This window comes from Cygnus atratus, chromosome 2 (genome assembly GCF_013377495.2).
Source record: "Cygnus atratus isolate AKBS03 ecotype Queensland, Australia chromosome 2, CAtr_DNAZoo_HiC_assembly, whole genome shotgun sequence".
Lineage (NCBI taxonomy): Eukaryota > Metazoa > Chordata > Aves > Anseriformes > Anatidae > Cygnus > Cygnus atratus.
The window spans coordinates 110,849,860-110,921,060 of record NC_066363.1 but is presented as its reverse complement, the minus strand read 5'-3'; the positions used below and the strand labels follow the sequence as shown (position 1 = coordinate 110,921,060).

At 46.4% G+C, this 71,201-nt stretch overlaps 1 protein-coding gene and 1 long non-coding RNA gene across 5 annotated transcripts; both read right to left on the bottom strand.

The window, feature by feature from the left end:
* Positions 1–24,330: 24,330 nt before the first annotated feature.
* Positions 24,331–43,925, bottom strand: GATA6 (GATA binding protein 6). 4 transcript variants are annotated; one of them, XM_035564089.2, is made up of 7 exons: positions 43,712–43,925; positions 41,629–42,527; positions 38,492–38,658; positions 35,535–35,660; positions 33,934–34,021; positions 33,727–33,833; positions 24,331–25,941 (listed from the first exon to the last, which is right to left on the bottom strand). In XM_035564089.2, exons 2-7 carry the CDS (start codon positions 42,506–42,508, stop codon positions 25,774–25,776), a joined length of 1,536 nt encoding a protein of 511 aa, XP_035419982.1. In that variant the 5' UTR covers positions 42,509–42,527; positions 43,712–43,925; the 3' UTR covers positions 24,331–25,773. The 4 variants fall into 4 exon arrangements, with proteins under 4 accessions (XP_035419982.1, XP_035419980.1, XP_035419983.1 ...); XM_035564087.2 differs by having other exon boundaries at positions 33,727–33,848; positions 43,712–43,845; XM_035564090.2 differs by lacking the exon at positions 43,712–43,925 and adding an exon at positions 42,841–42,998.
* Positions 43,926–49,635: 5,710 nt separating this feature from the next.
* On the bottom strand, positions 49,636–58,348 carry LOC118256803 (uncharacterized). Its single transcript, XR_004781355.2, has 2 exons — positions 58,182–58,348; positions 49,636–50,632 (listed from the first exon to the last, which is right to left on the bottom strand). It is a non-coding gene; the product is annotated as an uncharacterized LOC118256803 (long non-coding RNA).
* Positions 58,349–71,201: the final 12,853 nt, after the last annotated feature.

Here is a 71,201-nt window from a genome sequence, read left to right as displayed (position 1 = left end):
ACTCACAAAATGGGAGCTGTTCACAGAATCACAGAATCACGGAATCACAGAATTGTAGGGGTTGGAAGGGACCTCAAGAGATCATCAGGTCCAACCCCCCTGCCAAAGCAGGTTCCTTAGAACAGGCTGCCCAGGTAGGCGTCCAGATGGGCCTTGAGTATCTCCAGAGAAGGAGACTCCACAATCTCCCTGGGCAGCCTGTTCCAGTGCTCCATCACCCTCACCGTGAAGAAGTTCCTTCGCATGTTGGTGCGGAACTTCCTGTGCTCTATCTTGTGGTCATTACCCCTTGTCCTGTCCCCACAAACCACTGAAAAGAGGTTGGCCAAATCCCTCTGTCTCCTACACTTCAGGTATTTATAAACATTGATAAGATCCCCTCTCAGTCTTCTTTTCTCAAGGCTGAACAGACCCAGGTCTCTCAGCCTTTCCTCACAGGGGAGATGCTCCAGGTCCCATATCATCTTTGTGGCCCTCTGCTGGACTCTTTCTAGGAGATCCCTGTCTTTTTTGTACGGGGGAGCCCAGAACTGGACACAGCACTCCAGGTGAGGCCTGACCGGGGCATAGTAGAGGGGGAGAATCACCTCCCTTGACCTGCTGGCCACACTCCTTTTAATGCACGCCAGGATCCCATTGGCCCTCTTGGCCACCAGGGCACACTGCTGGTTCATGGTCAACCTGTCGTCCACCAGGACCCCCAGGTCCTTGTCCTCAGAGTTCCTCTCCAGCAGGTCATCCAACAGCCTGTACTGATACGTCTGGTTGTTCCTTCCCAGGTGCAGGACTCTACACTTGCTCTTATTAAACCTCATTTGGTTTCTTCCTGCCCAGCTCTCCAGCCTGTCCAGGTCTCGCTGAATGGCAGCACAGCATTGTGGCGTGTCAGCCACTCCTCCCAGTGTTGTGTCATCGGCGTACTTGCTGAGGGCAGACACTATTCCTTCATCAATGTCGTCGATGAAGATGTTGAACAAGACCTGACCCAGCACGGACCCCTGGGGAACACCGCTAGTCACAGGGATGACTAAACTCATTCCCTTTGGATGAGTTTGAGGGGAAATATCTCTTCACATGAGATGGACAACATGTCTGTCAAGCATGCTCTGGGTGAAGGAGAAGGGAGCATGTGGCTGTTGGGGGACGTTAAAATTGACTTTCAGTTATTCTGGAGACACACTGTGCCTCCTTACCCTTCCTGTCTGTACCAGGAACATCTTCCCAGCGACTGGACACTATCTACTGGAAAAGAACTGCAGAGACTTAAAAGCATGCATGTCTCCCACTGAATAAAGCATTACTTATATCAGAAATGTGGGGAAAAAATAAAATACATTTTGACTTCAAGACTGAAGGAATTTTGACTGAAAGTTACAGAGACAGCAGTCACTGAGGTAAAAGCATGAAATATTTACAATATGTTAATGGAAGTATTTCTTCACAGAAGCCAAGCCAGATAATGCAATTGCATTTTGAAGGGGATGGGTAATTTGATGGGCTTCAGTTGATAGTGGCGTAAAGGGAGATAAATTCATACTCTGTGACAAAAGCTGATCTCACTCAGGTGTTAAAAAAGCTCTGCATAGTACATAACACTAGACTGTAAGAGTCGTATCTTAGACTCACAGAATCGTCCAGGCTGGAAGGGAGCCCTGGAGATGACCTGGCCCAGCCTCCTGCTCAAAGCATGGAGCTCTAGGTAGGAGTCAGGACTGGGCAGACCAATAGCTTACTCCACTGAGGGAAATCCCAGGTTCCTAGAATTAGTAGAAATGGCAACTACAGCATGATCATAAATTATGCTATTTAATAAAAACACTATTCAAATTAAAACAAGAAAGCTGGGAATCACTGAGCTTTATTAATATGAGAAACAAATGGAGCAGTAAGCCTAGCTATTGGTTGACCAGAGATGCCTTACAGCAGGGTTGCAGATATGATATCAGATATCAGATATCACTGCTCCACACTAGCTTCCTGCCGAGGTCGGAGTCTCCGCTGCCTGTAAAACACATGAAAGATGAAAATGCCCAAGCAAATGCCCAGCATAACTGCTGCAGCAATCTGCGTGACAGCAAGTCAGTGCAATTGCTTTCAGATGTATGGGCTGTCTCATCTAAATGTGAAACATATCTTCATCAGGCTTCTGCAATGTTCAGGATTGAATTATTTGAAAGAGTGTCAGAGAAGAAAGTGAGGCTCAGAGTCTGGAATATCCTCTGTAAAACTCATCATAGCATCCCAGGTGGGAAGGACTTACAATCACTGTTTTCCTTCAAACAACAACACAGGGTAAGGACTCCAGGTAGACCTCAGCAAAAAATCTGAATGTCTTTAGTGGAAACTTATCACAGAGAGTCTGGCAGCAGATTAGTATCATACTCTAAATATCTGCCCAGCCCCCTGTAAGTATTTATTAATTCAAATCTGTTCAACTTATAGGAAGAAAACCTATAAACACAGCTATTTTTTTTTTTATTATTTTCTGCCTTGCTTTGTTTTGACCACTGGTTTGACATGGCATATGCACAGATTATTACCTAAGTCTGAGAGCACACTGATTTGTATGTGCCTGTGAGACAAATTCAGCAAGGTCCTATGCTGAATCCAGACTAGGTAAAATGCTTGTAGTGCAAGAAAAAAAAAACAACTGTGAAGTTGAGTACTTAAAAGACCGAACATTTTGTTCCTCTTCCTTCAGCATGAGCTGCTCTAGCCAAGAATATTAACATGAGTAACAAAAGGGATGGCTGAAGGGGAAGTGCAAGATGAGGCTTAACATCCTCCAGGTCTGAACCTAAAGTGCTTTCTGCAGCTGAAGCTGCTATTGTTGCTAAAAAGCACATTGCTAGTTCAGGGACAAAAGCAAGCCTGCCTCTCTTGTGTGAATTTCAAGGAGAGTAAATTAACTGGAATAACAGTATGGAAAGAGTACTTTGACATCTGGGAACAACCAGAAGATGGTCTTGTATACAACTTTAAGAAGGTCCATATTTTCCTAGATGTTAAGGATTCACTCCTTAACAGCAAATGTTCTTTGAAAGCCCTGAAAATACCCAAAGTTTGCCAAGCCAGACCATTAAACATCTGAGCCTGAAGGAACGAAGCGACCTGCCTCACTGGCTTGCAGTGCCTCAGAGAGCTGAGCCTCCTGGGGCTCCAGAGCAGAGGAAGTGGCTCAGCCTGCACACATTTCCATCCCCATGGGAAAAGTGCATCTTTCCCTTCCCCATGGGTAAACTCGGAGCTTTTGCTCAGGCCCAGTTACAGCTCTATCAGTGCAAACTTGGCACCTGGCCGAAGACCTGCCTGCTGTAATTGCCCTGGCATCTGTGATGTCCTGGGGTGCACGAGTGGCTGGCAGGCTGACACCCTGCCTGTGATGCTGAACATTTCCAGGGATGCTCACAGACCTGCCGAAATGAGAAAAACCCTGACTCCTGCAAATAACAGCTGGCCATCCCATCCAAAAAGCACGCTGGTTTCCATCCACGAATAGGATGGTGACAAAGCACACTTTTTCCCACTCCCTCCTGTGCACCAAAGCAGCGATGTGGCACTCGGGCTCCATTTCTCGTGAGGGCAGCAGGCGGTGGGCTGGGGGCTTCCTTCCTTCCAGGGCTGTGCCGTGGCAGGGGGCGATGGAGGAAGGAAGCGGATAACAAACTGCTGCTCTGCTTGCACGGAGGGGGGGGCGGAGGAAGAGTTAATGGCTGTGAGCCACAAATATCCGGGTTGGAGAATAAAAGCCAGGTGACACCAAGCTCCAGATGGAGCCCGAGCTCCCCGAGCATTGTCAGGAGTTGGGTAGGTGGGAACCTTCTGCACCTCCTGGGGAGCCCCCAGTGCTGCTCAACCATCATTGATCTGAGCCATGGATGGGGGAAAGCTGTGTCGAGAGCTTAATTTGGGCCGGCTGCACTGCCCTGCCAGACCCCTTCAGGCAGCAATGTGGTTGCTTCATTGGGTGGTGTGACGGGAAGGACAATAGTCCTGTCCACATCCAGCACTGTTTTTCTATCTATGGTTATGTAATTATAACTTAACTTGAAACCAAGTACTTTTGCCAGGTCAATGTCCCTTTTTTTTTTTTTTTCCATACACCACCTTTCTTACTATTAAATGAGCAAGAGTCACTTGATTTTAGTGGGAAGCCTATAGTTTCCCAATATGTCTTTTTTTTTTTTTTTTTTTAAAGAGAATAGGCAAAACACAATGACCACAAAAACTGCAGTGAAAATTACAACGTGAGTATTATTCCCATACCCAATTGTACTGAAGTCAGAAGGAAATGAGGTAACATCTGGGTCAGGTGAATCCATCAACAAGACTCTCGTTCACCCTGGTGGCAGGTCTTTCCCGTTAACTAAAACATCTTAAACGCAAGGATGAGGAAGGAAAGAAAGTGGGTAAAAGTAGCAGCAAATGAAAAACAACAACAACAAAAGGAAAGATAGTGAGGCCCTGTGCTTAAACGCAGCTTTCCACCAGGCCACAGCTTGGTGTGAGAGAGACCGAGAATAATTTTTTGTTGTTCATGTGGCATGTGGTTCAAAGTTGAAACACTGGAAACATCTGTGCTCTGCTCTGCCCTATTTAAATCACTTCAGGACAAATCCAGTCCTGTTGTAAGTGGGTGTAACCCTGTTCAAGCCCGTGGAGTTACACCTGCTTACACTAAGGCGAAATTTGGCTCGGTTTGGATCCAAATTAACTCAACATTTGGAAACAAAAATGAGAAGCTTGGCATATTCCAGTATTTCATCTGGAATCTCATAACACTTGAGATTAGTTTATCTAATAGATTTACTGCTTGAAAAATATTTTATGCTGCTATCAACTCAGTCCAAAATCTCCCTCTCCCTGCCCCCTCATCCTTCCACCCTCCTCTCCCTAGGCAGGAGGATCAGCCCTGCCTTGGACCCTTTTGGCCTGCTGCAGCCGGTGGGGAGCCCAGCTAACAACAGCACATCCTTTTTGACCTCCTAAGTGCTCCATGGGAGACAAAGAGATTGTTCCTGTTGGTATGGCTGGCCCTGCCGCATCCATCTGCCAGCTCATCCTCGGGCTGTAAGGATGTGAGCGGCTGAAGATGAGGGACGCTTCCTGCACCAGCACTGCCAAGGGCCGAGCCAGCAACGTCTGGCATCGCTGGGAAGGAGGAAGTCTGGTTTCCTCCCTTAATTACTAAAGAACTGGTACAGAGGCTCATGTAGGAAGAGAGTAATTTCTCCATGTATTTTTTTTTCTGCAGCTTTGTACATCTGTCACGTTTCTTTAGGTGACAAGTAGTTAAGCCTGGAAGCCAGTAAGGATATGAATAGGTGTCTTCCAAAGAAAGGAAAGCAAAAGGAAATTTCAAAGATCCTCCACACCAAACCCACCCGCTCAGAAAAAGCCTGAATAAATAGATAGCCTATGCAACGTGTTGGGAAAGTCAACAAACTTGGGCTCCCTCACACAAGGGGGGAAGTAAATTCCCGATTCAAGGATTGTCTCCTGAGAAGACCCTGCCCACAGCTCTGGGAAGCACAGAATTTCACCCTGTTAATGCTATTTCTTGCTCGGTCCTCCAGAAAGAGTAGTCCTACAAAACACCCTGGAGTCAAAGAGAATCTGACTCAGCAGAGCAAAGTCATTTCAATTACACTTGGAAATGAGCTGCAAGACAGATCAGTCTTTGCATTACACATTTAGTGTGCTTGAACATTTTTGTATGTGCATAGATATGTGCATGATACCGCAACAACAGCCTTTCAGGGAGAACCAAGTGAGCACACTGTCATGATCCAGGAAAAACAAACACCAGGAACACCTGCAAAATTGGTAGTGGGTAAGAAGCACTACTTAGAGGTGCAGCTCTCCACCTTTCATTCAGAGGATTGTCATTTCAGCCTCATCCCAGCCTGGCAGGAGCGACTGAGCAGCTGCCTGCCTATATGGGATACCAGGCAGGTCACCTGAAGGGGAAGCAGGGCGCTGATGCCACCACAAGGCATGTTGTCCAATTGTTTCCCTTTTTAGCTTCATATTCACATGAATATACAGGTTATATATGTCCAGAACACAGCACAAACCACATGGCTGAAAAACTAATAATCCAGGTTCTCTCCAAGTGGAAGGAAAGAAGCCACTCGAGTGGAGCTTTATCTGGCTTTTGTTCATAGATGTCAACTCAGGCTTCAGTTCAAGGCATTCCCACCACATATTCATCTTTCACTGGAGGGAAAACAAGTGCGTGCTACAGCAACACTCCTCATTTACCCAAAATCTCCAGCCAACTGAAAGTTGGTCAAATGATTTACCTCATCTTAGCTTGTGTGCTGGTTTTGTCACTATATATTTTTACAAACACTGTTTTATTAAGCCTTTTTTATCAACCTGAAGACAGAAGCTTGTTGATAGCATTGTCCTTGTCAGGATAAGACTGAACCCATTATTTGTAAATGGTGAGGCTTGGCTTTTCTGAAGGAAACTGTCAACAGTTGCCATGAAAGCAGTTTGAATGAAATAGCTATTTTCCTCTAACAATTTCATCAGCAGTGAAGAACTTACTTCCAAACCACAAATAACAATCAGCTCACCATCCAGTTCCTTCATGAGTTTTCCTGTTTAAAGCACACTGGATTATTTTCTAGCAGCGTGCAAATAACAGGTCTTGAATCAACAATGAGCTACAGAGGAGCAGAAGGAAACAGTGAACTGCACCACTGAGACAAGGGCAGCAGCAACCAAGAAGCCTTTGATTAAAGCAGATGTAAATTCCTCATTTGGTGAACATGAGTGGGAATTTTGCCATTCACTTCAAACTGCTATCTGGCCTGTAAGAATATGAATCTAAACACAAAGAATAAAAAAAATTAAAAATGACATTTTGGACACCTAGAAGAACAAGATAAATTAGCAGAAATGAGGTATTGCATGTTTTTTGGCTCTGTTTGGAATCTTTTGAAGCTGAAAACTTCTATAAGTATCTCTGTCAACTCTCCTTTATGCAGGAAACAGGCTAGGTTTTCATTTCTCCTTCAAATGATCAAAAATGAGCTTTACATTCAGCAAGTTGGAGCTTTACATTCAGCAATAAGAAGGGATAAAAAGTTTAGTCTGTCATAGTGTGCCTTGCATGGAAGATGAGGCAGAATCAGCAACAAATTTTTCAAGAACGTCATCAGATTGTTAATTCTATGATAATTCATAACTGGGAGCTCACTCCCACCACCAAGAAATTAAGAAGTGCCTCTTATTATCAACATTTATGATATTTCTGATTTTTTCTCCCTGTATGTGGACTTGTGGCAAGGTCCAGCCAGCACGTAACTCACAACAGCGATGATTTGTGTCATACTTCCTTACGGATATGTAAAATCTAGAAAAGAATTTGCTCATCTTGACTTCTGAAGATACTTCTGTAAGTCATGTCATCTCCCTCAAGTTTAGTCCATTTTTAATATTCCACCAAGATGTAAAATAAAGCCACCAACTTTCTCTCGTCAATGGAGTCCAGGTGCTGTTGAAATCACAGATACATTTTTCGCATACAATCTGGAGTTTACCCAGAATGCAGGAGCATTTTGGACTTTCCCACAGATGTCTGCATGGCAAACCTGTCAACCTATAGTTGTGATTTCATGTGCTTATAAAATTGAATAATTCTCGTAATAGCCTGTGAGTTACTTGCTTTGCTTTGACTTTCTCAATTACTTGTTTTATTTTGTCTCCCATTCAAAGAAAAATAAAATTGCTGATAAACAATACTACTGTGTCATATAAAGTATGCAGAACTGTAAATGAAAGAAGCTGGCAGAGATGGGGAAATAACAGAGGGTAATTTTATCAGATCTTTTTGACCTGAAACAATAACAAACGTGAAGTCTATGATCATGCGTGATGTTTTTATATGAGTATCATAATTTAGATTGGTTTAGAAGAGAAACAGATAAAATTGATTGACTGGTGATGTGGCAGTAATTATGCAAATGGAGCAACTTGACCATAAAACACTTTAAAATGGGAGAAGGTACCTCAGTAACAAGTAAGCACAAGAAATGTGGTTAATGTATCTGTCCTATTGCCTTGACATCTCTCCTGCCAAAGAGTGATAGGAATGGATGTTGCGTAAAAAAAATTTAAACCACATAAAATATCAGATGAAGGTCTTAGGTGACTTGTCCGTATAAAAATCATGTCTTTAGTTGCCAACAGTGTATTTCTTACAGTTTTGCTCAGTCTTGGGCAAAGTTCAGTTTTATGAGACCTCGTGCAGCAAACACACCTTTGCTCTGCTGGTTTACTGCAGCATTAATGGTTCATTTGCCTTTGGGGGTAGGGGAAGGTAAGTGCTGCTGTTCTAGCCTTTTTCTTATGCTGCTCGAATGAGAACCATGAGATTATATTAGTTCATCAAATAATCCCATGCATTTTTCTCAATTTCAAAACCAGCTGTGATAGCAAGCAGCAGCAGAGTGTCCCCCCACTTCCCAATCCACAGTCCCTCTCTTGCTTCAGCTGCATGAAAGACTGGAAATGCAGATGGGTGGATGATTGAGAAGGGGGAAATGAAAAGGCATGATGCACATTTTCATCTTGATCCTAATGGAAGCCTGAACAAAAGTGCTGTCTGTTCACTTCTTTCTTGCCACTCACTTTCCTGTGTCCAAAGTGTTTCAATCCTACCCCAGGCCACATGGGCCTCCATATGTAATCACTGCCCTAAACAAACTCAGCCCCAGTCTGCGGTTCATGCACCAAATTCCTGCAGCACCTTCCAACCTTCCTAGTTGTGTGCTAGCAGCATTCCCCTTGGTGAGGAAGGTTTGGCCAGCAGCCACCTCTCCAGCAAGTCCCTGGCTGACCCGTACCAATACGTGCAGTTGAATGGTTACTCCATTTCTATGGGCTGACTATATTTGCATTTGCCCCAGTCCTCCAGGTCAGTCAGCTGGGCAGAGCTCTGGCTGACTGCTGTCCTTAGCTGTGAGTCCAGTGCCTCCTGGCCAGCTCAGTATGGGGGTGTGAGCCAGTCTCATTGTGCCTGTGCTCTTGGCCCGACACTTCTGGATGTCCCTGAGAGACCTGTCATGCACAAATGTGCCGGTATTGCAGCACAGGCTTCCTTCAGGGGGAAACCACTTCCCTCCATTGTCTATCGACTGAGTCTCCCAAGCTGGAAATGACCTGGGGGACCCAGGTTTTAAAACATCAGAGGCTTTGGTGGGGATAGGACAGTAGTTTATCAGAAGTGGCTTGGAGATTGCAGACAGAGATCAGCATGTACACAGTGTCTTCCAAAAGATGACCTAGGGACCATTAAATGAAACTAATAGGCACTGGGTTCACAACAGGCTGAAGGAGGTGGTTCTTCTTGTGGCAGGTGCTAGGTCTGTGGAGTCCCTTGTCAACAGGCACTGTGCACACAATTTACAGAGGATAAAGGGGAGACAGGACAAGCCCTGGATGAGAAATCCATCTCAAGCTGCTACATAAACAAACTGCAGAGGCTTAGGAAAGTCCAAACGGTTCTGAGCTGAAAATGGTCAGAGAGTGGGAGGGACTTAAAGGAAAATATTACACATACTTGCCCTGTTCTCACGCTCCCCAAGGCATCTTTTTGTAGCCTGTTTTAGAGACGGAGTATTGGGCTAGAAAGGTCCTTGGTTTGAACCAGTACATTTGCACTGATTTTTCCCCTACAGACAATTAGACTGCTGAAAACTTTTCACCGTGTAGATAGGATATAACAACAACAAAAAAAAAGGTATTAAATCTTGAACCTTTTACTCTCTTGAGCAGAAGGTCCCTCCCACCCCTATTATTTCACAACAAGTAGTTATGGAGACTGAAACTAGCTGGAACTGAGACTGAAGAGGTGAAGGTGAGGAATCTCAGCTGCTCTCAGTGGTGTTGTAAGGCAAGAAATGGTTATGCTCATACAGTCTGATAGTCATCATGAAATCAACAGGTGCTGATTTCGCCCATGTGCAGAAACTGTGATTTTCATACTATATGATGAGATCAGTAGGTTGTCAAACGGCAAACACCATGTCATGACATATGAAGGTCTATCTACTCTGGGAAACCAGGAGCTCCTGCCTTGTACAGCTTTCATCGTGACCGTGCACAAATATTTTCTTCTTATTTGATTATTGTGCAGTCTTGTGTCACAGACAGAAGGACAGCAACAGAGGTACCAACTCACAAGGCTCCAGTAAAGACAGTAGCTTAGTATTACTGGGTGAGATGAGCAGGACTTGGTGCGGTCATGCTTTTTAACCTGAGTATTTTCATCTGCATTTAGTCCAGTGTCCAGCTGAACTAACACAAAATTGCCTAGAGATGGGAAAAGATACGTTTATACACTTATACCAACAGTCTGTATATGCAAGAGCTAGTCCTTCAACACAGGACACATCAGACACCAAGGAAAAGGCAACATTTCAGCCCATGTCCTGCAGCTAGACCAAACACAGAAGCATAATTCCCACTGGGGTCATTTAGCACTTAAATGTAACCAGTAGGCAAGTGAGTAAAAAAAATGTCCATTTCTGATTTAAAAGGAGTGCTTGAACCTGGCACAGCAGAAACAATAGACTGTTTCCCAAGCAGGCATCAGGTATGTTTATTTTACTGAAATATATGGGTTTGTGACAATCAAAAGCAGATGTTCATTAACAGGCAGAACTGTAGGTAGGTTTCCAAGGCAAGAAGCATGAGGAGGGCAAAGGGGCAAAACATTCGGTCCCCTGCCTTGAGCCTGAATTTGCCAAGTCCCTTATATCAGTTTGCAACAAGGTTTTTCAATTTTCAAATTTTTAAGTAACAGCTATGGAGATCCTAGCCTGTCCAAAAATTTGGACATTATTTTGATTTCTATTTCAGGATATTTACCCTTTGTTTGCCTTTGCCTTTACCTGGGATCCAGAACTAGATTCAAAATTTGATGTTTGAAGGTGTGCAGAGCTGGGAGACATCTTCCACAAACCCACTGCAACCTTCAGTCTGGAGTTCCTTCAGAGCCTGCACATGCTCAGATCCCGTGTTTGGTGCAGAGGGATTCCTGTGGATGTGTTAGTCCTTATATAGCTCTTATGCGTCTCCTAACAGTTGGAAACTCCCTTGCTGAAGGTGAGTGATGTTGTACCAGACCAGGGCAACCTTATTTCAAGCAGGAACTGTCAGCAGGATCAGTGCAAGGTCAGCCACTCTGGTTGTTCCTTTCAGGAAACTACTCCTCCTACAAGCGCGCTTATGCTAAACAAACCCCCTGAAATCCATGGGCTGCGGCATTCTTCCATTCGCTGGCGCCATGAAGGCTGGCAAAAAAATGCCATGGCAGCAAATGTTAGCAGCCTGCCAGACCAAATCAAGCCCCATTCTCCCCTGTACAAGGACAACTCCAAGATAACTTTGTAGTTGGCAGAGTTTCTCTTTCCAAACAGTGCAGTGGAGTATCAGCACAAGAAAGTCTCAGGAGTGTTTCTGCCAGGGAAATTGAGTGATGGGACCTGTAACTGCATTCAACACACAGGGAAAAGAATTATTTTTATCAGCTGACCTTGAGCACACTTATAAGATTATGTTTTTTTAATTTTCGTCTACAAGTACATCTGAACTGCAGCTCCAAACCAAACTGAGGTCTATGCATTGCAGATCAGCCACTTGAGTGCTTTAAAAAATTAAAACCAGGCAAAAGAAACGGGGTGGATTTTGACTTATGGAAATTCCCCAAATGTTGCTTTGCATTAACTTGCCTTTGTCAAATAGCCTGAGATATCTCTGTCCACCTTTCCATGTGGTTCATGCTCCCAGAACATGTTTGCGCCCAGACCAAGATGGTTTGTTGCCCACTAGGCTATGTGTTCTACAAGTTATTCTTGGTGGAAACGCTCATAAACCAGCCTTGCAAACAGCTCTGGAGGGAATGGGACCAAACTCCTCAGCTGCTGCATTTTAGGGAAAATGCTCACTGTAGCAGAACCCTAGTCCTACCTCCTGCAAAATCTTCCAGCTATGAAATTATAAAACACAAGACATATCTGACATAAATTGTAGCAACATTGGGTATCTGAAGTGGCAACGACTAATTGGAAGTCTAAGGCCAAGTCCTGGTTCTTCCCATCTTTCTCTAATCAGAAGCCAGACATCAGTGGAGACTCCTGGGTCCCTGCTACCCTGAGAAGGAGGTGGCAGAAAGGAGCTTGAGGACAGCACAGAGTAGGCCTCTGGGGGCTCTGGTGAGCCGAGGAGTATCTCAGTGACCCCCTAGACACAAAGAAGCATTTTGGGAAGGTCAGGGAGCGATGGGCACGTAGGTTGTGTGTCCACACCTGGCACAGCCCTCAAGGCCATGAGAGTGGTATGCAGGCCTATGGTCCGCGTCCATGAGGGACACAGGAGTCTCTAGGCCCTGGCCCTGCCATGCTTCCACTGGCCCCACACACATGGGTCACTACTGACCATGGGACGGGCATAACAAAGCTAACACAGGTATTTGACACCACAAACCTTATTTCACTGTGCTACGAAAAGTCACGCAGAGCAGTCTTTATTCCCCAGGCTCAGCATTCAGAGCAAACAGGCTGCTGTAATCTTTAGCAAATACATTTTTGCTTGCACAATAAATCTGTTCAGAAATCACACATTTCCTTTCAAACCAGTCGCTAAAGAGTCATGTGTTGGGGCCTATCTCTGCTTTGTGCTGACACTGCATAGGCAGAGGATCACCTGCCCTCATGAAAAAATATCCCCAGTTTTAAGGCAGGGCTTGGCTCAGGGTCACAAAAGACTCATCCACATTTCATATTGTGTTTTATCTTCTTTCTTCATGAGCCATTCTTGAAATATGCCAGTTCCATGTGAGCAGACAGCCACACATCGCAAATACACATCAAGCGGCTCTATCTATGCTGAAGAAAAAAAATGGGCCAAGGAACAGGCAAAGGAAGAGTACTGCAAAGCACAGCCTATGTCCACCAAGCTCTCTCACCCTCAAAGCAGGGGGCAACAATTCAAGCTGGGCACAGTCCCTGGACCCTGCTGGTCCCCTAGCCCTTGTTGAGGGGCAGCTGGGACAGTGCTATGTGGTCCTGACCAAAACCATGCCAAGAAGTCACCAGTGGGGCTGTCACACACCATTACCCAGGCCCATGTTCACCAGCTGGGACATCGCCTAGGGCCTGGGAGATACACCATAAATGTTTTCCCTGGGTAGCACCTGTGAGATTTCTGGCAAACCATTGAATCCATCTCATCTCTGTTGATCCCTAAAGTGGGTAATGAGCCTCAATCTATTTCTCAGCAGTGACAGGAGTACAGAGCATTTTCCAGCTTGGATTGTAATGGAAAAGCATGTGAGTGCTCTAGTTGTATACCATTGTGGGTTTATACCATTGATTTTGATAGTGTCATCCTAACAGAGAGCAAATACTGGGTCTAGTAACACAAGTAAGATGAAAAAGATTTGTGATCAAAATAGAATTTTGGCCACTGCTTTGAATTACAAATGAAAACAGTCACCTACATTGAAAACATGCATATTTTAGATAAACAGGAACGTATACCTTTAAAATATACAGTTAAAAATGTTTGCCATATTATGAAATCAAGCATTTTAAATTATTGATATCTAACTCTTTTCTTCTTCTTTCATTTGTGTAAGTGAAAGATGATTACCTATTCCATTTTTATGACCCATTTATTATTGTTGTCTGGAATGATACCACTACCTGAATTTCAGTAAGGAGATGCTACCACTTGCTTACTTTGGGGAATCCAATAAATGCAAAGGAAAACAAATGAACAAACTAAGAAGTAGTTTTATTCAGTGCTGTGGATTTAAAGATTTTTCCAATCCCCTGATTGTCCAGAAACATATGGATATGGAAGACAACCCTATAGCTGGGAAGAAAAAAAACAAGATGCACCAGATGAAACAGATGGAGAGAGAGGGAAGAAGAAAAAGGGGGGGTGGGGGGGAGGTGGAAAGAGAGAAGGGAAAGCAATCAAGAAAAAGGAAACATCTGTGCTGATGTTCCCCTGCTCACTCATGCACCCTTGTGCCAGTATGGCATTTGTAAGCCTGCAGCTCTGCTGGATGCAAAGCACCACCAATTTTCAGACTTTATTACTGAAGATCCTCCAAGCTATATAAAGATGTAGATTTTAATGCATAACTTAGCTACAATTCTTCCAACATACCTGGCCTTCCCCTTACAGACAGAGCAGATCCCCATTAACAACTAGAAAGGTGTATACCATCTATATTGCCCAGCCAGGGGCTATGTTTATATCTCAGGGAAGGTGCAAGTGCAAGAGAGGCGTGGTGGGAAGCTGTTGTTTTCTGAAGTGCTCGCCACCCCAGCAGGGCTTCACTGCCGGGTTAGCCAGGTTACACTGGTGTAGGCTCTCCTTGAAACTCCTACTTTTTTCTGAGAAAAAGCTTCTGCACAGCAATGAGGTTTTTGCTAAGGCTGTTATATGGAAACCTTTCAAACACATCTACTTCATGGCTGCAGGAAGCCATAACTGCTAGCCTACATCCTCGAGTGTCGTTGGTTCCCAAAATTGCAGTGACACTGGGAGATGGAGAACTCTTGACACCAGGTAAGGGTCAGCTGCAAAATATCTGTCTTTCCACGTGGAAGAGTTAACTGGAAAGACGGTTAAAGAACAATATTCCATTACGTCAGTGGTGTTTATGACATGCCCTTTAATTACCCTTACCAGTAAATCAGTGTGTGCACTTTAGTTCAGCAGAGTAGGGCACACTTCAAAGAAAATAATAGTTCTGTTGATTAGCTAATGAATATCCTATCAGAGAACTCAAGGAGCTTTTTCACTTTATTATTCACTTTACGTAATAATTCTAATTAAAAATATACTGCATGCCTCAGGTCCACTGTTCAATTTTTGAAACAACGAAACTCTCACATGACTTTTTTATCTACCTTGTATTTATTAATAGAAGGATGCTGTCCTATCCTCTGGCTATGCAGTTAATTCACAGGAGTCCAATAATACACACAAAACAGAGGAATTAATATATTCATGGCTGTGGTAGATAAATGATCCCCATTCTTCATGGGGCGAGGGAAGTCCCCTTCTCACCCTCTCAGCCCAAACCTGCTGGCTAAGACACAGCACCAACATCCATGTATCAGGTAGCACCCAAAAAATAAGAATATTTTGGGAAACTCCAGCTCATCTTTTCCCCTTCCTCCCAGGATGCCCATGCAAGCCATGGTGCTTGGGGGACGCGCAGTTTCTCCCTGCTCCTGCCAGGGCATGGGGATGCTGCCCCCACACCAGCAATGCTCCAGCATTTGCAATGGGGACAGGGAGGAGAGCGTGTGTGCCTGGGGAGAGTGATGCTGGGGGCTCTGCATGTTTCACATCTCTCATAAGACCGTCCTGGAAACCCTTGTTTGGGAAATGATCACAGCCAGAAAGTCACAGGGGTGTCCCCCAAGTCCGTCTCGTTCCTCTGCTCTAGCTGGGAACGTGAGCTGCATACCTCAGGCTGATACTTGCAGTTGGCCTACAAGTGGTATAATTTATTTAGTGTAAATCAGAATTATCTTCACAGTGGTCATTATTATTATGTCCCTATCTCTGGTACAAAGGGCAAAAACGGGACCTGTATTTTCTGCTGCTATAAAAAAAAAATCTCCCTGTGAGTAGCTGGAGTTCATTAGCCTTGCACCTCACCCTGGGCTGTGACTAGGGGATTGCCAGTCCTGAATCATTCAGGGGTTAACACTCAAACCACAAGAGTGTCTTCAAAATGTTTTCTGAAGAGAAGAAATAAAGGCCAGGTGCACTAATTTTGCTACCTTGTTTGTACTTGGATTGCATTTAAATTTTTATCCTTTACTATGAAGGCCACACTGGTTTAGGTTACACTTAAAAGGGTACGGTGAGAGCATGACCAACCTTGGCAGATCCAAGGGCTAGGAAATGTCTCTGGGACATGGGGTCACCAGTATGAGTGAAAGCAGCTTTGAGGGGTTGCAGTGTAAAGGTGGAAGAGAGCAGCTCAGGCAGACCCATGGGTCTCATCAGATATCTTTCTTATTTTTGCCCATTTCTTGTATAGTTTAAGTGGTCACAGGAAATAACAACAGCAAACAGACAGGTGCACTTTTAAAACAAGCTGGTGAAATTAAGGGGCTGACAAAGAGCCATTCCCACTGTTGTGGTTTAACCCTGGCAGGTTAAAAGCATTATATCCACACAGACGCCAATCACAAACAACATGAATCTGAGTCTAGGAAGATCCATGGACTATCATACAGACCAAAAACTTACTTTTCTTTCTAATCACAAAGATATCAGTTTCCCCAGCATTATTTTCTCCATCTGTCAATCTATGATGCTGATGCAGAAAACCATTAAATCTCTAAATTGCCATTTCCAGGGGTGTCAGGGGCTTTCCCTTTTCCCCACTGCTGATGAGGCTGAAGTCAGTGTGTCTAACGAGATCAGGTGATTAAGGGAGCTCAGAGAGTCACCGCTGTCTCTCCCCAAGGTTTCTACCTTGTCTGCTTTCATAGTGAAGTTCCATCTCTGCTCAGAGTGAATTTACCTAAAAGAGCCACTTAATCTGGGCTCTTTTTCCCCTATACATCTCTAAACTCTTACAGACCAGGCTATATTGGTCCTGGCTCTGCCCTTCTGGAGGACTCCCTTTTGGGGACAGACGTCTTGGGGGCAGCATGCAGCCACCATGTCTGTGGGTGCCTACAAGCAGTCTGTGATGCAAGCAGGGCAAGTGCAGACCATGACAAAATTACTGTAAAATTACCACAACAACAAGTTTGGCAAATTGTAAATTTCCCTTAGATCTGCTAAAATGTTTACCACCAGAAAATGTACCATGCCAGGATATAACCAAAAATTCAAGAGGTCCTGTAAAACATTCATGTTCCTGCCAAAGGAGCCTGGTTGTGACAAAAATGAAATAAAATTGGACAACTCACCATTCTAACCCACAAAATGAGAAAAAGGAATGTCCTCCAAAAGTTTTGCAGAGAAGATTCAGTCTCCTGATCACACTACAGCTTGAGATTTGTCCTGCTCTTCTCCTGTGCTGCAGCTGTCCTTACTCTTTTAAGTTTTCTCCCTAAAAAGACATTTTCCCACTGCCTTCTGCTGCAATGCCTCTTATTAGCAGAGCTCCATCCAACCACGGCAACCTTGCTTCCCTCCCACCTATGCCATGTAAGCAGCACACATTCATGTTTTTAACCACCTAGAGTGTTGGTTCTCCTTTAAACAGGCCAGCTTTGGCCAGGACAGAGTCGCCAGGCCCAAAGATCAGGCTCTCTCAGCATCATCCCAGGTGGGCACTGCTCTCCTGCACCACCGTGGAGGTGGTGGAGGTGAGTGAGATGCCTAACGCCCCAGCAGTGAGGGGTGGCCCTGTCCTTCCCTAGGGACAGGGGATAGCCGTGGCTTCTGATGGCCAAGATTACTTGATAGACCTGGCAAGTCCCTGAAACACAGACTACACCACTCAAGCCATCTGGAAAAGCTAGGTGAAGCCTGTCCTGAATTCCTCTGCATTTTATGAGGCTCGTCCCAGCAGCTGGGGTTTGATCTAGGAGGCTGACATCGGGAGTCTCATTAATTACAAAGGTGTCAAGCATGTACTCCTTGCCTTTGTAGCTAAGACAGCAATTACATCGAAATGGACGGCTTACTGCTTGCCTGCCATAATTTAGGCATTATTTTAGCCTACCATAATTTAGGGCTGTGGCTCCTCTCTTTAAAAGGTCATTATAAATCAGAGCTCACCTCTGCCACTGACCTGCCAGGGTTTGTGCTCCTGACTGCAGGGGGAGCAAGCACAGGCCTGGGCTGGGGGAGTTATGGGAGGTCCCAGACTCAATCTGCGTGGACAAAGAGGCAAGGTCAAAATTTCTCAAGAACCGTGTGTGGCTGAAACCTCAGAGTTAACATTTCGCTCGCATAGGTTTCCCCCTGGATGAAGTACATTAAATCATGAGCGAAGCATCCTGATCACCTTTTAGGTTGCCTGGGGCCAGGAAAGCCGAGTATACATAAATATCAGGCACACTTTGGAACGTAGCAGGTGTGAAATACGAGTTTCTCTCAGATTCACCCTGATTATTATTTTTTTTCAATGTGGCTCATTTTAGAGGTGTTAATCCTTTGCTTTAGATAAGAAATGGTTTCACAGTGCGACAGATTTGACCCTACCACACAGTCCCAAAGCAAGCACTCTGGCTCACTCACCTACCTACTTGCACAGGAAAAACTGCACAAGCATTAAAGGCAGCAGGATCGGGACCAATTCACACTGCAGAAGGGATATGGCACACAGCTGTTGATACCTATCCCATTCTTCCCTGATGAACTCAGACACGGAGAAATGGTAAGATATCAGTGCCTTGTTCACAGAGCCTGAGTCTGCTGGGATCTGTACTTCAAGTTTCTTACTTTTGCTGAAAACTGATCATGGAGACTTAGTAAGACAAGCTGTTTTTCCTGAATTTCCTGCTTATACAAAGCTTTCATTTAGTCCAAGGAATTGTATCACTACTCTGAGCAAAGCATGGGACCTGGTAATAAAATGGGAGCTCTAATTTTAAAGACACCACTGGCCTTCTTCTCTCTAGTGCACAGATAATCCTAGCAATACTTTGGGAGAAGACACATTTTTTAATTTTCTGAGAGTTGCTAAACTGCACAGATTGTAGGCATTTCTCCGTGCCTACTCTGACTGCAGCCAGCATGCAATTTAAAACGTTGAAGGAATCACTTCATAGTTGCAAGAAGGAGTAAGTATTTTATTGGTCAAACTTTTAAGCAATATTTTTTTGTTGTTTTCCATTAGATAAAATAAAAATGCTATTTTCCAGTCTCCAGGTTCTCAACTTGATTTGATGAAGAAGGCAAGTCAAAGTTTCTGGAACCTACATTACATCACCATGTCAAAGGGAAGGGTGTGCTGCTCTCTCCAGGAGCCTGTTCCAGGCTGGAAAAAATGTTCCTAATAGTTAAAAATAAAATGAAATGAAATGAACCTTGTGACATAGTTTGTTCTGTGAAGAACAGAGACAGAACAGAGACTATGGTCTGAAAATACAGCCCCACATCCCAGCACTTCTGTCTCCTAAACATGGGTTCAGGTGAATTATAGGCCACTGTGGGATATGGTAGAAGAAGGAGAGAAGAGAAAAAGATCTAATGTTTGAAAACAAAGGTGCATGCACACACACAGACATGTAGAAGAGGAGGACCCAGCCTGCTAGAGGCCATGCGGGCTCGGTGAAGGCCAGATGGAGCTTCTTGGCCCTCGGGTGCCTCGAGTCACAGCAAGCAGAGCCTGCCCCATCGTTGAGGTACAGCAGATCTCATCTCCACCAGGTATCCTCTCCCCTTCTGTCCCCAAGCCCATTGCAAACACACACACTCTCTTCTTGGCTTTGTTGCAGGCAGCAGGAGAGGCACATCTGACAGGCTTGTGCAAAACCCCTCCAGTGTGTGAGCACTCCCCAGGATCTGTCCATCTGCCTTGGGGCTCTTGTACTGCAGAGGGGTCAGAGAAACGATGAGCCAAATACACAAGGCACATCTTCTCCCACTGCCTCTTGTGCCACAACGCTGGGTCCCCAGCAAGCAAGGCACAAAATGCAGCCTTTTTTTTTTTTCCTGTTATATTTATCCCCATAAGCAAAACAAGTAGGGTTTGGATCGGAGCCGGGGTTTGGTGCACTGTACAAACCAACCTACCATTGCTCCCCCTTTTTAAAATCCCCCCATATGCAAGATGCTCCATGCGCCTCTGTTCATTTTTCAGGCTGCAGTCTTCACAGTATTGAAAGGTCACAGACGGAAGACCTGCAGACCATCGTCTTCAGCAAATGTTTCCTTCCTGCTTCTCCAACAACAGCAAGCTGCTTCATAGGCCCTGCCTGCATGTTGCACCATAGAAGATGAGAGATTTTCAAGTTTTGTTTGTTCATTTTTGAAACACAGCCCTTTCTTCTGTGCAACTCAGGATGTATTTAACAGGAAACAACAAAGATGCAGGACAGTTTTGGAGAGGAAGTAGGACATTTTAGGTAGGCGAAAAAATAATTACTTGTGCTGAAACTGGGTCAAGACACCACAGTGTTTACCACGACTCACAGGAAAAGTGCCATGGGGCTTTTTTTATAATGACAAAAATTCAAGATCTCAGCATTGGGTCTCATCCCAAAAAGTAATACAGTTTCAGGTCAAATGGAAACTAATCCAGCCCATAAATTACGAAGAAGCAGATTTAACCCACTTGGTCCTGAGCTCAGTCACTTTTGCTCAGCTAAAGCTGGTCTTCCAATTTTGTTGCAAAGACATCAAGAGATTGAGAACTCCTCTTCTTCCCTTGCCATCACTCCCATTGCTAATTATGTTCATTGCTTCAGCTGAGGTTAATTTCTCATTTCAGGATATCTGGCTTCACCTTCTGTCCACTAGACCTTGTTATGTCTTTCTCTGTAGGATCAAAGCCCTTTTAAGTACCAAATGTTTTCTTCTCATGAAGGGACTCTCTAAATCAGTCACCTTTTAGTCCTCTTTTGGATACTTTAAACAAGCTGTGGCCTTTAAACTTGTCAAGGCCAGACATTTTCCCCAGTCCTTAAATCATTTCTGTGGTTCTGTTTCCCTACACTCTCGTTTTCAACATCCTTTTCAAATGTGCATGCCAGCTCTGGATGCAGCATCCCAAAGTAAAATTACCTCCTTACTCCTACTCAATATTCTCCTGTTTATTTGTTCAGCCAACATATCAGAATTTTTGGTTACTGCACTGCTCTGCCAGCTCTTGTTTGGCTGCATGTCCACCAGGGTACCTAAATCCTCCTCCCCTCTCATACATCTTATTCCAATTTTCTTCAGATATCTCTAAGGAAAGAAGGTAAGAAGTGATTCCAAAACACGTTACAAACATGTAACAAGGATCTCAAAGCTTTTTGCAACATGTGGAACTGAGGCCACTTAGAATTGCCCCTCAAGCCTTCAGCTTCCTTCTCCCCTGGCCAACTGCAATAACCCTTGCCCTATATTTTAATACTGAATTCAGTGTGTTTGACACAACCCTGGAATTTCCAATGTATACAGATTTAGGAACTGAAGGATCTGTGAGGAATGAAGTTCAGGACAGCTGGATAAGGAATATCTGGATCTGCAACCACACAGAAGGAGATGAAGTCCATTTTGGGTTTCCTGCAGCCGGCGTTCAGCTAAGGCTCTTCGTAACAGGGACTGGATGTAACTCCTAAATCCATTCTTTTCTTGGAAAAGAAAAGAGGTGGTATTATTTTTATGCAGGAACAGAGAGCAAATTACCCAAGTTCTATATAGCAAACGTTGCAGGGCTGACAAATGTCTCTACCTAGGTTTGCAGCAAGAAAACCAAACCAAATCAGTTACTTTGGCTTCTCACTTCACATCTGGTCCTTGCGTTCTGCAGGCACACAAGTAAAAAAAACCCACATGTGGTGCTGGAAAGAGCCAGGTGCCTCTCCCTTTGGGTGACATCCCCAAGTCACCACCAGGACTGGTTGTTTCTGCTTCACCCCATTCACCAGACTAAGCCCAGCAGTTGCTGCACCCTGTCGTATCTCCACAGCACTCATACCACACCAGTGTATGCCCTCAATGCCATGCTGAAAAATACCACTTTGCACCATAGTAGGGATCGCAGCTGATTTCAAGCACTCTGAATAGAAAAAAATATATAGTTATGGATGAGGGCAACAGGAACAGTTCTAGTACAAAACCTGGGACCTAGGGAAGACAGGAGCCTGGGGTAACACATATGTCCAGGATCGGTCTGCTCTCGAGGGGTCAGCAAAGCAAAATGTGAGCCTGAGTACTACTTGGCATGGGAGCCCAAAGCAGATGCCTTGAGTCATTGGCTATTTCATTTTGGTTGTTTCCAGAGAAAAGGCGCTATGGTAACAAGTAATTATATGTTGTTGGTGGTTTTTTTTGTTTGGTTGTTTGTTTTGTTTTTTTTTTTTGTTTTGTTTTCAGATGTCAACTCTGAAGCTTCATCCTGGTACTAGAGAGCTGCTCTGGGGTCATTTTGGCTTGTTCAGCCTTGCTAGTAATTGAGACCCACAGTCGAACTCTTTCTTTGTTCTTTCTCAGCCCATCCCAAGGGCTGTCACTGAAGAGAAACAGGGATAAGTAAGGAAAGCATCTGGCCAGGCCGTCTATCGGTATCAGTGTTATTGGTGATGTATGAGCCAGAGCAAAGTCCAGCTCACACACCCAGAGCTGTGCCGGCTCAGCAGGACTAAAAGACAAAAATTAAAAAAAAAAAAAAAGAGAGAAAAAAAAAAGGAAAGAGAGAGAGAGAGAGAAATCTTTATTTTGCCAAACAGCTCCAGCAATCAGGACACTTGGAGAGCAGTTTTATTGAGTAGGGAGGTACTCTTATAAGAGTTCTTGTAGACTTGTAGACTTTTTCTATGTAAAGGCGTAACACAGAACTTCCTTGGCATCTGTAGAGTAAGGCAACATGGTACTGCATCCCCCTTCCCTCCTGCAGAGGGATAAAAACCTGTTTTAGCCCTGCTTCTGGTCCAGGGAAGCAAAGTATTTCATTCTTGATGCTTTTGCTGATAAGAAATAATGGGAAACACCTTCCCTATGAAAAGCTGTTTTTCTCTCCTTTTTTTTCCTCTCCTGCTTATATCACCTAAAAGAGCATTTTCAGCCTCAGATCCAAAAGGACTCTTTTTACATAGGGCACCCTTCTATGCCCCGCAGGACTCATTATCTGCAGGAACCACCCTAAGTCAGAACCTTGGGAAAGGTGGTGCTGAGAAGGGAGAAGGGCTTCCCAGGAGCCCTCTTCAAATATGCCACGGGGTTTCAAAGCAATGTGACCATCCGCAGGCTGCTGGATGTGTGTGTATCCTAAAACTCCCTGGTTTAGTTTTAGTATCCTAAAGCTCCCTGGTTTAGAACAATTCCAAGCAATGTAGCTCCAACATACGCAGCCCTCTCCTGCCCAGCAGTGAGTTTCGCACTGTGCTATTCAGAAGTGGCACACCAGCTAAGCATGAAAGCTGTTCAACACCAGTTAGCAACAGCTTTTTTATCCATTTAAGTGTCAACAATGGAAAACCACAGAAGAGAATGTTTCAGCCAACAAATGCTTCAAAAGGAAGGAGATTCACCCTCTTCTCCACACCCTTTGCTTTTTAAACCCAGTGTTTCCCTGCCTGGCCCACTTTGCACTTCGATATGGCTTTCCATCTGTAAATCAGGAGGTCCAAGCCCATGTGGCCCTCAGGCTAGCAGGACTGGGGTGCAAAACCACATCAACCCCCAGGGAGCAAGGGAGTGAGGTGGTCCAGCACCAAGGCTGGTGTGACAGCCCCACTGGGGCTGCTGGGCATGTCCAGAGCAGCCCAAACCCTAGGAGAGGCTTGGTCTGACCCTTTTGGCTAGAAGCTGTTCTTCACCAAGGGCTGTGTCCATCCCTTGGTCCTCACATCAGCTCCCGGGTTAAGGAGGCAGCCTCAGCCCTCTGGGTCTTACAGGCCAGAATTTCAGCGGGTGCACATCAGCATAGCTTCTCCACAAGCAGAGGAGCTATCCCACTTCACCCCAAAGGAAAATCTGGCTCGGGGAGGTGAAGACTCACGTCACAGCCATTCCATGCGGTGATGGTACCACTGGGCATGATGGTTGGGCATCCCAGTATGGCAGTGCTGCTGACATAGCTGGAAAACACACACAGCATCAAGTCTTGCTCACATATGCGAAGCAATGCAGAGGATTGGCCCTCAAAGCCAGGCAGAGGTTTTCTGCTCCCCTCAGTAGCTCTTGGTGGTCATCCTTTTTTCAGCACCTTCGGTTTTTGCTGCCCTTCAGACTTCACCTCCAGAGGGTGACAGAGGACACGCCAGGGCTCTGCCACACCATTTGCAGATTTTTGCATACACAGGAAACCTGACTTTGACCCGTTAGCTATGGTGTGAAGGCCAAGCAAAACCATGGCAGTCCTCACAAGGTTCGGAACCAGTTCCCTAGGCTACCATCAGAAAAAACATCTCATGTGCACTTGTGTGAGTAGATGCAGGACCCTAGTTTTACATACCACTATAAGGCATAGAGAGGGGAGCTATAGGAATGCCACACACCACACAGACTTAGCCAGACAGAGCAGATACTTCAATGTGGGAACATCACTGCAGCCATCAGGCATGCTGCCTCTATCAGGTACATCTCCATAGCTTTTAATACAGCTCAACAACTGTGGCTGAGACAAAGGAGAAGGCACAGTGTACAGAAAAAAAAAAAAAAAACACAAATGATACCCTTTTATTTGTAAAGCTCTGATGAAACAACTTTCCAAATGACATCCCATTTGAAAAACAATGGAAACCAACCTAACTATGCGTTAGCCACACTATACAGATTGCATCCTAAATTTTGAAGATGCCTAAATATCTCATGGAGTATATACATATGTATCAGTTAGGTAGTAAATTTTCATTGCAATTTGTTTCTTTCCAGCACATACTTATTCAATGGCAAAAAAAAGAAAAAAAAGAAAAAAAAAAAGAAAAACAAAAAATAAACAAACAAAAAAACAACAACCTGGGGATGCATTTGCTTTTTTTGTACAAAACTTATGAGCAAATGACTACGGCAATTTTCCTGAGAGAAGGCTTGTTCTTTGAAACTCTTGCTTTAACAACTGGAAATACAGAAAGTGGATGTTTTTTTGTTGCACTAAAAAGCCTAAGGATGCCTAGTTAAGTTTTTCTTTTAAATTATTTACGTACCATTAAGTTAAAATGTTTACATTCATTCATTCGTATAAAAACCGTTGTTAAATCTTATGCAAATGATTTAACACTGATTGCTGCAACGCAAATTGCACTTCTTTAAAAAATTATTGTATATATGGAAGAAAAATATCTGATTGCTACCCTGTTTACAAATTTTGACTGACTCTATACAGTTCAGTCGCAAAATATGAACTTTCATAAACCTCAGTCACAGTGTACTTCAAAAGTTATAATGCAGTCTTGCAAAGTGAGTAAATATCTTAAAACAACAACAAAATCTCCTTAACCCCGTGAGGCTTGTACCAAAGACTGTGATTTCCTCCCCGGGTGTAGCTGGGCTCTGGCACAGAGGAGCAGAGCAACGCGGGCGCTGGCGTTGGAGGGTGCAGGACAGATGAAGACGTCAAATGTCCAGTTCAGGGCGCCTGTGCTGACTCAAGCAGTACGTACATGCTTCCAGCGCTCTTCAGAAAGTATCTGGCTATGTCTAATGACTCAAGCCTCTGCTACTCCCTCCCCAATGCTGATGGCATCCATCAGTTCTTGGGGGAGAAGGTGATAAGAGAGTGAAAACAAATATACAATCAGAAAGGCAGCACTGCTGTGTGAGTTGAGGATGTAATTCTGGAATCTATCGATAGTTCTAAGTTTCTTTTTTTTTCCCATTTTCTTTTTTTCTTTTTTTTTAGGTGTGTAAGGCTGCATTAGCTATCCCCCGGTGGGCATTTGCTTTCCCTATAGTTTTCTTGCATAGATGAGGAACAGGATGCTTCAGCAGAGCCTCTTTGGGAGGGCTGGAAGCCGCCTCTGCCACCAAGGCACGGAAACAAATTCAGAGGAGCGTCCCTTGCCAGCACTCTCGCTGCTGCCACTGCCGCTCCAGAGAAAAAGAAACCCCGCGCGGATGTCTGGGGGCTGCCACACAGCTCCAGGATCCAGCTTGGCTGGCACCGGGTCACGCCAGAGCCAGAGCACACCAGGGATCCTGTCTCACGGACGCTGTCACCTCGGCTGTGGAGGTCAGGCTGACTCCTGTGTACAGCCCGTCTTGACCTGAATACTTAAGGTTGCTGCTTTCAGGACTGGTGCTCTCTCCTGGGCCAGACATCACTGACGAGCTCGCCTGCAGAGGGAAAAAAAACGGAGATTTTGCTGAGCAGATGAGCTTTGCACGCACTGCTTTCCTGGGTGTTTGTCAAAAGCCAGGTTTGTGCCCCACTCTTGGGATCACACAGAATAACAGTATGGCTGAGGTTGGTAGGGACCTCCGGAGATCACCTGCTCCAACCCCTGATCCAGCAGGGCCACCCAGAGCAGGGTGCCCAGGACCACATCCAGGTGACTTTCAAAGATCTCCAAGGAGGAGACACCACAGCCTCTCTGGGCAACCTCCCACTGCCTCTCTCCAAACCCCAGGTGGGGTGGCACCTATATTTTTGCTCTGCTGGTGGGAGAAGCCCCTTTTATCTCAAGAGGAGAAGAACTACGCCTCTGAATGAGGAGCATGTTTGCTCTGTACCACAAGCCACCACCTACACTCCTGAGACAAAGCACAGAGAAGCCCTGGTAGGCATGAAGCTGAAACTCTGACCAGCACTGTAATCAGCCCATTTATTTTAACAGAGAAACGGGGAGTTGCAAAGACAAAGAAACAATCATTTTTTCCATGAGGCTGAGCAGATCCACTAAAGAGGAAAAATTTGCAGTGCCAGACAGAGAAGGGGCAACATTTTCACCTGATAAAGGAAATGTTTAAGAGCTGACTTCATGCAAAATTAACTCTTGGATATGTCAACTTTAAAACCTTAATTTACTTGTTAATGGATAGTCTTCGGACAAGATTCCTTAAAAAGAAGAAGAAGAAAAAAAGACTATCCTAAACTGTGACTGCAGAAGCTTCCTGCCTGCTGTTTAAGTGAAAAGTATACATATTTAATCATTTTACTAGAGTAGAGCTCTTGGCTGTCCTGGAGTCATGCCAAGCTAGCAGTTCGTACATAGGAAAAGCGGGGCTTCGCTTATCCAAAGGCAATTTCCAAGCGGCACTTTGTGGAGTTTTTTTGCCATGCTTAACCCAGCTGAAACCTGACCTTCTGAAGGAGATACTCCTTGCCAGTGGTCACTTCTGTCTGAAACAACCTGGAGGCAAATATTTTCTTTACCTTTTATTAAAATGGCTGATGACTGCTATTCTTGCACCCAGTCATCAACCAGGACCCCATTTTCTCAGCTGCTACCCAAAAATGCAGACAGTGAAAAAAAAAACAACACCGCTTCCCCCAAAGACAGCCAAAATGGCTATAATCTGAAAAAAATATGTTTTATGTTATCCCTCTACCAGATACACAACTGCTGTTCAGTAACAACTGATCTCTGTAGGCTCTTTTTCTATGACTCCACAAATAATTATGTAAGGCAGAATTCATGCAAAATTTTGGGTCCATTTCTGGGTCTCATATCAACCTAGATTTTTAACAATGCTTTTTACAAATTCTGATACATCAGGTGGACTCCTTTTGGCACACAAGGCCTGATTTTTAACAGATTGATTCTCCCCACACTAAAAGAAGGGTTTCAATTACAGTCAAACGGTGTTTGCTTAACTTGAGCTGAAAACGCTGGGAGCTGCTCTGAAAGGTTCCCAGTTGCCCATATTTGCCGCTGCTGTTCCGGTAGGCAAATATCTTATCTCTGCCTTTTTTTTTTTCCGGGCTCGGAAAGTGTAGTTCGCCCTTTTCCTGATTCAGCCCCACAAAGGTGAGGCTCAGTGCTGTGCCGTTTCCATGCCTGGTTATCAGCCACCCCTCCCTCCGGCACCCCAGAAGGGAGGACGTGGAGGCATGTCCTGTTTGAAGGCCGCCCATCCCTGCCCAAACGAGGCCGGATCCTGGCTCCATCGAGCCAGCGCAGGCAGGACCTGGGCAGGACTGCTGGGCCTGGAAACCCCACCCCAGTAACGTCATGACAAATCCAGTCAGCTCGGGCAGCTCCCAAAGTGAGACATGGAAAACAAACTCATGGGAAGGAGGTGGATGAATCACTGAGTTAGGCGACCCAAGCCTGCCTGCCTCTGCTGTTACTGCTCTGGCTTTGACGGGGGAAAGGCAGCAGAAGTTACAGTTGGCTATTAGAGGACATGTCAGCTGGAATAAATAAGCTGAACAATGCTGAAGTCAAGGGGCTATTCTAATTCACAACGGCTGGCTCTATCAATAAAACAGTAATGGATTTATTGTTATTGCTGATATCTGATAACAAGACAGATAATCAACTGGAGCTCATCTTCCTGAGGAAAGAAAAAAAAAAGAATGAAATCCTTTGGGAAGAGCTTGCCTCCCAAACAAACAGAAGAGGTTTGAACCTGTTATCTGCAAAGGTGGTTTAAGGATCCCACCTTTTTTCTACTCAAAGCAGCCAGAGCTGGACATGGGTCTGCCCCCCAGGCAAGCTGTCTGGTTCAGAGATGGCCTTGCTGTGGAGGACGTGCCCACGACGCTCATGGGGAGACCTCAGATGAAGCCGCAGAGGGATTTAGACACTTACTTCCTCCCCACTCCTGCAGGCCCAGACCAGAAATGGGCCGCTTGGCCCAGCACAGAGGGAACATCTCCATCTGAAGGCCTCCTGCTTTATTCCACCCACTTCTTCCTGCATGGAGACCAGGGAGAGGGGAGGAGTGCCCACCCTGGCCTCCCCCTAGGCCTCCGTGCCGAGAGGCAAAAGCTCCGGTCAAGAAGTTGTGCTGGTGTCTGGAGGGGGTGGCTAAGGGCCTTGGTCTGGACCTTTGCACCATCAGTTAGACCTTTGCTCCATCTGCTTCGAAGGTTCAAAATGCTCCACGCATTTTGGACTGTACCACATCTGTAGTAAACTGAGCCTCAGTTGATAAACTGCTCCCTTCCTCTTCTATTAGCCTAGTTTAGCTTTGCTACACTTAGACGATAATTGTGGTCAGCTGAGACACACTTGCAAAAACATCTTTCACATATAATGTATTTTGGCAAACAGCAGTGAAGGCCTTAATTTTCCAGTCTCAGGCTCCCCTTGGTAACTGCCATCCCCACTAAGAGTGCTTTCTCCAAATGTCGTCACTCCCTGGTTTCTGAAGAACAGGTCTCAGTACTGCAAATCCACATTTTTTTCTTGATTTAGTGACCCCCTGACTACAGAAAGCTGTAATTTCTTGCTGGTCCAATTGATCCTTTTGTTTATATTGCAGATGTGTAAGTTTACATATCTTCTAATCTCTCCTTTGTATTATAGCAACATAAATCTGTGGTTAATACTTCATTAATTTCCTAAGGGAGGCAACTTCCAGCATGGCTTGGGAAAGCTGATGACCCCACTGCTGTCGAGGGCTGTGTGAGTAATTGGCTTTATTGTTTTGGCAATAAAACTAAACAAAGCAAAATGTATGTGTCTATATGCATACATAAGGTCTGGGTAGTACCAAAAATACTCCTTTTCCTTGGTTTTCCCTGCTGAAACAAAAAAGCTGGATTGCCTTTTTCCATTTGATTAAAAAAATAAATTAAATTTAAAAATGCTTTCTTTTGAATACATGTACACACAGCTAAGAAAATGAATGACTGAATTTATGAAACTGACTGGGGAGAGGAAAGCAGCATCCTACTTTGTCCAGGAGTGAGGAATAATGCAGAAGCGGTAGGAGACCTAGATCCATTTCCGTTCCCGGTCAGAGGAGATTTAAACTGGCGTATCACATCTCCCAGCATAATGCCCTGACTACCAGACTATTTGATATTTGAGGTTGCCATGTTCCTCATGCCTCTTGTTGATCTTATTCCACCTGGTTTAGATAAATATTTAGTCATACCAGGACTGAGGCACTGTGTTCCCATTTTCCAGGTGAAAGTCCTAACAACCTTGCTAGTGAGGCTTTCTCGTGGAAACTTTGTCCCGGCAGCTACTGAATTATTATATCCCAACTGAAATCTTATCATCAGATAGTCTGAAGGACCCTTGGACATTCAGCTTTCCAATAGCCAGGTGGTTAGGAATTTTTTTTTTAAGAGGTTGAGTCTACGGGTTCATCCACACTCTGGGAGATACTATACTCAGGCTGGTTCCCCCATCGCCTCCTTCAGTCCTACCGATCTTCTGCCTAGAAGGGAGCAAATGTCTCTAACAACCTCTTGATTCCTCTTCTGAAAACGAAATAAAGCAAACGCACAAGAAGCTATTCCGTGAATTCAGCCCAGATTGTTAGTCATCTGGGGGACAGCTAGAACTGTACGTTTCCCCTAGCTCCTCACCTGCTAAGGCTGTTTCCTTCAGCTCTCCCCCTTTCCATACTACAACACTGAAGAGCCAGTCCTGAACCACTTCTAAAGATCAGCCTCCAAAGGAAGTAAACACATGTTTTACCTGTAAGACCACTGTCCTAACTTATTCTACAGTTTTTCTGTGGTGTGTGGTTATGGTCCTTTTGAGACAGCTCCAAATCAGAGGCAAAGGGTGCAGTAGAGTCCTCTGAAAGAGGAGCTGCTCCAGTGCTGCTGAGCCTTTACTGACATCAGCTCTGGCTCAAAGAGTCTCCATGCCCTGCCATGAAAAGCAGATTTTACAGCAGTTTTCATTCTGCCTTTTATCCTAATAAGGGAACAAACCCTTCTGGTAATCACACCAGCTGGAGCCCCTGCATGGAAATGTATGGGTGTGCACTAAAGACTATGCCCTTCGTTTAGCAAATTATTCCACGTAGTTTTTCTCTGTACAGTTTCAGCAGCATCAAAGGGAGAGCAGGTATAGATGCAGATGCAGGCTGCCTGAAACTTTCAAATCTTCTTTTTATGGGGATGTAAGGCAACTTCATATATCATGTAGCTGGACCTTTTCCATATTAGTAACACAGGACACCCAGTACTTATACTGCTTAGGAAAACTGAAATGGGCCTAAACCCTAGATCCAGATGTGAATTTGGCAAATAGCCCCTTTACAATGGGACAACGAAACATGCACGATCCAAACACTTCTACATTTTGGGATGTTTGAAATCAACTTTGCACCCATAGCAATTCATTAATCATATCTTTTAAATGTTTAAACTTCAGCTAGAGCATAAAATCAACATTTAAGGTTCTCACTAATTTGTCTCAAAATTGGCATCGTATAAAATTCCCTTCATGAAATGGATAGTCTCAAAGACATTTTGGTGAGTAATTGCTGCCCTTCTCTTTTTCTGCCCTCCCCTCTTTATTTTACTTTGAAAGAGATAAAGAAAGGTAGGGCAAAAAGTGAGTATTACTGACACAAATGAATTCTGCTGAATTTCATTTCCATTAGATTTCTACATAACTAGAAGCTCTTTTGGCAGCCTCCCACAACGGGCATAATAAATTACTTTTGTACCAGTAGAGGAATTCATTTTCTCTGTTTCATTTAGCAACAACATGGCTGTGAATTTCAGACAACAGTTTCTAAAACGTCATCATATTTTTCTGCCTAATGTCAAGTTGGCATCTTTCCCCTCCTTACAGAAGAGCCAGAGAAGCAAAAACAGAGTGAGACAACAACAAGTTGCCATGCCAGTTGTGTAACGTGTGGGGAATGGGCCAGGTATGTCCTCCAAACAGGTGCCTGTGTTTCAGCAACGTCACCCTTCTTTTTAAAGTGACTAAAGATTAGAGAGTCTGGATTCATCTATCCAGGGGTTTTTACCTCCTGACATGGCCTGGAGAAAATTATACTCCTTGTGCAAAGCCATTGCCTGGGCTAAGATTAAATACAAACCTTCGGGATATCAGTATGTCAACTCTAATGGCAAAGAAAAAAAAATAATCAAGGAAAATAGAAGCCCAGTGTAGTATCTGTGCTTCAGTATGTGATCAGATTAAAAGCTGTCGGGCTCTAAAATGCTGAATTCCCTTCCTTCCCGACAACTTCAAGGGGCCTTATGAGCCCTCAGCCTTCCCACAACATTGCAGCCCGCTGGCAAAGGTTCTGCTCCCCTCGCAGCTGGTGACCGCTTCCCAAATGATGCAGAGCAAGCCTCATCTGCCACCTCCCTGCTTTCAGCCTCCAGTCTCCCCTGTTGATGCTTGAGCATCATCCCTGCTGATGCTTGGGCACAACCAGGAGACACAGCCTGTCTCCATCACATCCTTTTCCAGAAATTTTTACACACGAGAGGTACTTTGCAAGCGCTTTGTACATGCAGGGCAGATGTGATGGAGTCACAGTGGAGAAAAGGCTGCGAATGTCCTCTCCTAGGCTGATCATCTTTGGAAAAATCAAGGATGTCCTGGCACTGGGGGATGCCTTTATGTAATTAAGAGCAGCCTCAGGGTTTCTGTGCATTATTCTTATTTGCTAGCAGCACCAAACTAGCCCTTTGTCCTGGGAACCACCAACACCTGTCTTGTACTCACGCAACTCCCTCTGCCAAAATTATATCACAAACTGTGCCACTAAAATTATAACACAAAGATTGCTAATTTCACTTATAGGGAGAAGGGCTGCAGAAAGGAAGGTGGAAGTCAGCAAGCCAGAAAAGCAACGGTGCGGGGAAAACGGGATTTCACCTCTAAGGTCTCTCTTTCCAGAGCAGCACACAACTGCACCTCTGGGGGTCGGGGTGGATTTTGGTTACAATTCTGTCCACTGTATAAATTGCACGACATTTCTCAGATCAGTAGGAAACCAAAGGGAAGGGCAGGGAAAGTTTTTCTGATTTTTTACCCTCTGATAATACTAGGATGAGAACCTAAAGCAACATATAAGGCCTCGCTGGGGGGACCCTGAACAGCTCACATTTTGGTTAATGTTTCTTTTTATTTCTGGTGTGACCCATTTATTTTATTGGACTGACAAGGTTTTCTCATGTCAAAGAGGAGCCCTGTTAATGATATCCTTGCCTGGCAGCATCAGAACCAAAAGCCCAGTGCCTCTGAAACTGGGTGGCCTTACCACCACACAAACAATCACATTTGCTAAAAACATTTTTTTTTCCCTTTCTACAATGAAACTTAGTATGTCATGAATTAAACTATTGAAAGGAATTTGGATGTGGGAATGCTGAGACATATTGAAAAATAGTCATTATAAACAATGTCTTTTTATTTTATTAATAAAGGAGTAGAGAAGGCCACGTTAGGAAAGCTTTTCAAAGAAATTATGTGGCAGATTGAAAGATTCAGAAGGCCAAAGGAGTGAGTGTGGATATGGGTATGTATAGCCAAATGGTTAGGAATTAATCTATATAAAGCTATGCAACTTTAACAGTAGTATTTGTTATCACATGTTCTAACTGAGTGAAGAAAGGCAGTGTGAGGTGGTTTGAGCGTATGATGTGAAATCAGGATCACAAACTCGGGAGCTCGGGGCCGTGGGATGCTGAGCGCCCATCCCTGGAGGAGCCCCCTGCCAGCAGAGGGCTGATCCCCATGCACCTCAATCAGAACGGGTCCCCTGCCTGGTTTCAGCGAGGTCTGGAGCCGGGTGTAAGCACATGTCTCAGTTCAGAAAGAAAGCCATTATGCTTCCCTCCAGGCAGCAGGATAAACCCTTATCAGACCATTTCAGAAAAAAAAAAAAAAAAAAAAAGGGCACGTGCGCAATTGTTTCTTGAAAGAATCAATTGGTCATGATTTTTTTTTTCTCCCAAGGAAAACCTTTGAAAGAGAAGAAACTAAACACTTCAAAACAAAATGTCTTAACTTAATCATAAAAATTATATAGGTCTTAATTAAGGGGTTTGTAAAGTACTTCAGCTCCTCACTCTGTTTACAGCTATATGTGATATCCTCCGAAAATCTTGTTCCAGTATCAGCTAACAAAACTGGAAAGTTTGTTTAGATTATTGTTCTGCTAGATAAGATAAAAGCTGTGATAACACTGCACAGTGATCAGTCTGCTTACAAACACGGATGCTGTGTCAGTACTTACCCCTGAAGCTGACGGTTGTGTGCTTGGGGAAGCGTTTTTGCTACAGTCGTCTGAGTTTGTAGAAGACGTGGATGTTGGAGTCATAGGAACTGCAGTAGTACTGTTACCTGAAAGATCGGGATCTGGCATTAAAAACAAGAATTTTCCAGTGTGGGGGAGAAAAAAACAAACTCTTGCAGCTCAACTACCTTATCTTTTCATATTTACCAGAGCATGCCTTTGACTTATTTATGTTCTTAGGTTTTCGCTTCCTGGTTTGAATTCCTTCTTTTTTCATAGCAAGGGGTCGAGGAACCTGAAAAAATTAAATTTCCACACCAATCATAGAGTTGTACATGTGCTCTAATCACCAAAAGCCAAAACTAGAACATACAAGCAAATAATGATGTTGAGAATACACGTGAAATACACGTGAAATGAAGTCACGTATAGCAAGTCATTTTTCCTGTTTCACCGTAGCAATTCCAAAAACATTTGTATTTTATTTGGGCAAAGCAATGAGTTGTTTCAAGAGGAGTTTTGTCAGAATTAAAAAATTAAAAAAAAAAAAAGGGAAATGCTTTTCTTGATGTAGTTTTTCCAACACCTCAGTCAGTCCACAAATTAACAGCACAATTTCTAAGAAAAAAAGGCATAATTTGGCCATAGGTCATATGAAATTAAATTGGACTGGGTGTATCTGATCCCCAATTCCTTTTTCCAGCCAGTTTCCAGATTATCTTTAGTGGTTTGTTTTGGAAAGCAAGAATGTGAATGGAGGAGAAAATTCTCCTCTTCCTGTGGACCAGCTATGCAAACTGGATTGTCCCCAGTGAGTGTGTTAGGACAGAAGCTTCGTGCCGTAGTCAGCATAGCATCCATTCCTATAAGCAGTTCTGCATACAATACAGCTTTTTGTATCCAAATTTCTGTTTGTAGAGAAAATGTGTTCAAAAATCAGCCTTGTGTTCTCTGTTATTACAACCATAATCGTTATACAGAAAACATTGGCTTAAAATGTATTTTAACTTTGTGATAACACCGGTTTGGAGAAATACAATTCAGCCATGTGCTTACTATCATTGTGATGTTTAAACCAGTGAAATAATTTACTTTTTCTAGACCAAGTACCAACCAGTCCTAATGCCCTCGTTCCTCAGACACTTGTGCGTGGCTATAACCTAACCTACTGGGGCACAACAGGTTCCAAGTCTCACCCCAAACTTATTCCATTACATTCAAGTTATTTTCCTCCTGCATTATTGCGTGTCAAAGGCTGGAATCACATTTAAAGTTTTGCAGGAATGGCTGGAATTACATTTAAAATTTTGCTGTCGTGGCTATGTCTGTCCACACTATGAAAAACTGTTGTACTACAAGTCTAGTTTTTTTTCCATTGAAGAGCTGATTGAAATCACGGTGGCAAAAGGAGCTCTGCCACATAACCAGAGGCAGTTTCTTTGTACAAATCTGTACAAATTTGCAATTACAAACCCTTTCAGGCACTGACAAAACCATAGCTCACTAAAACGGGACAACCATTTTTCAACGACTAGAATTTTTCTGTGTTTTTTTTGATTTTATACACCTTTATCATTTTTTAACTCTACAGTTCGAAACCACAAGACAAGACCATGAAAAGTTTCACCAGAAACTTTGCCCCAACCTTCAGGAAACCCGATGCCACCCACACACAACACCCAAAGCCACCAGAGCTTTGGCGACAGAGCACCGAGAGCCTTGGGGACAGGGCACTGAGAGCCTTGGGGACCGAACACCCAAGTCTTGGGGAGAGAGCACCCAAGCCAACCTGGAGGGGACTTTCTTACCCCGTGAAGCTTCATGTAGAGGCCACAGGCATTGCAGACGGGCTCACCCTCGGCGTTCCTGCGCCACAGGGTGGTGGTGGTGGTGTGGCAGTTGGCGCAGGACAGGCCGAGCCGCCTTGAGGAGGGCTGCAGGCAAGCAGAGGTAAAAACACAAGCGTAAACAAGCAGGCGGGAGAGGGTGGTTTGTCTCTTTGCAGTTTACAGGAACTAGGCTTTAAAACTTGGGCTTGGACAAGGGAGAGGGGTCGAGGAGGGCTTTCAGAGGGGGAGAGCGCGTCAAAGAGCGTCATCTCCATGAAGAGACTTCCTTATCATCACACATTTTATCCTCATGGAAAAAACAACGCGCCTCGGGAACATGTTTTACAGAAGAGAGCTTTCCCTCGGCCCTCAGAAAAACTGGTGTGGGACAGCAAGGTTCACACTGCAAACAAGCCATTTATGACACTCTTCCGTGGAGTTTGGAGCCAAGGTGAAGCAACCTCGTATCAGAAATAACCGTATAACCCAGTGCTTTATGGCCGCAGGCTGTATATCATAAGTGAAGGCAGTCCTCATAAACATGTGAAATGAAGGTGAATGGGTTATAAAAGTTCCTGTAACAAGCGATCTCTTTTACGTTCATCACAAGCAAAGAATTCCAACTGCATCATAAATCTATTATTTTTCAAAGTATCGCATTGTCAAAAAAAAAAAAAAACACAACTAGCTCTGTGTCTGGCAGCTGAACAAGTTTACGTGGAAAAGTCAGTTTTAGACAATTGCATTAATCTTATTCTGCCTATAAAGCGCCCATAACTGAAATTACTGACTTGAGGGTACTGTGCCCTTCCTCTTGAATCATTTACTGCTGGGCTGTTAGACACAGCTCGGTCACCTTTGATACCACAGAGCTGCCTGCCACTTGGGAAACGGATGGAAATGTTTTAAGAATGAAGAATATTCCAGAGTAATAACCAAGTTTCTTGAATTTCGATGGGAAAGAGATTAAAGATTAAAGATTAAAGATTAAATATGATTTTTGTAACTTTGAATCAGTAATTCATTATTAATTGCACAACGAGAAAACCAGCCAAATGTAATATCGGCTGAAGTATATATTTCTTTAAAATCGAGTTCTCACGAAAACGGGATTTTTGATCTCATTATTAAATATGTATGTGCACAGTGTCCGAATTGCACTCCAAATTGTGCTCCTCGATTCAATACAAGTTTTACATGGACTGGGTAAAAAAAATTGGTCTTGACACAGAACATTGCATTTTCTTTCTTTGCAAATGAAATACCATCAGACATTTCACTCTGTTAAATCTTTCCCTTTTTTTTTTTTTTATTTTTTTTTTTTTTGTATGCAGTCTGGTCTAAATCTTCATATATTTTATTTCAATACCTTTCGCTCATTCCCGTAGCTAAACAAAAGTGAGGTTCTGGGCTAGTTTTGAAGCTAAAATGACTTTTCTGCCACAGGAATTTTATCAGAAACTTCAGGGAAATCTAAACATGTTTAGCATTTTCAAAACATTTTCCCTTCTCACCTACATATTTCCAACGGCTTGAACACGCAGTCACATTTGATTTATAACTATGGCCAGTAGACTTGGTGCGGACTGTTGCACAGAACTATTTCAGAGTTATTCAGACGAGGTGTCGGGCTGAAATCAGGCCGCAGATTGACTGTGGTTCGGTCTTCTTACCCCTCACCCCCTTCCAAAAAGGGGAGGAACAGAGAAAGGCTGGGGCCAGGTATCGGCCGGCTCAAATCTGCGCTGGAGCCGAGCTCCAACGCTGCTCAGGGGCTGCAGACCTGTCTCCCTGCCGAGGAGGTAACACCTCCCCTGATGGGATTTAGGGGATGGCCAGATACAAAAAAACCTGGCACCCAGCGGCAATCAACTCCTGGTTTAATATTAAATGAAATGTTTAGGTTTAAGCAGACCTGGGCTGGGACTGCGAGCCCTTACTGTCTGCTCCGCTCGTTGCTTTTTGTTTTCCCCCGTAAGGGCACTAAATTCAGACGGTTGTGAAATAAAGAACGGGACGTGTTTTAACGCTACGAAAATAGGGGCAGAGCAAGCAGCTGGCGTGACTGAAAGGGTCTTGAAGGGCTGATTGGTTTGATACGCTGTCTCCATACACAAGGGTCCAAACATCAGCTCGGATTATACCGGCGTGATTTATTGTGGCTCGCTCAGTAACAGCCATTACAGAGGAGAGTATTCTTTTTCTCCACTGACCTCCACCCAGATTTGCTAAACATAATGTGCAGTTCCCACTTGTTAAATTTTCTCCTTGCCTATTCAGTGCCAGCCTGAGTTATAAACAGGGGGTTCTGGTTTGTACTATTTATTTCCCCCCCTAGTTTTAGGAGTGTATTTTTAGAAAAATTGTCGCTCATTTCTTAGGAGTAAAACAAAACAAAGGCTATTATCATTGTTTAAACAATTGGTTTTCTTTGAATTATATACAAAACTTGCTTACATTCCCAAGGATCGAGCTCTCAGCAAACAAAGCAGGTCTGGAGAAATTCCTAGCCCTCTGAACAAACACTTTCCAACCTTGATTTTTTTTTTCCCCCCTTTTGGAAACTTCCAACGTGAGCAGCACCAAATCCTTCCAGACCAGTGATACTTCCCCACTGACAGGGTCCACCAACCCCAAACAAAACCAAAACCCAGCCGCCCTGTGCCTGGCGTGTGGATTGTGGGGGGCAGGGGGTGATTTTGCCCACGCAGGGCCCAGAGGTGGCCCTGGAGGGTGGCTCTCACCCTAACCACGATGGCATTGCCCCCCAAATCCAACCACGAGCCCCGCTTTGGTTTTGCAGCCAGGGGGTCCCCATGCATAGGGGCTACAAGGGTGCTTGCCCAGCCCGTCTGTGCTAAATGGGGGACCCCAGTGCTGCAGCCCTCGCCCCCCCACGGCAGCCTGTGGGGCTGCCCCGCTCCTTCCCCACTCACCACTCTCTTCTGGGGCTTGATGAGGGGCCGGCTGAGGCCATTCATTTTGGTGTAGAGCCCGCAGGCGTTGCACAGGTAGTTGCCGGTGCCGTCTCTCCTCCACAGCGGGGTCTGGATGGAGCCGCAGTTGACGCACTCGCGGCTCTCGGACAGGTCCTCCAGCAGCTCTGGGGACAGGAGCAGAGGGGACAGGCGGTGGGACACGGCCTGGACAGCGGCACCGGAGAGCCCCTGCGCAGAGCCCCGCAGAGCCCCGCGGAGGAGCGCGGCCGAGCCCCGGGCGCTGCAGAGCCGTCGGAAAAGCAACTCCCAGCAGCGACAGCAGCCCTCGGGTGATTTAAAAAAAAAAAAAATCATCTTTTTTATTTTTCCCCCCCCGAGGTGCGCCCGGAGGCTGCCGCCCCCCCAAGAGGCGACGGGGCCGGGAGCGCAGCGCAGCGCCCGCAGCCCTGCCCGGGGGGCTCCGGGGGGCTCCCTCCGACGGCTCCCGGCCCTCGAGTGGTTTGCCAAAACCGGCTGGCACCTGGGGGCCGGTGTGCAAAGGGAGAGAGGGTTTTGGAAATGGGGGTGGGTTGCTGGATATTTGCTCCGGGTCGAGGCCGGGCGAGGAGTTTTGCGGTAGGGGGTTCTCCTCGGAAGCGCTTTGCGAAGTGCTTAAACTTCGGGTTCAGGGAACGGCTGGGGACCTGAGCTGCTAAGGCAGCCACGGGGAGAGAGAGCTTCACTTGGTTGATTTGGTTAAATTCGACTCCGTTGTTAGGAAACGGAGGAAATGGAAAAATCTGGAGTATTCTGCCATCCTGCTCGGACAGCTACTAAGCACTGAAAAAAAAAGGTCTACATGCACGGCAGAGAATAAGGAGAGCCCACATGCAAAAGCAAACACCTTCCCCCTCTGCCAATCCTTATATTCTCGTTCTGTCTCAACTCTCTCTATTTCGTGGAAAAAAAAATAATAATAATAATTAAAAAAAAAAGAAATACAAATTTCCCATGTAATGCGCCGCGCTAAGCAGAAATAATTTGAAGGGAGCGCTGTGATTTCTGCAGCAGCTTTGGCGGTCAGGCTGGGAAAGCCTCTTATGGAGAGTGCATGATGTTTAAGGTCCCTTCCAGCCCAAACCATTCAACGATTCTAACCTCAGCTTCGTCGCGGAGTTTTGCTCCCTCCATCCCCTCCGCTACCTGCCTGAATTCAGCGTTTGGTTATTCTTTTCTCCTTCTCTTATTAGCTTTGCGGGCTGTAAAGCGAAAGGGAGCTCGTAAATGTCAAGCGGCTTTTGGTACGGGCCTCTGGTGGCACTTTGCTGTTACAGAGAAACGGCTCTTGGCCCGTGCCCACCACCTTACATTTCTCTCGTCCCTTCATTTGCAAATTATTGCAAGTTAAACGGGAATCAGAAACCGGCAGGGTCCAGAGAGCACAGTCCAAATTACTCTGTCAGCTTGTGGCTCTCAGCACATCACCAAGATTTATTAATCTTTGCACTAAAAGCGCCACTGACTACTGTAATCAGGAAAATGCTTAAGGTCTCAAGGACGCTGGAAGTTAAACAGTTATTTGTCTCTGCTATTTACTTGATAGCATTACCTTCGTGCCTACTGAAAGAAACCCTGCCGTGACAATGTTTCCCGGGCTTCTTTTTTTTTTTTTTTTTTAAAGTATTTTCCCCTTAACGCGTGAGAAATAGATTTATCTCGGAGGGCAGCAAAATAAAGCGCTCGTTATAGATAAATATTTAGCAACCCTTCGAGCAACGTCAAAGAAGCCGTATCAGGCCGTCTAAATATCTCGCTATCAAAATGCATCTGCCGGCCGCAGCAGCGACTTGCAGCCCCCGACCGCTGGCTTCGCTGCGGGGTTTCGTCCCCCAGGACCCAAAAAACCCACAGCCGAGGGGGTAGGGCACAGGGGCTTGTTGCTGGAAACATAATCAGTGCTGTTATTATTCTGACAAAAGCGAGGCAGCGGGCATCCCCCGGCTCCTCTCTCCCGAAAAAAAATAACAATAATATATACTTCTTTTTTTTTAGTTTCCCCCATCACCTAGCTTTCCATTGGAATTTGGGGAAATTGTGTTAAAAACTCGATTTTCCTGTTGGCTCTGCCCTCCCTCTCCCACCTCTGAAGCTGACCCTTCCCCTGTCCCCCTGCCACTGCAGCGAGCACCAAGCGGGTGGCTTCAGGAGCCCCAAACCCGTCCCGTGGCACCGGGAGGGAAAGGGGAAACGGGATCGGAGAATTTTCGGCGACATTGCACTGAAAGGGAAAAATCACGGCGGGCGTAAATGCGCCTCGCTGGTGGGCAGCTTGTGATTAAAGTAAACGCTGCTCCAGTGCGTGCGTGTGGGTGTACATGCACAACTATACATGCCTATATAGGACCCCCTCACGTCTCTGTATTTACATACGTGTTTGCTACCTAAATATATGCTAGAGAGCTACCTTAATATATTCTAAAGAGCTACCTAAATATATTCTAAAGCTGAAGAGGCTGCAATAATCGTTAACCTTGCCGCCCGCCGCTACGCTGCAGCTCGGCCGCCACTCTACGCTGAGAACACCGACACCGCGAGTTTCCCTCCCTCGGAATAAAAAGGTGACAACACCTCTGAAGCGAAAGCAAAATTCCCTCGGGACGGTGCCGCGTTTTAGCCAGCAAGATTTTAACGGGGTTTCTCGTTCCTGTCAGTGGAGCGGGGTCGATTTGTTTTTATTTTTTTTTAATTATTATTATTATTTTTAAATCCTTTTTAAACGAAGCAACGGAGTGGATGGCGGATTAAATAAATAATCGCACATGGGCTGAGCGAGCCCGGCAGCTTCCCCGAGAGCTTCAGCAAAGAAAAACCCGCAGCGAATCAATCCTTCACCAGATTCCCCTATTTAGGGGCATGCAGAAAAGCACCAAACCGGGGAAACCCTTACGGCCGGCGACTCGCTGGGTGGACACCCCCGAAAAATAAAAGGAAAAAGAAAGCCAAAGCAGCGCAGAAGCCGCCCCCGTGTCCCGCCACGGGCACGCGTGGGTCTCGTCCCGTCGCCCTGCCCGTCCCATCCCCTTGCCCGCCCCGTCCCACGTCCGCCCCGTCCCGTGCCGTCCCCCCCCGTCCCCCCGCTCCGTCCCGGCTCCTACCTGCGCTGGGGGCCCGGACGGGGATGGGGGCGGCCCGGCCCTGCAGGCAGTGCAGCATGGAGTTCTCGAAGGGCGCCGTGGGCCAGGCGGGGGTGAGCTGCGGCCCCACGTAGGACGTGTAGGGCGCCGGGTAGGAGCCGTTGAGGGGCCGAGCCAGCGGGCTGTACTGGTCCCGGGCGCCCAGGCTGTTGCCGTAGGCTCCGGGCTCCCTGGAAGCCCCGTTGGCCACCGGAGGGCTGGGCGAGTAGGGGAAGCGGCCCGAGGGGTGCGAGCCGCCGCCGGCTCCGTACGAGGGGCTCTCGGCCGCCGGCTGCGACCAGACGGCGTGGCCGCCCCCCGGGTGGCTGGGCTGAGCCGCCCCGCTGCCCTGCAGGTAGGGCAGCGTGGGCAGCATGGAGCCCACGCGGGTCGTGGGCACGTAGACGGGCGAGCCGGGCGAGGAGTGCATGAAGCCGCCCGGGGATCCGTCGTAGGGCGCGGGGCCCTGCGCGGCCGAGATGGCCAAGGTCTGGTACATCTCCTCGGGCTGCTCGGAGCCGGCGGCGCTGGGCTTGGCGCCGCGGCTGGCCCAGATCAGCTTGGTGGCTCGCTCGAAATCCGCCAGGAGCAGGACGTCCTCCCAGCCGGGCGGGCCGGCGGGCTGCGGGACCCCCGAGGGCAGCGACGGGGCGAGCGGCGGGGCGGGCCGGGGGCCGCCGTCGGGAGTCTCGGAGGAGCTGCGCTCGCCCTGGGAGCCGCCGCAGGAGGAGGAGGAGGAGGAGGAGGAGGAAGGCGAAGGAGGAGACGGGCCCGGCTCGCTGGCCGCGAAGGGGCAGGAGGAAGCGCCGGAGTCCGCAGCGCCCCGCTTCAGCACGCACCAGCCGCCTTCAGCCACGGCCATCCAGGTCCCCTTCTAGCCGCTGGGTGGGGATGGGGAAGGGAGGAGGGCAGGGGGAGGAGGGAGGGAGGGAGGGAGGGAGGGAGGGGAGGGGAGGGGGGTCCGCAGGGCAGGGCGGGGAGGGAGGGCACAAAAGAGTAGGGAGGGAGGGGGGAGAAATAATAACAACAAAGTTAGCGAGCGGGACAGCCGCTCTCCCTCCCGCAACGAGGCTCAGCGGGGACCCTCCAGGCACCCCATGGCTCACATCGCCCCATCGCTGCCCCCCCGTCCCCACCGGGCTCGGGAGGAGGGAGTGGGGACAAGGGGGGGGGGCAGAGGGACGTGTCCCCTGCCTTGGCCGCCGCCGCTGCCCTTGTTGTTGTTAGCGCTGCCTCAATGAATGAGTCATTTGACTCGGTTCCACCGAGAAAACAATTAGCAGGGCGATCCCTTGAAGGGTGCTTCTCCGGAGGGAGACGGGAGCTTCTCCGCCGGGAGCCCCCGCTCTTTTGCTCGTTTCCAGCCCAAGGTCACGGAAAGGAGGAGGAGGAGGAGGAGGAGGAGGAGGAGGAGGAGGAGGAGGAGGAGGAGGAGGGGAAGGCACTCGGGAGCCGGGGGATGCGCAGGGGCCGGGCCCCGACGTGTGCGCGGCGGGGATGGGGCCGGGATGGGGTCCGGGCTGAGGGTGCTGTGCACAGGGCAGGAGCCGGTGCCAGCGGGACGGCCCCGATCCCCAGCAGGTCCTTTTGGGGTCGGCACCGTCCCGTCGCCAGCCGGACACCGCTGGCATCCCGGGGCCGTCGGCGCACGGGCACCCGCGGCGCTTCGAGGGGAAGGAGCAGAAAGGGAAAGGGGACCCCGAGAGGTGACAGCGAGCAAAGCCTCCGGTGGGGGTCCCCTCCCTCAGCCCACCGAGATAACCGCCCCCCGAACCGCGCAGCGCGCCCAGCCCCACGCAACCCCCCCCCCGGCAGACAGGCACGGGACGCCTCTCTCTATCCCCCTGCGAGATAACGGGCAGATAGATAAGGGCCGGCCAGATAAGGGCTGCAGCCACCGGCATCGGATGTTTGCCCACCGGGGTTCCCCGGGGCTCCCCCGGCCGGGCGCAGCTCGGCTCCCCTCGGCGGCCGGCCCCGGGGTGGGATGGGGGGGGGGGGGGGGGGAGGGGGGCGAGATGGGGCCGGGGAAAGTCGGGGACAAGCGAGAAGGGCCGGGCCAAACCTGCTGCCGGCGGCCCTCATGGGGCCGGTTCCTCGGGAGGTAAATCCGGTGCCGAGGGGGGCGAGCGGCGGCGGCGAGTCCGGCGGCGGCGGCGGGCGGCTCGATGTATAAAAAGGAGAGAGGAGGAGGCGCCTCTCGCAGCCCTGCCGGAAAAGTGCAGGCAGCCGGCCCTGATTGGGCTCGGCCGGCCCTAAAACAAACACGGAGCTCCGCAGGGGTGCCAGGCCCGCCGGCGAGCCGGCCCGCGGCGCGGCCACGGCGGGGGCGGGCGCCCTGGAAGCCGCCCCGTCGAGGGGAGGGGGGGGGACGGGGAGGGGGACGGGGACACACGGCACGGGGACATGGGGGGGGCACCGCAGCGATGGGAAGAGGGCAGCGGCCCCCTGCCCGGGGGTGAGCGGAGGGGGCTCGTATAAATGATGATTATTATTTTAAACCACAATGAATGCCTCCCCCCCCCCCCCCCACCTCCCTCCCCTGTTTAGGGGAAATATTCACGTTTTCTTAGGGATTTTTTGTGCCCCGGAGGATGTGCGCTTGGCTCCCGCTGTAAGGGATCAGGTGAACGACCCCAAATCTCCCGATTTTTATAATCAGAGCTATCCGAGAGGAAAAAAACGTGGCTCCTCCTTGAGCTACCCCAGCCATCAGGTGAAGCCAAAGCCGGCCGTAGGATGTGGCCAAGCCAGCAGCAGGCGGTAGGCATTTTTCCGCTGTTTCTTTCTCATTCTTCCCTTTTTCTTCCCCCCACCCCAACCTCTCCCTTTAACCGCCCCCCCCCCCCCCCCCATCCCTATCCTCTTATCTCAGCTGTGTACAAACTGATACGGCACTTAGCAGGAAAGTGACTGGAAATTAAAATAACTCGGTTCGCCAGAGGTTATCAGCTGTCATCATCATATCTGTCATCATCAGTCCCCACACAAAGACGCATCCGCGGCCAGGGCTGGCAGCAGAGCTCAGCCCGGGCTCGGCGGGGCCGCATCCAGCCCGGGACCCGGGCCCCGCTTCTCCTGGGGGGTCGCAAGGCAAAGGTGACCGGGGCAGGCGACGAGAGCGGCTGGGGGATGTCGCACGGGGCAGCCAGCTGCTCCGCCGGCGCCTGGAGGTGGGGGGGGGGGGGGGGGAGGGACGTGTCGCGACAGCGAGGCTTTATCGCGCGCCGTGATTGCGGGGATGTCGCGGCAGGGGGCGGGGAGGGGGACGAGCGGCTTCCTGGGGAGCCGGCTCCCCGTTGGACTGTGGGATTAAAGGCTGCTCACTTCTGGCTAAGGAACAGCGTTCCTCGGGTCGCCGTGCCTGGTCGAAAGGAAGATTGAAAGGACTTTTTATTTTATTTATTTTTTGACTTTTAGATGCATTTTCACGGGTGTAATTTTCAATAGAAAACCATGCGTCGTCTCGAAGCGCCCTGCGACAGGAATTTGCCACTTAATTTATTTTTTTCCGTGTTTTCACCTAAATAATAAAAAATACGCTCCAGGAGCTGGGGAAGCGGCGGGTGAGGATGCAAACACCGCCTCGTCCCAGCCGGGCTGCTGCCGCACCCCATAACTGTGCTTTATTAATTAATAGTAATTGCAATTCTTTAATTTTCCCATTTAGAAAGCCCAGCCGGACTGGGACCAGCGTGGAAAACCACCCCCACGCGCCCCTTTCCCCTCCAGCCTGGCTCCTTCTCGTTTCAGCTCTGCCCCCGGGTCCAGCCCTCGGCTGCTCCCTCTTCGTGACGTCACCGCCTTCCCAAATCCCCGCGTGACGTCATTTTTCAGCCCGGGGCAAACGGCGGGGCGGTGGCACCAGGGCGGGATGCGCAATGGGGTGCGGGGATTTTGGGGCCGAGGGGAGCCCCGCAGGGGGATGCTCGGAGCCGGGAGGCACCCAGGGGAGCCGAGCCAGCAAGGAAGCATCGCTCCTGCCCGTCGTGGCCAAAAAGGGAAGGATGATTAAAAAAATAATAAAAGGGTTTGCATCCAATTAAGGCAAAGCCCCTCACGGGCACTTCAGCCTCCCAAAAAAGGGGTGGGGGAGAGCCGTCTGCAGGCGCTCCCTGCCCGTTTTTTCCCCGGCCCCCAGCTCGGTGCAGAGCCGGTCCCAGCACGGGGCAGCCCCGCACGGGGGTCACTTTGGGGACTGTCGCGGCGTGGAGCGAGTTCTCCCCCGAGCCGTGTTTATGTAACTTAATGTACTTCAGAAACTGCCGGGGAGTTTAGGCCGGGCTGATAAGGCTAGCGGGTATTGCAGGCGACGTGCCGGCAGCTTTCCCCCTCTCTGCTCTCGCTCCCTTATCCGAGCTCCTTAAAATACCCTTTTATCAAGGCCACCCCGTGATACGGAGTGTTTCCAGTCCCCGGCGGCTGTGACATTGAAGCGGGCTGAGCCACCGCCGCAGGCACCGGCCCCGGATGGGTTACTTTATTTTATTTTATTTTATTTTATTTTATTTTATTTTATTTTATTTTATTTTATTTCATTTCATTTCATTTCATTTCATTTCATTTCATTTCATTTCATTTCATTTGATCTCATTTCATTTCATTTCATTTTTGTATTTCATTTCATTTTTTCTTTTATTCATTTCATTTCACTTCACTTCACTTCACTTCACTTCACTTCACTTCACTTCACTTCACTTCACTTCACTTCACTTCACTTCGTTTCACTCCGTTTCACTGCGTTTCACTGCGTTTCACTCCGTTTCCTTTATTTTTTTTATTTGTCTTTTCCCCGAAACTCCCGCTGCGAGGCCGGCCTTCAGCCCCAGCCTTGCCCGCCGGCTGCAGGCGGCAGGATCCGGCCCTCCGGCTGCTCCCCGGCTCCGGGCAGCCTCCCCCGGACGGCGGAGAGGGGGAGATCCGGGGATCCTTTCCCCCCTGCAGCCGGTCGGCGGTCACCCCACCCGTGGGGTGATTTCCCCGGCGCCTTTCAAACCCCGACGCTCACACCAGCGGATTTTTTATGGGATAGGTGGCTGAGAGCGGGTTCCTTTCCTTTTTTTATTTCTTTTTTAATAATGATCTGCAGCTTCTTTTTTATTTGCCCTTCCTCCAGCCCCCGAGCTCCGCCTGGTTAATGATTTCAACCTTTAAAAAAGAAAAAAAAAGGCGGTGTTAAAAGCAGCGCAAGGCGCGGAGGAGAGGCTCCGGTGGCCGCGCCAGGCAGCCCCGGTACCGGTGGGGCGGGCAGGGTTAGGGCGATCCCCCCCAGGTGCCGGGAGGGTCCCGGGACAAGCCCAGCGCCCCAAAACCCGCCCTCACCCCTCTCTCTCGGACACGGAAAGCCCCGGGGAAAGGTCCTCGGGCTTCTCGCCGCGGCAGCTCCCAGCGGGAGGGAGCCGGGAGCAGGGGCACGGAGGGCAGAGGGGGGACGTGATTTGCCTCCCCATCCTCGAGGAGAGCCCCTCGTCCTCCCCCTCCGCTATCACGGCGGTGTCAGCCTACACCCAAACCCATCCCGCCTCCCCTCCACCCCCACAGCAGAGGTTGCAGGGACTCAGTTCTTTTTTTTTACTTGAAAAAGAATAAATCAGGCAAATTTCCCCATTAACAACTATTCCCAGGGCACTACCTCACACCACTAAGAAAATATCGTTTTGTGCTCCCAAACGAGCCCGCCGTGCATCGCTGCGCTCTTTTTTGTCTTTGCTAAGAAATGCCACAAAGCAGCAGAATCGGGCAAAAGCTCCCAGAGAGGTGTTTGCCATGGGACCAAATCCATCCATCCATCCATCCATCCATTCCTCCATCCCTCCCTCCCTCCGTCCATCCGTCTGCCCATCCATCCACATAGTGACACTGGCTCCGTTTTGCGCGGTTTTCGTCTGAAAACCGGAGCAAACTGCTCTTGGCACTTGTCGGAAGCGCTCGGCTCTCGTTGGGAAACAATTTTCATGACAATTTAGCCGCTTTACCGAAGAGTCTGAGAACAAAGTTAATTTAAAAGAAGAAAATGGTAAACAAGAAAAAGGAAAAAAAAAGAAGAAGAAGAAGAAAGAAAAAGAAGAGGAAGAAAAAGGAAAAGGAAAAGGAAAAGGAAAAGGAAAAGGAAAAGGAAAAGGAAAAGGAAAAGGAAAAGGAAAAGGAAAAGGAAAAGGAAAAGGAAAAGGAAAAGATAAAGAAAGAAAAAGAAAAAGAAAAAGAAAAAGAAAAAGAAAAAGAAAAAGAAAAAGAAAAAGAAAAAGAAAAAGAAAAAGAAAAAGAAAAAGAAAAAGAAGAAAAAAGAGAAAAGAGAAGAGAAAAAAGGAAAAAGGAAAAAGGGGAAAAAGGGGAAAAAGGAAAAAAGACTAAGAACCGACCACAAACCAGACAACGACAAACCAAAGAAAATTGCAATCTGACTTCAGCAAAGCGCTTCCCTTACGCCAAAACTGCAATTCTCAGATTGAATTATTATTTGAATTATTGAATAACGTCAAAATTTGGGGGCTTTGCTCCTGCTCGGGCTGACGGTTCATTACAAAACGTAAGAATATCTCCCAGAGCGGGTCCGACCAGTTCTGTAAATTAAACTCCTGCTGGAAAAAAAAAAAAAAAAAAAAAAACAAAACACCAACACCAACAAACCCGACGCCAACAAATTCAAGGCACCACATCAGAGGGCGGCAGGCTGCAGTTAGCGGCTCGGGGTAATTAGGCAGCCCATTAACAAATAGCCTCCCTCCTCGTCGCCCTAAAAGGGAGGCCGGTGCCTCCTGCTCCGGGAGGCAGGCGCCCGCGGGCAGGGTGGGGATGCCGGAGGTCGGGCTAACTCCAAATGTCACCGACACGCTGGGCAGCATCTCCCCGTGCTTGGCCCCCCAAAATACCCTCGGGGGTATCATTAAAAAATGCGGGGTCTCTAGGGTGTGGGGATGAGCAGCAGCCTCCTCTTCTCACCCCACACTTCCCTGGGAAAGGGCCGGCGTCCCCCGCCCCTCCGCCGCACGGGTAAGCGAGATCCCGACTCCCCTCGCCCTTTTGCTTCCCTTCACCCCCCTTTTTTTTTTTTTTCTTTTTTTTAACCCCGTCGGTGTTAACGCCCTGTGCGCAGTCAGAAAGATAAATAAAAATAAATACGTGGACGTGCCGCGATTTCCACTCCGTACACGTAACGCCCGAGGTGTTCGTCCCTTTCCCTTAAGCCTTCAGGAGCAAAGAGGCTGTGCAAATAATTTACAGTTTTCGATTCTTTCAGGAAAATGCTGCTTTCTGCCGCCGTTATTGCCGGTCACATTGAATTTGCAACTAATTCTTAAAGGACATCCGTATTTTCAAATAATGAAAAGCGCATTTAGAAAGCCGGTTGTCCCCAAACATGGTTGTAATGGGGTGGCTGCAATGCATTGTTCCGCTGCCGTTATTGATGTATTCTAAAAGGTCACAGCCGAATGAATTTCAAGGCACCAAACTACTCTACTTACATCCCGATTAGATGGCTATGAGCAAGAAGTGCTGCGGTCAGTTATACATAAGGGTGGTTTTTACTCTCTGTAATAATTTTTTACACTTATTGTCATTGATGGGCATAATACATGTGCAAGGAATTAAAGTAACACAGTATTGGCAAAGTATGTGGGAATAATCCAAATGTGTTTTCTTTTTCTTTTGCTCTTCAGTATTCATAATATGGACAGAGTTACCAACCCTTTTCTTGAGCAACCACTCCTCCAAGTAAATCAATGTGATGGCAAGGCTGTACAGGGACCAGCATTTCCGAGAAAAAATAAAATAAAAGGACCTAGACATTTTCAATATACCCTGAACATAATACCAAGCAACTGTATAACAAGATACCCTCAGGGATTTACGGCTAACATCCGTTTGCAACCAGGATCACATCTGGATCATGCTCTTAGCATGTAGTGATGACAATCCAATATAAGTTCAGCCATACACAACTGTAATATCTAGCTGTGAAATAAGGAGAAAAAAATGTTTTAGGACAGATTTACACATGCTGTATGCTTTACTTCAGCTTTGCAGCGGTGCATTTTCATTGTTATGACATTGCTGTAGGTTAGTTTTTTCTGACGATGAAATCATACATGGATTTGAGTGCATGTGAATCACTGCTTGCAGAGAAGCCTTGCTTCTGTAATTTTGCTAATTTATCTGATCCTTAAAATCGTTTAAGACTACTCATTTAGCTGGAATTTATCCTCACTCACGATGACCAAAGAATAAGAACAAGTCCCGAGAATGAGAGCTCTGTGGAAATACCTGGAGAAGCAATGAACCTTGCAGATTGCTCTGCTGAGAGGTTAGTAGTGCGAACTGCCACATGGCCCTTCCGGTCACGACTGTGGCTTAACCAAGCTGGCTTTAAGCAAATCCTGTCCCAAAGCCCAGATCCGTATGTGGATGCCTAATGCAGAGGTTTCTGCTGCCACAGCTCGGAAGGCACTGGTCCCAAACAAACCCAGGCAGCTCTAACTCAGCAGCTCCCATAGTTCCTATAACAAGCTTAGCAGCTTTAAGGGCAAGGTAGATGCTCCTTTTTTCATGTCGGGCTCTGGCAGGTTAAGAGCACCCCTTTACGATGCAGATGCCATACAGTTGCATGACTCTAGGGATGGCAGAGAGGATACCTCCTGGCCCCGTGCCTAGCACAGCCCTATAAACTTGCATTGTTCTTGCTGCTGGGCAGCAAGGTGAAAAGAGCAGTTTCAGCAATAGCATCTCGTGGCAGTGCAGCTAAACCCAACAGAGCCCCAGTTGTGCTTGCAGATGAAAGCTCAGCAGTGCTCAGCTGGCTTGAGGGCGTCTCTCTAGCAGAGGACTTGAGGTTGCATCTGCTATTCGTTCCCCGCTCACACCATGTCCTCCAGCTGACTGTGTGGGCTGAATTCGAAGTCCTTCTTCCTTCCAGTGGCACACTCAGGCAGCTCCCATGGTCCGGAGTTTTCTTCTGTGAGGTTAAGTACATACAGCACACGGCAGGAGGCTGGAGACAGGCATGTGGAAGTGAGGTGGCAGCCAATGTTCATGCTGATACTCATTTCTTACATATTACAAAAGGCAGAGGGTATAGCGGGATTTTGGGGGCACAAATTTCTGACGGCTTGCACAGCAGGAAGGGGGCAGCTAAGGGAAGCTGTCAGCATTCCCCCAAATGCCCCTACCATGACAGCCACGTGGTACCAACCAGCCTGTAATGACCATAGCTGTAGGTAACGTTACATAAACCAAAGCGTTTCAGTGTCTACGCAAAGCCGTAACTCTTCCCTTCATATCAGTTAAAACATCTCCTTTTACCCAAAACGAAGTTTTTCTCTCTGTTTTTTTAATTATTTACCCTGGTAAAGAACCAACTGTGAAACAAATGGGTTCATTTTGAGAGGATGGAGCAAGTGCTTCGAATTTTCCTCTCCCTTTCAGTTTGGCTGATGGGGTCACACCTGGGGTGGCAGGAAAGGTCTGTCACGTCTGACACGTCACAGCCTGGATCAGAAGCCAAGATCTCAGCACCTTGGCTCTATACAGGCACCAGAAAACATGGCAAAGTCTCTCGTTTTCTGTCCAGTGACCAGGGTATGCAGAAAGCAACAGCCCCTGAACTGCCTTAAGCTACCCAGTTTGTGCTTCAGGTTTAAAGATGAAAACATATTTTCTGGAAAAAGTAGGGACCAACATGAATACTTACAAAGATGTTTCACTCAGGGGACTTGAGGGGAATGTAATTCAGCCTAAACCCAGACTTTAAGCTGTACTCTTCTTCTAGTTTCTACCCTCTACAAGAATAATTATTACTGACCTCAGAAACCCTGCCTGTTGCCCGTGCTAAGTTTTCATATCGGCTCAGTTTTGCTTTTGATAGCTTCAACAGAGTCACTGAATGACATTTCCTTTAGTGGGACTTTTCCAAACAAATTAACTTCATTTCTGCTTGCAAGAAATAGAAAAACATATTTTGCTTGTGCTTGCTTGGAACTATGTGTGCCTGTGAGGTCCAGAGGGTGACACATCTTCCACGAGTGTTTCCTCTCATAAACGTAGAGAGGAGAAACGAATGGCTGTAGGCTGTAACTACTAGAAAGCTGAAAGTAAATACTCTCTACAAAAAATATGTTACCCAAATCTACTCACTTGAATTTGGGAACATAGAGCCGACTAGGGTGAAGCTGCAGGGAGAAGCAGAAAGCAAAACAATCAAACCTGAGCTGGAAAAGGAGGCCCGCTGAAGGTACCAGGGTGACTCCCTTGGATAAAATGAGGCCCGGCCCTCAGAGAGCTGAGCCGAGCGCTAACTGAGAGCAGCTAGGCCAAATCCTTCACGTTGGCTGGGCATTTTGGATAGACCCAGTGTTATCACAGTGAAAGCAGAGTACGTTCCCTGCTTTGTTATGGTTAAGGGAGAGAAATGCCACATGGGTGGGGAGGGGGGCTAAAAGGGACCGTCTCACTCAGGGCTCAGTTGCTGACCGGAGCTGGGGAATAACACCCCAGGGGCTTTCAGGGGCTGGGGCTGGCTTATGGACAGCTTTGAACCCACCCAGCTCTTCGTACAAAAGCAGAATCTGGCAAATCTAGAATTACACCTCACTAAAAGGACAGTACATATCTGTTGTAATATTCAACCTTATGGTGGTTCCCAGTGTCTGTCAAAATTGCACCGCTTAATGGACTGAATTATTTTATCAGCCCTCTATTTGGAAAGCAGAATCCTGCTGTGTAAAGCTCCAGAAGTAAATACAGCCTAATGATTAAGGACCAAGCTCCACTGGGAGTTTTGCTGGAGAAAGGCCTGCACAAGTTAACCTAGTTAATTAAAATGTATTAAAATGCAGTTCCCTTTACATCACTACACCCTAGCGTCAAGCTTAGAATCACCAAGTTTGTTAAAAGCTGAGCAAAGTGGCTCATCTGTGGTCACCTCTTGGTAAAAAAAAGAGGCAAAAAGATACTTTTAGGGAAATGTGTTTGTAATTAAAATAAATGTAGTGGTCTAAATGAACAGTACTGACAGTATTAAAAAGGATAATGACTTAATTATTTTTGTTGATGTCAGTTATTCATTTTTTGGGCCATCAAGCTATAAACCAGGGTAATTTATTGACTGCAATATGAACTGGATATGTGCCATATTATTCAAGAAAAAACAATACACTGCAAAAACAATACAGAGAAGAGGTAATTTGTACAGAGTTCATGAGACAATTATATCATCTAATTACGAAACTGACTCACTATGCCCTTGGCTCTATTTAGTAGAAGAGAATTGAAGGACGTATTAACATACTGAGAGCCTAGTAATTTAAATTTTAATCCTGACTGTACACCCAAGCATCCAGGAACTGGTGTGATCCAGCACATAGATCAGGAGACCTGAGGGAGTATTCCTTGACTTGTGACTCAGGATAGTACTTAATTTTTCAGTGCGCTGGAAATTAAACCGCTGGCCCGTTTTGCTGAAAGTGCTTTGAAACTCAGTCAATATCACAGGGGGTCTTTTAGGAAATGTCCACCAACGTTTCAACACCAAAAATATTTAAGTAATTAATTATTGATTTCGGAACTAGACAGCAGTTTGAAAACTGTCTGGATTTTACATGCTTCACTGGTATTTCTGCTGGTGCAGTGCTTCTCTGGAGCAATCCAGCAGTAACATTTTTATGCAAGCAGATGTGTCTCTTGTTCAAACAGAAGCAAATCACTGAAGTGTCTGAACTGTAACATATAACCAGTGTTATATATATATATATATATATACATATAACTCACTCTCTCACAGCAAAGCTCATCAAAGCTCAGAAATGACCAAGACCAAAACAAAAGCAAGTTGCTGAATTATTCTTCAAATTGCCAAGTCATATCTGCACTGCAACCTTCTGAACTCCTTTCAGATGTTTTTCCTTGAACTTTTTGTGCTATTTAAGGAATGTACAAATATTTTCTTTGTTGATCATGTAAAAAAATCATTAAATAAAGCTTTTTTTTTCCATCTTTTCTGATGTTTCTTATTCTGTTTACTGAGCATTTTGTATTTAAATAGATTTTAGTGGGTGACATCTAGCCATACTATCAAATTTTGCAGGAGGCTATTGATTATAATGAATATTCATTTATAAAACAGGGAAAACCTCAGTGTCTATTTGTTTCTATTAATAATAATGCTGGCTTGCACACAATATATTCTCAAACTATGGCCACGAGGGTCTAGGAGCTAGAATAGCAAATGGAGAGCCTGGGAGCCTTGGGTCTGACTTTGACCCAGGTAGGGAAGGCATAATTCTCTGTACGGGAGGGTGTCCTTCTACAGTGCACTGGCTTTGGTGCAATGTTGGCTTAAGCAATCCCTTCCCAGTGCCTGGAGGGACTCCTCTGGCTGGAGGAGTCACACTGGTGCCAGCCCAGCAATCTGGGGCCTTCTCCAGTTGTGTTAATGGAATTACATGTGGGACCAGCATGGGAGAAAGACCACTGAAGTGGTTACAATTAAAAACATCCCCTCTCTCCTCCTCTTGCAAAAGGTTTATTTTTAACTTCCATCACTTCAGTGCTCTGATTTAAGCACTGTCCTACATGGAGTTGTTTTGGCACGACTGAGGAGGTGACAACTACAGGCCAGAGCTGGGAACAAGCATCTGGGGCAGGGGCTGGTTGCGGCAGTTTAGCTGCCACAGGCGGTGGATCTTGGGACTACGGTGTGCCAGTTCATTGTATGAACTTAAATTTTGCCTTTCCTGACTGTTTTTATAGCCACGAAGCTTCTCTGCTGCAAATCCCTGGTACTGAAGTGCTGCAGCAGTGCTGCTTTTCTATCCCAATGCAGTTCATTTACGCTGGAGATTTGCAGTCATGTGAGTTTTATCGTGGGAAAATACAGTGTAGGCAAAGCCTCAGACAAATCATGAGGCCTATATCCTTAAAGACATTTATTTAGGTAGCTAACATTCAGTCAGTGGAAGGCCTAAATGGATGGGTTTAATAAGAGTCATGAAGCTGGAGACATTGCCTTGTCCATAGGGTAACAGCCACCTACGCTCCCCAGCTGTGATTCCTTGTGGGTCTCTGATCACAGTCTTATTTATTTTGCTTACATGCTGAGGATGAAGCTGTATAAGTGACTCAGGACTGAGTAAGAACATCTCCTAAGTCATCCTGGCCAGGATTTAGGGTTCTTCCATCTTTTCTCTCAAAGTAAAGGCCATGAGTCACTTGCTGAAATCTCCCAGGCCTCCTTTCTTATCACTCCAGCTTCCTGCCACTCCATGGACCTCAGGTGATGGTGGCCCTTTGATTTCTTCAGTCCTCTGCCTGTGATATCTGTCTCTTGAGGACTCAAAAGCTATAACCTAATTCAAATTTTTGCATATGGTTTTGTAAGCGCTTGGGCAAACTTGCATAGCCTTTAACACACAGGAAGTCAGATACTATCTAATCTCTTCTGCATTAGGGTAAAAGTGTGTTCCTAGCCCCTTCCAATGGATTCTAGAGAAGACAACATAGTATAACCCATTCTACAGTTCCCTAGATGAAAAGCAATCATCCAACGTGTTCACATGTGACAGCATCACGGCATGACCTCATCCAGAAACCACTGAAGTCAATGGAAGAAGATCCAATTCACAAGGGTTTGGAATTTTCCTTTAATGCCTCAGGTAACTCGCCTTCACATCACAATTTGCTTTTTGAGCCTCTGCCATGTTAATCAGCGGTTATTTTTCCTTCCAGTCTTGACATAAACTAGGGATTCAGAAGATTTTGTTACTTTTGACCTGTGCTTTCACCACATTTAAGCAGTGGCGATTTTTTCAATAAGACCTTTTTTGCCCACACCAGCATGTTTATTCTCTCCTGGTCCACATGCACTTTTCCAGTACTCCCTGAGATTAGTATGCATTATTGTAATGCAAATAAATTAAAAATAAAATAATGTCATGGTGAATACAATGGAGCTCTTCCATGGCACTGTACTGTCTCATAATGGCATAAGAAAAATACCTAATAAAAAGTAACCCCTGAAAGTAATCTGGCTCCTGAAAGTATGACTTTGTGATGGAATTATCCTGAAGGGTGGCCCAGGCTTGGCTGGACCAGCTTGAGGGCCTGCAGTCCTTAAAAAACCTTTATGGATCCTGAGTCCTTCATTCTCTGTAGAATTAGCCATGGAACCGTACCTTCAAAATATGGTGAGATACAAACTTCCTTCCGTGTCCACCTACTTCATGTTTATTTGCCATTTTTAAACCCCTTCCCATCACACAAAGAGAATACACTCTCACTGATTTCAGTGACTTTACCTCTACTGTATTATGTTTGCCTGTGAACCTCATCCATGTAATTTCTGTCTTCACTTCCCAGAGGTGAAGCATCAAACAACCCACCCAGGGCGCACACAATCTCTACACTCACTCTGGGGACCACAACATGGTATATAAACTTTTTTTTTTTTTAATAGTGTATTTTCCTAGTAACATTTACATAGCCACCAAGTTGACAGCTATTTCAGAGAAGACTCATATTACTCATAAAAAGCCATCAACAAAGTCAGCCAAAATTCTAAGGAAAAAAAAGAGAAGGGCAGACAGGTAGCTGATCCATTTCAGAGCTGCCAGGTTATGACCTGAGGCATGCTTTTGTAGGAAAGGCAAAATCAGATTTTTTCCCATATCATAGAATCACAGAATATCTCGAGTTGGAAGGGACCCACAAGGATCATCGAGTCCAGCTCCTGGCTCCACACAAAAACTACCCAAAAACCAAATGAATATGGAAGTCTAAATGATGGGCATACAGTTGCTGCCTGCTCAGAAAGCATATTCAAGAAGAGGACTGATCTCACACAGCTGTAGTGGATGGTTACAAGCTGCTGGATGAGCGATACTGAGTCAGAGATCCCCCTCCTGTGCTCCCTTTCCTGGCTGTAGTTTATGTAAGAGTAGAAAGAAGCAAAACCCATGGAATAATGAAGATGAATGCAATAAATATACCCAAGCCTGTCTACTTGTTTTAGTGGTTAATGCCACTACAGAAACCCTGCAGGGCTTTAAGCAATTTTTAGTGATGAAGATTTATGAAGCCCTTTTAAAAACTTCATTAAAGGGTCAGAGAGATTTAAGTGGCCTTGCAAGCTCTGCACTGAGCCAAGAGATTCACTTAGCAGAAACTCAGCCAAAACAGTGCGGGGAGAGCTTTCTCACAAGGACTGCCTCACGAGCTCTGGGCTAGGGCGGACGAGGCTTGGTACCCATGGGGTTAGGTGGCACAGCGTGCTGCTCAGGTCCCACACAGGGCTGTAGCACTTAAGATAGTCAAAGGAAGCTGTTTAGCAAAAGGAATTACTATGAATAGGATTGAGACCGGTGTAATCTGGTAAACCAGCCAAGTCTGCACATGCGGTATCACTCACTGCTCACACATCTCTCTTCTTCCAGATTCACTCATTTTGTCTATAGTAGGTTAAAGTACTTCTGTAGTTTGGATGCATTCCTCCTTCTGATGACAAGGTCTGCCTGCATCCCTCCACATCATAGCACGGAGCCTTCCACACTGATGCCCCACAAGCAGTTGTTTAGGGCTGTGACTATTTAGATATAAATAGCAGCACTCAATAATCTGGCAATCGCTCCCAGCTATGAAAATGTAAATCAGGTTGGCCTGTTTGTGTTTCTGAGAGAAGGTGGTGGTGGTAGGTGGAAAGGGGAATGTTCCTAAGGGTGCTGCTGTTATCACCACAAGCCAGGGAACGTTTCATCTGCACCCTGCAGCACCTCACCCAGCTCCATTCCACTGCCGCTGGCACCACACCAATCTTGTAAGGGTGGTTCATGGACTTATGAATTGGGTCAACCCCCTAAAAAACAGCTCCAGGATTTTTTTTTTTTGGAGGTGTGCAGCAGAAGGAGCTCTGGTTGCTGGCAAAATTGGCATACCATTCTGTCCCAGACAGCAGTCAGCAGCACTCAGAGAATCCTACCAAAAAAAAAAAAAAAAAAGTCCCTCCTTTTTTTTTTTCCTCCCATCCCCAACATCTTAAATACCTTCAAATCTAAATACCTTCACCAGGATTTGAAGGGGATTCCTGAGTTTTAGCAGTGCATTACTGGAAGGAGAATCTCATAAAGGAGTCAGCTTTCACAGTTTCAGGAGAGCTTGTTCATACTAGCTGTCATTGAGGAATGCACTTTTTACACTTGTGAAGCTTAAAGCACCAGCTTTACACCAATTGAAAGGGATGGAGGGAGCTGAGCTCTTTTGAACAGCTGCTCCACAATCAGCTTTCTAACCTGGGGTGTTCTCCAGGAAGGGTTAAATTTATGATTGATGCAACAGGCAGTGCCCAGCCACCTCTCTGGGTGCTAGCACTATCTGGCACAATTTTAGCATCTGCTAAAAGCGCAGCATTTAGTCTCCAGCCTCCAAAGCAATCCTTGGCAACACTTCCCAAACAGCTGTTCAATACACGTTTCATTATTAATACATGGTATAAGGAAGTATAGCCACCGTTACCTACATCCTGCAGCGTTTCTTAGAGGAGCAAAGGGCCTTACCTTGCTATCTTCATTTGAATACAATTATTTTTGATGCACGCCTGATTGCTGCGTTCCTGAAGTCAGCAACAAAGAAAGGAGGTGTCCTCACATATGCAGGAGCACAGGGAGATTTGCTAGCGAGCTGATTACTGCCCACAGGAAGGAGAAGCCTCCCTCATGACACTGAGTCATGAGATCTCAGCACTGACAAGAACTACTAGAGAAGAGCCAATTGCATAATATTGTGAAGAAGAGCAATTAAGTGGCTTCATTGATACCAGCTTCGTGTGAGCTGCATGCTGCAAATAGCGACTTCATTCATGCCATCCCAGTGACACACTGGAGATAGGACAAGCCAAGATAATGACGTTTTGTGATGGCATTGTGGGGAACAGGGGACCAGGAATTTTTCCTTTCTCTCACTGAAGACGTTGTTTTGATCTAAAAATCTGCTGACTGTGCACTGTTGCTGCATTTTTAAGATATCTTTTTAATTGCTCCCTGGGTTTTAGGGCATAGGGAGATTTTGGCAGTAGACAAAGGCTCTTCCAAGGCATATGCTAGGAGAGCAGAAGGAACCTGCTCCAAGCAGACACACGGGGTTAGCTTACTTTATTTCGATGCCTCCACACCAGGAGCAATGCTCTCGTGTGCCCCATGGGGGCTGGGGACACAGGGTGACAAAGAGAAGCAGCGGGTGGCTCGGGCACACAGTGTCTTCACAGCCCCGAGGTGCAGCACCTCGTGTCCCTGATGCTCCTGGCCAGCCGCCACCACTTGGGGTGTGTTGCAGGGGAGCAGAGCTGTTCTGGGGGCTGCTGTCTATAAGGCTGTGTGGCTCCGGTAGGCAAAGCCCTAACCTGTATGGTTTAGGGGGGTAGCGACCACAGGGCGTAAAAGCACTTGGAGGATTAGTAACAGCTCCAGCTAATAAGTTCACAGGGAATTGTACCCTGGTCCTTCATCTGGAGCTATATTCATAGGCTGCTAATGAAGGAAATGTCTGAGGTGACAGGAATCCATGAATCAGTGGCCCATTTGCCATTGTTTTCTTTTTTTATTCTTTTTTTTTCTTTTTCCATTTTCCACCTACAGAACAATACAGGTTGTCATAACATTATTTAGAGGCTTGCACCGATCCCCAATTAGCACTCCTAAGGCTTCTGCTTGCTTCAGGTTTCTGAGTGAAACAAAAGATAAAACAAAGCAGAACACAGCCCCACTTTTTCTTAAGCCAGTGGGAACTCCGCCAGCATTTAATTTTTTTAATCTGGTTTCCTCAGCTAATTTAGTCACGTAAAATTAGCAACCTCAAAAAGGAAAGTGCAAGTGTGCATTAAGCCTGTAATACCCCAAAGTGGGTTATGTTTCCCATCAGTCCCCTCGAGCAAAGCCTGTACATCTGTGAAGCACCAGATTTTTTAAAATTTTTTTTTTCTTTGTGGCAAAGCGAGAAGCAAAGTTTGTTGCAAGACTTCTTTCAGGCTTTGGTTGCTCTCAGGGCTCTTACCTAGGGGCTGTCGCCACATCCCCTTTCTGCGGAGGGGAAGGAGAACATTTCCTCTCTCCTTTCCCCTCCATGTGTTAAAAAGCCACAGGCTTTTTCAGGCTTTTTCAGGGCTGTGCCACCCTGAACTACTGCCACCAGATTTGCCCAGGAGCTTTTCCTACTGGAAAGCCTCCAGGAAGTGCCACCACCTCCAGGCTCCCATGGGGGCTCAGATCCTGCCTGCTGCATCATCTGCACTGCAATTCAGTATTTGGGGGCTGCCCATCCAACAACAGAAAAAGGAAGAAAAAGGTCTTCGGGTATTGGTCTTCAAAAGTGTAAAGTGGGGTGCTGCAAAGAGAAAAGGAATACTTTTTCTCTGTTTCTGTGGCAGATGGAAGTGATGGGTCACCTGTCAACAAGGGTACAAGCAATGTTAAAGGATAGCCAGAGACTGCAGAATCCCCATCACATGTCCTTTTTAGAGCAGGTTAAGAAAAAACCTTAGGGAAAGGCCAGACACGGGGAAAAAATGGCCTAGGTAGCACTCTGAAATCCTTCCCAGGAGAGTACCTCTGTGGTTCTGAGGATGAGTGATTATCCACGTCGGCTGGTGGACAGTGGAGTCTCTGGGGGGAAATGTTACATTCCTCAAATAAATGATTCATTGAAAGTCACTGCCTGGCTTCAGGAACAATTCACCATCAATGTTTTGCCTCAAACTTAGTCATGAAACCGACAGGAGTTAAAAAAGGAATGACTGTGGCTCAACAATAACCCCCTTCAGCAATTAAACCCCACCAATAAATAGCGGCAACTGCTGGAAAGATGCTTTATTTCTAGAAATGATGCTAGCTGTGGAAAATATAAACTGTGTCTTCCCTGCAGACACAGCCAAAACTAATCAAAATACTCCTAGCTACACAAAGGAAATACCTCTGGGCTGTGATAAGGAATATGAATGCAGTTCTTTTACATCTCCACTAGCTCATAACAATATGATGGACTGGTGGCACCGTTTTCAGCACCGAGATTAATAGCCAGGGAGAAGCTGAGAAGGAGAAAGTGCACTTTCAGTTTTCTTTCCGATGGCTAATTAAAAAGCCCATATCTGAGAGGAAACGTTGTGGAAATGAGAGCTATTTGGATGTGCCTTCCCTCGTATACTATCACTCTGCTTCGTGAGGAATGCTTTATTAATGCTAATCTCATCCCTGTGCTTTGACAGAGGTTACAGTTTCCTTCCTTTGCAACCGCTAAGGCTGAATGCTATTATGGGGTTTGTTTTATGGGAGCATTATTATTTTACTAAATTACCTCATCTTCTGGGAACAAACTTAACCTTGAACTATGAAGCTAAATGGCTTTTTAATGATGCAAGTCTGTTTGGAAATTGTGCTTTGACGACTCTAAATTTTCTTCCTTCTGCATGTTTAACATGTGCAACATAGACAAAAAGTGAATCATTTACGCAATCTTTCCTGATTCCCTGTTTTAAAATCAAATTTCTGCACTTCTTAGGGTTAAGATGAGCAGGAACAGACATTCTCCGCAGTATTCAGGCACCACTGAGAAACCCCTCACAGCACTAAGGAACCCACCTTTAGTAGCATGGAAAACCACCACCACCATCGGCATTTAAATGCTTGATATTTAAATGTTTACATCCTAAGATGACTTAAATGTCACTCTTAGAGGCATTCTGGGATGGAGCCTTCTTGCGCTGCCATGGCAGTCAACGAGAAACTGTGAGAAACAACGAGAAACTACCACTGACCCAAATGAGACTGCCATCAGATCTGCAGCTCATAGTCAGGACAAATAAAGGTGATTTTATAGGATACCGTGTAGCATGGTGGATGTCTCTGATCCCAGGAAAACTAGGCTTTTGCCTGCAGGGTGGTTGAGTACAGAAGCTGAAGCAGGGCTACTTTGCTGAGAACTGATGTACACTAGAGGAATTACTGTCTTGGTTCCTGTTTGATTCCCTCCCAAATGCCTGTAATTCACTGTAAACCCACACAAAAGACTTCTTGACTCTAGAAAAATGCGCGTCTGTGTTTTGGGTGTGTGCAGTTTGGGTACTTCTGAGACGGTATTGCCAAGAGGTCACCTTTGGGCTAAGCTGGGGGCAGTGTTTTTTGTTTGTGTCAGACTTGAGTGGGAAGAAATACATGAAAACCAAACAGAAACATGCTGTTTGCTCATGGGGTAGCTACACCGTGGTGACCTATCTGTTAAGGAATATTGTCAAAGCTGGAGAGCTTCATTCCACCTCTCCGTGCAGAAGAGCCCTCCATCTTCCTGCAGCAGGAGCGGAGGGCTGGGGGCTGCCTCCCTCCCCTTCCCCATCAAACCACTGGACCCACATGGACAGGCACAGTCTGTCCTGGCCTTCCTGGAGGCACCGAGCCTACCTGCCGAGGCACCTCCCTACCTGCTGCTTGTGTGCACACACATGTCCCTTGCCTGCTGCCTTGGGAAGATGGTGCAGCCTGTCGTGCTCGGAGGTTAGGGAACAAGCATTGATAGGGTTTGGCCCTTTGAGGGGTCTTCCCAACCATTACATCCCCAAGAGAAAAGGTATTTTCTCTGGCCCCAGATGGATGTGTGGCTTGGCATGATGGTGACAGAGGTCCACTGAAAGAAGAGATGATTGTGATACCAGCATAGCTCATCCAGGCTGCCAAGGGGTTCCCAGGAGAAAAAGCTACCAGGGCCAGGGAACAGCCTGGGTAAATTGTTCTGAAGGCAGCCCTTGCCCAAGTCTAGCTTATGGTTTTACCCCGCACTGCTGTGGAATTAAAAGCAGGGTTGTCGTGAGCAGGTCACTTATAGCACAACTTTCATCCTGCCTTTCTTACTGTAAGGAGCAGCCCTGGCACATGATACAGAAAGAGCCTCCAATGACAGCCTCAGAACTGGCACTAATTATTTTGTCTGTGGCTAGACACCCAAAATCAGCCGAAAATTGTTCAGAAGAGAAGCCAACAGGACTGATATCTCGTTTCCTGGTCCTCAGAACTGACAAAGCTGCTGCCTGAGCTTTGCACTCAAGCTAAGGCGGAGCCCCTTGCTCTGGCTACTCTCACCAGATGACCCACTCTTCTAACATCATGCATCCAAACCACTCCAGAAAAGCCCTTCATCCTTTTTTGGGCGCCATCCCTATCAGATCTCAACCTCTTGATGTGGCTTTTTATACAGAGAGCTCTGCACTTGTCTCAAGGAATGGTAGAGAGCTCACCTAAAGAGACCACAAACAGCCAAGTGCCCCTCACCTGCAAACCTTTTGTTCCCTCCAGCACCCCCGTTCCTGCAGCAGTCCTGAGCTCCCACGGTGTTACGAGTCTCTGTGAGAACTCTTGCCCTACAAAGCAGGATGGACAGCTTTCTCCCAGGCAAACTTACATACCTGCATGTCAAAATCTTTTCCAGACAGGAGCTGCAGGACAACACAACACCGCAGGCACCAGAAAGGTGAGGGAGGAGTCCTGGCAGAAGTTCATTAATTGGGGATAACAGTGATTCCCTATTTTTCTCCTACACGGTGGAGACAACTGGGATGTGGACTGGGTTTCAAGGCAGTTTGGTGATGTTAGTCCCCACATACTCTGCCATTTTGCTTCCCCCACCACCCGGGATTGCCCAGGAGGCCCTGTGCCAGCACAGCCCCTGTGTCTCTCCAGTGAGAGGTTAGATACAGGTCCTACCAACACACGTCTATGGCATTTCTTGGAATTTCAGTTGACAGACAAGGTCCTGCTGTGCTACTAAACCTAAACATTTTCCCTTTTTGTCGTGTTAAGCCTTGGCTGGATTTATTTATTTATTTTTTCTTTCATCAATATTTTTTTCCGAATGGGAATGCAAGCAGCTGAAGCACAGTGAGAAAACATGAAAATAGATTACTAGGAAAGCAACCAAAAGGGCTTTACCAGCAGGACAAGTTGCTTATCAAGAACTATTTTAGGAACGTGAGAAAATGAAACTTTGAAGAGAGATTTCCAAAAGGGAAGATTTACGGAGGAGCTGAGGGTTCAAAGCAGGATGACAGCAGAGCTATCGGGAAACCTTCTTCGCACCTGTTTCTCCACCAGCTGCCTGGCTGCACTCCCCCTTCTTTCTGCTGGCAGCTGAGTGACCGAGGTCTGCATCCTCTTTAGTGCTAATCCACCCCACCGCCTGTCTGGAAAAGTTTGCCCGTCCCCTCCTCCTCCCAGGCAGAGACACAAGACACAGTTTCCGATTTTAACACCCAGCTGTGCTCCAGACACTTTGTAGAAACTCAATTCAAAAAATAGGGTCTCAGCCTGCCTCAGTTTCCCTTCTGTACAAGGTAAAACCAATACATCCTTGCTTCCTTTTTTACACATCATTTTGGAGCCAGTTTAGGATGATAGGACGATAAAACTGGCCGTCAGCACATGGGTACCAAAGTAATAACAAGCAATGCTATCTAGATTATTAGTTTCCATGACCTAGATTATGGAAACTGGGAGCATGTCCCTTTCCAGCCATTCCCCAGATCTACCCCAGACTAAACCACTGGCTGGCACCAGCCCCAGCACAAGCGGTATTGCTCACTTCTCTGTTTTCCAGGGAAGGACAGCAGCCTCGGATGCTCTCCTCACACCTTCTCTCCCACTCCCAGGTGTGGTGCTGACAACACTTCAGCTGTCAGTACTAACAATTATGAGCAATTAAAAGCACACCCTTACACTGCAGCCTAGAGAGGAAGTACTGTCCCTCTCTGATGTCTACTCGGGTGGTTTCATGCAAGTTCAGAAGCCCCAAACTCCTCTCCCAGCATGGTTCTCAGACAACACCCCACTGTGTGTATATGGAGGGAGAGGTGACGGAGCTTCCTGCCCCAGGTTTGGATGCATTACTTTTATTCAGCTGGTTTAGTGATGGCCCTACTTGAGCTATATCCATAAATGATGAATGTCAAATAAAGAGCAACCCATTTAACATGTAGCTGAAGAGTCTGCATCCTATTTCTCACCTTCTACTCCACCCTAACAACGGACAGTCAGCTTTAATGTGTCTCATATCTCAAGCTCACAACATCCACGGCTGAAATTTATTGAGCAGTGTGTGAGCAGTATTGAGGACAGAGCTGCCTTCACTGTACTAAACTCAATTTCACAGCATTTATCTTGCTCTTTTTCACGCTCATTTCCTCTTTGCTCATAGGCCTTTGCCTGGATGTTGGCTGGTGTCAGGGTGTCACAGGTGGGAATAGCAGCTGATTCCAGAAGAGTGGCAAGACATAGGCTGTGCACGTGGAAACTTCAGTCAGATTTGTAAATTTTTTGGTGTATGAATGCCACTACTGTTTGCAGCAAATGGATGGGATTGTTGCCCCAGACGTTGTTATGGTTATCTCAGGAGCACCTGGAGGATTTATGCAAAGTGCTAGACATTTTGGCTTAGGGGGAGAGGTACAGGGAACATAATACATTGGAATTTGTACCTGTTATATATATATAGATACAGATGCATACACATATTTTGTACATATGTATTTTGCATATGAGTATATGGGTGGATGTTTCTTACCACTGTGCAGCCCTCTAAGAAGCATCCCTGTGTGCCCAGTCCTTGGCCACAGTGAGCATGTTTTCAGTGTTACCCTTGCAAATGCAGCCAGAAATGGGTATCACATGGACTTCCTAAACTTTGGGGCCACCATGACCAGACTCTCCATATCTGTTTGTGCATCCAAAGGCTGGTGGTAGCTAATCTCTGCTTTGGGCTTTTTCTTCTGCCTGGGCGGGGAGCTCAGCCTGGGATACAGCCTGTCCCAGGCACCACATGGCATCTCGTAAGCACCAAGGCTGTGTTTCAAGCTGAAGAGGTAGACATCACATAGAAAATGTTATCACAGACAATCAGAAATCATCCTCTATACAAAACCTACATACAAAAAAGCTCAGAGAGTGGGGCAAAGCTTTGAAGCTTTTACCTCACGATCTTTGACCCCTTTGAAGAAGGCTCTTTTCTCTCTTTCCTTACACCTCTCTCAGCAAAACGGCTCAGCCTACACTAACCTGTGCTGTCCCATGGCATTAAGGCATCGCACTGCAGCCACCCTGTGCTGGGCTGGCGGGGCTGGTAGGGGCTCAGGGCAGAGAGGAAACACAGCACCTTTGCACATTGGAGCCGTTTACAATGACTTTTGTTGCTGATGGCGCATGTTTGGTTCTGCTTGTTAAATCTTGTTAAACAGGAAACAGGTTTTGAGGCGAGAGGGTCCCTTGGAGTTCAAGCTCCTGCTTTCAAATGTTCTTACAAGATGCACAATTGGCACTGGCTTACAGGAAATATTTAATTGGAGTCGGAAGGCGCTGGCTCCACCGACCTTGTATTACATTCCTCTGCGTGCTCCTTTCACAATGATTTTCACCTATAGCTTAAATCAGTGATTTATTTATAGAGGCCAATGGCAGGTTGAGAGGAGTCGAGGGGACGAGTGGACCACGGAGATGCAGGGAGCGAAGGGAGGAGCGAGCAGCAAGGAGCAGTCTTACGAAGCAGAAGGGGCTGCCGCAGCCCGGAGAGTGACATATTTATGAGTCCAGTATCGGTTGCCTGCACTGATAAGCCATGGTCATTAAAGGAAGGAAAAGTCACCTTTGTGTATATAAAATATACAAGATTCATAGTCTGAAAAGACTCGACAGGAAAGCATTAGGTAAATAAAGGATATCCCATAAAGCATAATGTGAAAATTAAATTACCTCATAAGGGAGGAAGGCTGTCTGTCCCAGCAGTGAAAGTGAGGAAAAAGTAAATTCCTCTATTCTATCCCAAAGCTGATTTGGCTTTGGAGTTTTGGGTGGATCTAGACACATTGTTACTGATGTCTATAAAAAATGCATTAAAGTCCATTACAGAGGACTGGAAACACTGCAGCTTTCCATAAATTTTCATTGTATCCTCACAAGGTGATGAGAAGCATCCTATACTTTTCTGCTCATGGTGGCCAAATAACAGAAATGCCATCTCAGAATTGAGCTGAACTTTCAATGTCATTTCCAGTTCTCAGGTCCTACCGGATTTTCTTGTGAAATCCTTTTGAGACCTGCACTTGTGAAACACTTTGAAAAGTTTTAATCTCTCTTCCCCTGACTTTTCTTTTCAGGTGATCAGGATTCATCTGTTTTTGTTTTAACTGGTCAGTGTGCCTCCAAAGCTGAGGAAATGCAGAAACATCAGGGAGAGGCAAAAGGAGTAAAGATGAAAGTGTTCATTTATTGCATTATCCAGCAAAAGAGATAATGGAGGGAAAAAAAAAAAAAAAAAAGGAAAGTGAAAGGGGAAAAGAAAAGATAAGCCAGTATTTCAAAGCGTTATGGTTATATATATATTTTTTAAATATATATATGTATATATGTATTTTTTTAGAGAATTAACAATTTCACAAGTTGTCTGCTAGTAGTTGCCTGCAGAAGGTGGTGCCCATGGAAGATCCCTGCCTTTATACAGGTGGATAACCAGTGCACAACATATAGCTTGGCTCAGCCTCAGCAGCAAGTCCCTGTGGATACAGGCTTCAGCCCATCCGTAGCTGTTAACTGAAAGCTTCACTGATGACCAGGGTCTTTGTACCGTGCTTTTGTTGTGGGGGAGCTGATTCAATCTGAATCAAGCCAATCTCTCATTTGATTTCTCTAGTGCTTCACACAAGTAGGTATGGCCACTGAGTCTGCACCAACACCTCTTCCCACCCACCTCTTCTGCTCCAGACTGGATCACGTTGCTGCCAAGTCTCGTTCTGCCTGTGAAACGCCTTGTTCCCCAGGACCTGGCAATTTCCTGCTGAACAGGTACCTCCCCAGAGCATCTCCAACCCTTCAGCCTTCTGCCTCAAGTAAAAGTGCTGAGCATTCATATCAGTGACCTTTAAGAAGGGAGGAAAGGAAGAAAGAATCCTATTCTGGGCAAACTGAATTGAATCAATGAGGGTGAAACTTAGTTATCTTTGCAGACCAGTAGTCTAATGGCATTGCTTTTGTATGTCATTACAGCAATTAAAGGGTCATCATAAACAGCTCCTCTCTCGTTTTTGAAACCTCTACCTTATAGACCCATGGCACTAAACACAGAAGTCTCTTTTTCAAGTCAAAACAAACACAGGGTCTGGCTTTCTGCTCCTGGCAATCAGCATTGCTCCAGTGACCTCCATTGACCTGGCTTGTCCCAGACAGTGTCCTCATTCACCCCTCTTCTCATTTCAAGTGCAAGGGAGGAGGTCCCTTATTTGTATCATACTTCTCCAATTTGAAAGGTGCCTCTGAGCTAGGAAACCAATATTGGAGCCAGGTTTATGCCCAGGAAACTATGACTAAAGAAGCAATAAAACTAATTTGTCACCCCTGGATATGCAGTTTAGTACAGCCCTGTCACCTTTATCTACAGTCCTTGGGGATATTTCTTTATTTGTAAGGAGTTTGCATTCAAAACTCTGCCTGTGACCCCCCATTAGATAAATAAGGTGTGATCCAGAAGTGAGAAATGGGAGGTTTGTTTTGCAAGAAGCTTTCTAGACAAAGCAGCTTCATTTCATTTGATTTGGATTTTTTTTTAATTCCCTCGTTTGCCCTTTGCTGTTGTCACAGCTCCCTCTCTAATAAATAACTAGTCCCCATCGCTAAACCGCTGCACATAACTCAGAGCAATTTGTTACTGTTGGCAATGTCTACAGCGGGGGCCCAGGAACAGACCAGCATGGAAGCAGCATTACCTCCCACTCTTCAGGAGCATGATTTCTGCTTGATTACAGAAGGGGTCATTGGTAGGACAATGCAGAGAAGGCCATATACAATTGACTGCACTCGAGTCGTATATGCTGCATGGTCCTTGCATGAGCTACTTCAGATCCCAGAAGTATCTGTCAGGAGAAATCAGTCCTGTGATATCAACACCACAAATGTGGCAGAACGTTACAATTAATGTATATCCATGTACAATCAAGATGTCTGAGCATTTTACACAGCCCCGGGCCCAGAGGATAGCTTAAAACACAGAAATTCCTCTACAAACAATGATATAATAAATCCACTAGGTCTAAGGTCCTTCCAAAAGTAAGACAATAAACATAGCCTCCAAATATTTGATGAGGCTGTAACATTAAGAGTCATGTATGGTTTTAAAAAGAAATGGGAAAGGATTATGCATGTTTTTTCCCTTGGTCCCCTTGTTCCCCCTGTTCCCCCTTCTGTCTGTCCTTCATGAACACCAAGGACTGCAAAGAGGGCAGCAGCCTATACCTTCCCATGGCATGGTCATTTAGCTGGTGCCCACCATAAAATAGTTAGCTGGGAGTCAAGCTGCAAAGAAAGAGAGATTTTCAGGGTCCTGCCTGGAAGGGGATTGCTCATCTGTCCTCTGCCTGCAACAAGGATGAAGGGCTAGCTAAGGGCATGTGGGACTACGCATATGGGGCACCTGTTTTTCTTCTTCCCAGAAGGCTCATGAGAGCTGAGGGGGAAAGAACTGCAGCTCCTGTTTTTTGGGAAAACAAATTCATCCTGGTACCTGCCAGTTGCTCCTGCTCAGTGGGATCTTTCTCAGCTTCCCTTTGACTACACACTTAGGAAAATATAGTCTCTACGATGCCTTTCTCCCCATAGCCACCTTCCTTGAGAGCCCTGGCCCAACATAACACCTTTGGGATGGAAAGCCATGGAGTCAACAAGCGGAGGGAACATGATTTTATATACACTCCTGTCTGTCATTGCCAATTAGCTGGTCTCTGTGGCTGTTGGTACCTAAGCCTGGAAACCTTGAGGCTCAGTGGAAGAGCATCAAACGGAAGGCAAAAAATAAGTCAGCAGAGCAACTGGAGGGCAACTGCGGTTTACCTGGGCTGTAGCATCCAACTCAGCAGCACCATGTGCCAGTGCTTTTAAATTTCAAAGTTGTCTTATTTGTTTCTGTGGGGATTTAGGGAGAAGTTTGTTATTTGCTGTTGCTTTTGTGGTTTTGTTTTGCTTTTTAACAAAGCTCCTTTAGAAAGAGTATGCTTTCCAAAAAGGCATTGTTTGAGGTAATAATAGAAGGGGGAAAATGGAAGATGTGGGGGAAGGCAAAGGGGAACCAAAGCAGAAATAAAACCTCCTTGGTTGTTGTTTGAACTAAATCACTGGGTCTAGAGTGTGTGATGGGTAAAATACTGGGTGTGATGGCTTAAAAAAGAGATGGTTTCCTGGAATTTTTCAGACACACTTCATGGAAGACATTTATTCTGGGAAAAAAAAAAAAAAAAAAAACACTGTTTTTTCTTTAAATGTTATTTTGTCATTTAAGCCCATAGAAGAGCCAAGTAAGGCAGAATGCCAAACTCCCAGAGCTGTCAAGCACAGAGAGGAAAGGTCTAGGAAAGGTCTGTTGCAGATCTGGATATGACCACAGTCACACTGATGATCAAAATAAAGGCCATGATGGCCATTTTCCCAAGGGAGGCTCGTATTAAACTATAATTACTAGTTTTACTTGCTTCATTCACATTCGTGTCATCTTATTGGGCCAAAGAGTGAATGCAGGCAGCCGGCGGTGATAGCAGACTTCACAAGATGGTGGCATTCACTTCATTTTGGATGTTTCAAAAAACATGGGATACCTAGAAGATCATGTGAAGGAAGGATTTTGTGGGGTATCTTTCTACACCTGTAATAACATTGAGCCTCTACATAGTCCCACAAAAATAAAGGAGCTACTCACATATTGAGGGTCAGACACGACTACTTGTCTTGCTGGATCAGGATCAAATCTCTCCAAAATGGAACAAAAAATCCACCACCAATTCTCATGTGATTTCCAGTATTTCCCATTTTAAGGTAGGCTACAAATCTTGCCTGACTATTTGACGATGCTACACCTTGCAAGCCTATTCTCGTCAGACCCAGAAATGAAAGCTATTCCTGAAAATGGAAAATCTTTCACGTAAGCTATCTATGCACATTCAAACTTCAAGTTTCAGTGTCAGGTTGGTTCAGGTTTGGGCGTATAGGTTAACTCTGAGTACTTGCTTATTTTTAAGCTATATTCATTTGCCTCCTGTTAACATGCTTTCTGGCATGCTTATCCTTCATCACCCTTTCCCAGCATTTCCAGACCTGCTAAATCCACACCTTTTCCCATACTTATTTCTCTGGAATGAACGAGCCCCTCCTCCTGCCTCCCCCTTATCCCTGTGTAACATTCATCACTGTATTAGCACCTGTCTGAGCAGCACTAGGGAAGGGTCAAGGTATTATTTCCTACCCTTGACAGGTGTTACAACAACACCAAACCACCCCAACTTATAACAGTTTCCATTCTGCAGGCTGCAGTGTGTACTTTTCTTCCGGCTACTCCGTCCTCCCTGGAGGCTTCTCAGCTCTGCTATTGCCAAGGCAAAAAGCCAGTCATGCTTCCGCAAATGCAAAAGTGAAAGACAGACTTTCCCCTTGTTGCACAGTGTTGAGAAGAGCCAGTGTGCATGGGCCTCCTGCCATGGCCAAGGCTGGCATTGCCCCTCCTGGGTCAGACTCTGCCTC

What these genes read in the sequence shown, in the direction of transcription:
- GATA6 (XM_035564087.2), bottom strand. Translation starts at nt 42,508, where the DNA reads ATGGCCGTGGCTGAAGGCGGCTGGTGCGTGCTGAAGCGGGGCGCTGCG. An exon ending in CGTCCGGGCCCCCAGCGCAG is followed by an intron (nt 38,659 to 41,628) that starts GTAGGAGCCGGG and finishes TCCTGTCCCCAG; the next exon opens with AGCTGCTGGAGGACCTGTCC. An exon ending in TAAGTCAAAGGCATGCTCTG is followed by an intron (nt 33,849 to 33,933) that starts GTAAATATGAAA and finishes TTTTAATGCCAG; the next exon opens with ATCCCGATCTTTCAGGTAAC.